The following is a 72,089-nucleotide window of genomic DNA, read 5'->3' on the forward strand; positions in this document are numbered from 1 at the left end:
CCAGACTGCTATCCTAGCCATCTGCTCCCGCCACCATCAGCGTCATGTCTGTTAAAGGGGAAGATCAGCCCAACGCACCCAACAGCAGCCAGGGAAGGCCTAGAGATATCAAGGCCACGATCTCCACCCAGACCAACACATCAGACAGCCAACCTCGACAGCCACCAGCAAGCATGGGCCTCCAGTAGCAAATCCATTAGAGCTGCATGAAGGATGCATCCACGCCCCCGCAGGCCAGCCCCTGTAAAAGTTATGACTGGAATACGAATAGCCTAGGTAACAAGGTGGGAGAGGACAACTTCCTATCCTTCGTATGTAAATTCGACCTCCTGTTGCTGCAAGAAACCTGGCAACCCCCCAACACCAATTGTGGGCTTCAAAGAGTACCACAACGTTGAAAGAAAAGAAGCAAAGGTGGGCAGGGCAACAGGGGGGCTGTCACTTTACATTTCGACCAACATCATGTGGACCCACCTGGGCTTATCATGGATTCAATGCGTCAAGCTCTCAGTGGCATCACATTTAGAACCGCACCCCACACTAATAAATCTGAACCTTTATATCCACCCAGCCCAGAAGAACACACCTACCAAGATCAAGACCATGACAGGTCTACTTAAATCTCTTCAATCCAGTATCCACAAGCTCTCATAAGGTTGCAAGGTTCAGAGGTCAAACCCCCCACCCAAATCCCGAAAATAATCAGAAACCAGGACAGATGTGACCACCCTGGCAGGCCTTGCATAACTGCTCTCAAAGCCCTAGGCTACTACATAGTTAATTGGCTGAGCGCATTGGACCAACCAGCAGCCTTTACCAGCCTTGACTCATTCAAAGGAATCACTCATTTTCCATAAAAGTGAGGCCTGACAGCGATCATCTCGTCCAAATATATACACTGGAGCTTACTCCAACCAGGACCCCAGAAGCAAAAGGCCTGTCCACACCCCCCCTGCCCCCCCACCTGATCAACATGAGGCGCCTCATATGCAGGGACACTATGACAGGGAGAATTATGGACTTTATCATTTCATGTTTTTTGGGATATAAGGTAACACTGTTTGAATAGCATGTGAGTTTGGCATGTATGGTCCTTTCCATTGTTGTCTCAAAATAGGCTGTACAAATTATATTGTGTCGGGCATTGAGTAAAAACTTCTTCTTTGCACTTATATTTCTTTCAGACAATATCTCCAGGTTGCGAGACACTCTGTTACAATTGCCCCTGGCTGGCCCTGATGAAGGTGGTTTCTATTGCAGTTCTTCCACCGAAACGCGTTGGCCCTCTCTTCTAATTATATCCAACCTTTGGTTGTACAGTGAACAAACTGGTGTAAAACAACGGAGTGTTTTTTCGCGTGTAGTTGAGTGATGTATGACTAGGATGTGTGATAGAGTGGATGTGTTGTGTTTGTGTTTCTCGACCTGGGTCATAATAACTCTCTCGTTATTTTTAAAAAAAAGATATGTTTATCTACTCTGACTTTGTAAATATACATTTTTGTATATTTATTTAAAGAAAATTACAAGAAATACAGTGAATCACTACCTGTTTTCAAATAACCTAATAAGTTGAAGATGTGGTTTATGTATGCCCGTGTTATTGGAGGCTTTCCCCAATTAAAAAGTATATATAGGTCAAGAGGGAGTTCCTTTCTTGCTTCTGGTTATTTCACCCCTCAACTCTCTGACCTCAAAGTACATTTGGGAGGGGGTCCCTACCCTTATTCATGTGGACTTTATCATCACCCTCCTCAAATCGAACCTGCTAAGCGCCAATGCCAGTATCTTGCCCGCCCAGACCTGGGAGGGCTTTTTGGAAGGCCTCATCTACCAAACCCCCGCAAATACGGCTTTGGCTCAATCGGGGTAGAATGGTTCACCCCACAACTGCAGTTCATGAAAAAGCAACTCAACAGGAAGCTCAGACTCCCCCTTTCTTGAGGCAGGCAACACAGTCAGGGCTCAATCGTTAAGATCACAAAAGGAAACAAACTTACAAAAAAAGCCATTTGGCCATCCAAACACAACTTCATGATGGGTCTCTGGACTAAAATGCTCCATGCAAGCAAGCAAAAAAATCAAACACAATTAGCCCTGCTATTTAATTACGCCATGTCAACAAACACCATCCCGGATTCCTGGCTAGGCAGCATCCTACAGCCAATATATAAATCATCTGGTGAGGATGCAAATTCCACTAACTAAAGACTAATCACCTTAATTGACGTAGAAGCCAAGTTCTACACTTCCAACTTGCGCATCGATCTAGATGAAATCCCAGACAGGCTTCAGAGCAGTAATGAGCAGACTAACTCACCTGCTGGCGAGTTTGTCAAGTTCACTAACAAATGCTTCTTTTTGTAAAAGTTCCCCGTACCGCACTTTCACTTTATTGGCAGCCGCGCTTCTTGTCTTTAGACACAGGGGGGCATATTATCAAGAACGGCGTTAAAAGTTATCGCCGGTTTAGCGGCAGAAAAACTCTGCTAAAGTGGCGATAATGGGCTTGATAATATGCCCTGGAGAATTCCAGTATAAGTCCGTGTTCTGGTGTGAACATGGGCTTCTATTGGAATTCTCCAGGGCATATTATCAAGCCCATTATCGACGCTTTAGCAACAATTTTCTGCCGCTAAACCAGCAATAATTTTAAAGCCGGCCTTGATAATATGCCCCAGCGCGTCTGAGAAAAAGGGCGTGGATTACATTAAAGTGAAAGCACTGCATGGGCGCTTTTACAAACAAGCATTTGCAATGCAATAGGTGTCGCATTTAGGAGAGTTTTGTAAATGAGAGGCCTATTGCATTGCAAATTCTTGTTTAGCATGCAATCCATCCTCCCGTCAAATAGGTCGCCAGGCGCCAGAACGTTTTTATTGTGTACTATCACGTGCTTTCGCTTAATGTTTTGCCATTTAGCATCATTTCTGCAAAGAAAATTGCAGATGTTTTGCCCATTCTTAATACAAGCCTGTATTGGCAATTCGCCTATGATAAATGTCAACTTTCCATCAAAACCTTTAAACTAACTACACGGGAGGAATGCAGTGATGGGTCTTTGCCACTGAATGCCAATGCCATTTTGAAAATGTGAAACATTTATAATTTATTCTCTTTTATCTGAATGTGTTCGTTTCAAGTGTTGTCACGAAAAGACCGCGTTTGCAGCAGAGATATTACAAAGGACTCGGAAATCACATGCGAGTCGCACAATAAGAGGTGCACAGACAGTATTTTGTAGACCGGCTTAGATACGTAAAGAGATGTGCAAAAACTAATTTGATATTTTCCATTAGAAGCTGCTCTATTTATTCATTAAAGAAAGAAATGCTGTGGCATAGTAGGAAAAAAAACAATTTGGACGTCGCCTGCAAATCATATTATATAGGTCCAGCAACACATTAAATGCCCTAAGGAGTTAGGCACGAAAAAAGACAACGATAAAAAAATACAACAATTACTTTAGCTGCGCCCAGGGTACCATCTACCAGTAAAATGAGTTTCATTTAATAGGCAGACAATTTCATCATCACATTGCTGTCCTTCTTCAGCTAATTTAACTATTCCATTAAAAAAAGAAAACATATTCAAATTAAAACACCCATAAGAAATGAAAGAAGCCAAAAAATACACCGACTACGTGAAATGAATGAGTAATTTTGCTTCTGAGATGAAATAGCAAAATCTCCATCAAGCAGGAACACAGAGAAGAGATGAACTTTGATCAGGTGCTTTGCTTGCTCCTTTGACAAGGATATTTGCATATAAAGAATCTACGTTGGCCCCTCATTGGAAGTTAAGCGTCAGTATAATAGAACCAAGAGTTCAAACATTTGAAAGAATCTCTCAGATAAAAAGATTTGTTAGTCTAGTTGGGCTTGTCGCCAGTTCTAAAGCAGTAAACCTCTTTTCATGAAATGAGCAATACCAACCATTTTTTAACGTAGGCGAGTGAGTTAGCTTTATAAATGGGGCACCAGCCAATCATGGATTAAATGTAGCAAAATATCCCTTAGACTTAGATTATAAACCTCTGTGAGGTTTATAATTTCACATGAGTAGTACTCACTCATTTAAATAAACATTGGCTCTAATTTTGCAAACTCTGCTATCCTCAGCACCAGAAATTGAAAGCATCACTAAAATATCACAAGTATTAAAAACAAGATGGCATATTATCAAGAACGGCGTTAAAATTTATCACCGATTTAACGGCAGAAACCGGCCGCTAAAGTACGATAATGGGCTTGATAATATGCGCTTGTGAATTCCAATAGAAGCCCATGTTCTGGTGTGCTTTATTCCTTCTGGACGAGATTCTAGAGTGAGGGGAATATTATAGTATTAGCTTTCAGCTGAGCCAGGATTGTCTGCCCCTTGAGGAATGGTTTGGTATTGGTTTTATAATATTCACTGCACTCTAGAATCTCGTCCCATAATGCTTTGCAGGGCTTTTGGTTGGGATTGTATTTTTGTACATAACTGGGCTTGGGGTGGTCCTAGGAGGATGGGGCCACCACCGAATCATTCAGCATGATGTGCTCTTTGTGTTCAAGGCATCTGCTTGGTTCTCTCCCTAGGTAACTCTCTCACTGCTTGCTGTATTTTCAACTTTGTGAGATGACTATATGCATTTTTTGCATATAAAGATAGAGGGGTATATTTTCAAGGACTTATCGCACAGTTAGCTGCACTTTATCGCAGCCAAAGTCACAATATATTTATCGCCCCATACACAAACTGGTGCTAACATCCAATACCACCAGTTTCCCTGTGATAGGAGCCGCAAAAAACATCGCCACAGATGACACCGGCTGCTATCGCTAATGAGAATCCAGAGTAGGCGTTCTCGTGCAAAAAGCCATGACAACACCACTTCCCAACATTCTCAATGACCAGCCAGATCGATGATAAGATCCCCAAACATGTGATGAGGTGCGTTAGCAGCAGGGGTTTAACATCTGCTCTTACCTGTTGTAACGTTGGACGACAACCTGCACCAGAAAAGGGAGCCCAGCACAGAGCCACACCTGAACAACAACAGATGCCATGGAGCTACTGATCATGCAGCCCAGAGCCCCAAGACGGCAACAACACCCATCGCCGCCACCCCGCCGGAGTCCCACAGCCCCCCCCCCTCCATGACTACCACAGAGGAAGTGCAGACCAAGTTTATGGACCTCAGTAAACGCACTAGCCTCACAGACTAAGGATGTCATTGCCCACTACAGGCTCAAAAGGACAACAATCCTCTGCATCCTGAACATCATTGCCCAGAGGCTGACTGTACCCACACATCGGACAACCAACATCCCTCCGCAGACAAAGCTGCTGGCTGTGCTGCACCTGTTGGCCTCTGGTACCTTCCAACCAATAACCGCCAGAGTCGGAGGAGTCTCACAGCCAGCCCTATCGCAGTTCATCACAACTCTCTTGGATGCCATCATCAGCCTGGTACCCCAGCACCTTCACTTCCCCCACACTGCGCAGGAACAGCTGGAGACCAAGCAAGGCTTCTACGCCATAGCTGGCTTCCCGCATGTGTTGGGGGAAATTGACTGCACACATGTTCTTCTTGTGCCTCCTGCCGACACTGCACACAATTACTGCAACAGAAAGCACACGCATTCCATCAATGTGCAGGCAATGGTGGACCACCAGGGACTGTTCACCAACGTTGTCGCCAACAACCCAGGCAGTGTACATGATTCCTACATCTTCCAACAGTCCATCATCAACCAGCGCTTCCAAGATGGCACCTATGGAAATGCACTGCTCATTGGTAAGTACCAAATGAAACACACCACACACCTCAAATCCGCCATCATGCAACTCACAACTGTGGGAATGCACATGTTACAAAATCACATACAACATGCCAAATAACATTCCCACCTACCCGACACGACAACACAAGTAACTGTGGTAACAGTGGCCGGCCATGTAGACAAACCATCCATGTCATGGCACCTCTGCCACACAATTGCTGAATGTGTGGAGAGGTGGGAACCAGGCATGTGCGAAGGAGGCAAGTGACCCATGAATGAGAAGGTACACAATGACAAGTGTGACCGTGATGTGCTGGACAGACTGTAATATGCAGACATGTCCATGTCAACATATACTGCTGGTGTTTTGGAGTGCAGTGGACAGTGGACGCAACCATGTTACCTCAGCCAGTGGGGAAGCCTTGGATATGAAGCTTTGTCGCCCCCCACTCAATATGTAAGAGGAGTGGACTGGGCCGGAATACGCAAGTCCAGCGTGGGGATGGGAATGATTATCCTGGGGCTCTGGGCGTGGTTCAGTACTGGAAATGTGCAAATGCATGTGTCTCTGTCGCAGTGTGGGTCTCCGTTGGGGAGTGTAAGTGGTCCCTAATAGGACTTAGACACCCACGTATGTGATCTAGTTCGGCTTCCATGAGGTCGAGCCCCACCCGCCCCTATTTGGCCACCTCTTTCTGGCAGTCTAACACCTGGCCTTGGAATGCGATGTGTATTTTGGTGAGGTGCTGTGAGCAATCCATGGTGGTGGGTGCTTCCTGCTGTGTGGTCTGTGCAAGGGGTGGGGTCTGCCCTGCTCCTGGAGGTGGAATGCCTAAGATTAGCCAAACAGAAATGCTCAAAATTTTTAAAGCATTTATAATCAAAAACTGTTATTTTTACCTGTGATTCCACATTGCCCTGAGCACTCCCCCCTCATCTAGAATCGCCGATCTTACACCGCGCAGCCGATGTTAACGCTGCCGCGGGTCTGACCAATTCTTTTTGCCGCCATTAGCAAGGGAAGTGAGGCCACGCCCGCCTTCCTGAGGCCACGCCCCCCCTGGCTGCTACCTAAGTCACGCTGTTCCTCAAACCCGCATTAGCCAAACAGACAGCTCCTGAGGCGGAAGCCGGGAGAAACGCTCACAATTTTTAAAGCATTTATAATCAAAAACTGTTATTTTTACCTGTGATTCCACATTGCCCTGAGCACTCCCCCCTCCTCTAGAATCGCCGATCTTACACCGCGCAGCCGTTGTTAACGCTGCCGCGGGTCTGACCAATTCTTTTTGCCGACATTAGCGAGGAAAGTGAGGCCACGCCCTCCGTCCTGAGGCCACGCCCCCATCTGCTACTTAAGTCGCGCTGTTCCTCAAGCCCACATTAGCCGAACAGACAGCTCCTGAGGCGGAAGCCGGGAGAAACGCTCGAAATTTTTAAAGCATTTATAATCAAAACTGTTATTTTTACCTGTGATTCCACATTGCCCTGAGCACTCCCCCCTCCTCTAGAATCGCTGATCTTACACCGCGCAGCCGATGTTAACGCTGCCGCGGGTCTGACCAATCTTTTTGCCGCCATGAGCGAGGGAAGTGAGGCCACGTCCACCGTCCTGAGGCCACGCCCCCCCTTCCCCAATAAGAATGTGCCTGGGCTGGGCTGGACGCGCAGCGGACGCCCGCTGCGGGCGCGCCGCCAGCACGCCGAAGGCGCGCCAAAGGTAAGCCCGTCTGTGCCCGTCCGGGCCCAGCCGGGCCTAGGGCCAGAACCTATGCCCGATTCGATAGGGGGACGCTTTAGCTATACACGAGGAGACCTCCTGCTACTCAGATCCTCTAAAAATACGAATGGCCATTATATACATAAAGGAGAAAAGGTATTCCTCAACTGCGACTTATGCAACTCACCCCCCCTATTAATGAACAGTACTCCCTCCAAATGGCCCTCCTGAACTGTAGATCCCTCCCTAAACACTCCCTAGAGATTACCTTCCTACTTCAGGACCACAAGTTAGATATACTGTTTCTCACAGAGACGTGGCTGACACTCAATTCTGAGGCCGATATTGTACGTGCTCTCCCCCAAGGATTCCTAATCCACTTTCAGAATAGGCCCGTTGGTAAAGGGAGGCCATCTGGCCATATTATATAGGGATACATTTGTATGTAGGGCAAAAGATAGCGGCATCGCTGACTGTGAGAGCTGTTATTTCTCTTTACAAACATCACCTACAGTCTCCCTCTCTGGCCTACTTGTATACCGTCCACCGGGTTGCCCTAACCATTTTGCGAGTGCCCTGATGGAAACTGTCACTGTACTGGCATCCTCTACCCTAAATTCGTGATTTTGGGAGATCTCAATCTCCATTTTAATGACCCTCTGGACTTGGTGGCGACTGACCTCCACCTCGACCTTACATCCTATGAGTTGGGACTGGTCAATACAGGGGCGACACATAACAAAGGACAATTGCTCAACCCGATTTTCACCAATGCTCATGCATTGAAAGCTAGACCACCCTATCCTCTCCCGTGGACAGACCACTTCCTGATCCCTTTTTTCTGGCAAGTCGTGGCCGTGCCACCACAACCCCCCAATACGCGTGTCATGGATAGGGTCTGGTCAAAACTCTCTGTTGAGAATTGGATCTCCAATCTAGAACATTCCCACCCCCCTCCAGTTCTTGACCCTGTGGTTGCAGATACGAACTTTGAAAACTGGCTTATCAACTCACTTGACTCTATTCTCCCCAAGAAAATTATTCAGAAAAAGGAGAAGAGAGCTGACTCTGCCCCCTGGTACACGCCCGAGCTGAAACTCCTACGAAAAGGATGTAAGAAGCTGGAGCGCTCCTGGAGGAAAGACTGGGCGGGATCCAGCTAAGATGAGTATCGCACCGCCATGAGAGCATATAAGGCTGCCCTGCGCAGCACCAAGAGACAATTCTTCGACTGAAGAATTACAAATTCTTCTAATTCCTCTAGAGAAACTTTCCTAATCATCAAGGAACTGCTCAAGGTGCCTGAACCCCCTCTGGCTCAAGACATCTCAGGGGCCAAATGCAACAAATTGGCGAACTACTTTGATGCCAAAATTCGTAACATCTTAGCCACCCTGCCCCAAGTCAATCATGGAATAGATATAAGCAGTCGGCTAGCAACACCCGACATTCAGCTCGATGCCTTTGGTCCAGTGTCAGTGGATGAGGTACTCAAAACTCTGTCCGTCATCAAAAGCGGTTCTCCTAGCAATCCGGTACCCATGCGGATCCTGAAACAGATTGCAACCACCATTTCTATACCAGTTACTGACCTTATTAATGCCTCGCATTCGCAGGGAGTGGTTCCACCTGGCTGGAAGAGAGCTATTGTGAAAGCTCTTCTTAAAAATCCTCTCCTAGACCCGGCAAAATTGCCAATTATAAGCCAATTTCACTACTCCCTGGACTTAGCAAGGTCACGGAAAGACTAGTTTGTCAAAACCTCTCCCATTTCCTAGAGTCCAATGGCCTTCTTCGGAACTCACAAACTGGCTTTCGCCCTGGACAGGGTACGGACACCGCCCTTCTGGCAGTCGTTGAGGAGGCCAGATGCATTTTGGACTCAGGAGGATCAGTGGCAGTGATCCTCCTGGACCTAAGTGCGGCTTTCGATACTGTTAATCATCAGGTCCTAATTCAGCGACTGACAGACATAGGTGTGGTAGGGACAGCCTTGTCCTGGCTTACTTCATTCCTTAGCAACCTCACCTTCCAGGTCTGGGAGAGTAACTCACGATCGGCGGCAATTCCCCTCCAGTGTGGGGTACCACAAGGCTCATCCTTAAACCCCACATTATTTAATGTGTACATGGCCCCACTGGAGGAGGTGGTTGCCCCGTTTGGAATCAAAATCGTGAGCTACGCTGATGACACCCAACTGGTTGTCTCCTTATCCCAACTTGCCCAGTGCCCAGACACCCTCCACTCCTGCCTATCAAAAATGTATACCTGGATGTGTGAATCCTCTCTAAAACTGAATGGGTCTAAGACCGAAATTATGCTACTAGGGCATAAAGGGTCCACACTGCCTCCGAACATCTGACCACCTGCCTGGGGGAGCCCCCCTCCCCAAAAAATGAGATCAAAATCCTGGGGGTCTGGATGGAACAGGATCTTTCATTCAAGACCCAAGCTTAAAAAAATGGCAGGAGCCTGTTTTGGCCTCCTCCGATTGGCTCGGAAAGTTCTGCCACTTCTTCCGCAGCCCTCTAGGAAGCTGCTGATCCAAGGACTGATCCTGTCCAGATTGGACTAAAGTAACGCTATCTTCCTTGGTGCACCGGAAACCACATTTAACAAACTCCAACAGATCCAGAATGCTGCAGCACGGCTTCTCATGGGCACCTCAGTCAGAATGTCAGCTAAACCAGCACTGAAACTGCTGCACTGGCTTCCGATACGCGAAAGGGTAAAATTAAAATCCTTATGTATTGCACACAAACTGTTGCAGGGTAAGGGGCCCCCCATTCTGAAGAACTTAATCGTACCCTACAAAGCCAACAGACCACTCCGTTCAGATCATGAACGTCTGGTCAATGTGCCCAGAGTAAAAAAGGCACGCACAGGAGGCAGCGATTCTCGGTAAATACAGCTACAGGAATTCCCTCCCCTTGAAACTACAGGCTGAATCCTGCCATCTGCGGTTTCGGAAACTCTTGAAAACCCACCTCTTTCCTTAATCATTTCTAACTATTTCTCTGGTACTCGCACTGGTCTCTCTGTTCTGGTTTAGCGCTGGGATGCTAATGGGTAACTACGCGCTCTATAAATCCCCATTCATTCATTCATTCATTCATGTCCATGAGCTATTGTAGGGTGTCGGTGTTGAAGGTGTGGAGGTCCTCTTCAGCATCACTGATGAGTTGTCTGGTCTGCTCTGCTGGAGGTGTTGTTTGTCCCTCTGCAATGTGAAGGAGATGCATTTTGACATTATGTTGACATGTATGTTGACGCATTGTTCAAGTTTACATACAGACTGCATGACAATGTACATTGTGACTGTTTGGGAGGAGTGAACTATTTGATGTGGGACAGTGGACATTTGGACTACATCACGGTTATGAGGTTGTACACGTACATTTTCATCTCACAGTTTCCTGCTATGTCAGATGTGATTAACCAGTTTCTATGCACAAGCGGACCCAGTTGTGTCCTCTGGTCTGCAGTGTAAGTGTTGCACTTTTTAAAAGACACACAATTTATGGATGGAAGCAGAACAAATCAAAACATTCACCCCCAGTCAAGAGATTTGAGTTAAATCCATAATTCTTTTGCTCACGCCAAAACCGGTCCTAGGATGCTTGTTTCCAGTCCAGGGAGGACCTGGCTTGGCAGTTCGGACTGGACTGTTCCCATGACGCACAGGGTCAAGACTGATTTGCATATGGCTGGGTTCAAACTGGAATGGCATGGTGAGCAAAAAAACAATGGATTTAGGCCCAGATCTCTGTACTGGGGTGAATGTATGACATTGTTCTGCATTCTGTACCTCAACTGTTGTTTTGCAAGTGTTTGTACCACATTGTTGTCAATGTGGATGTGCTGTTATTGCTATGTGTGTGTGCTACTTTGTGGGAGAGTTGCCCCTGCAGCTGTGATTTTGGTGCCCCCTTATCCCTTTGAGGTGGTGTGCCTTTGACTTTTGTGCTTTTATGGCCCTGAGATGTTGGCGACTTGGGTCATTTGTGCTCTTGGATGGTTTTTGTACTCTTGTGCACACGTCAGGGGTTGTTTGTGCACGTGGATGTGTCAGAGTGTGACCTGCTCCTTTCCGGATGTGGTCCAAACTCAGCCACCTCAGTGTTGTGGCGTGCACAATGTCATGATGATTGTACTGCAGCCATACTGATTGTCATGTAGTGTCACTTGCATTGTCAGTGTGGCTCACAAATACGCATCTTTGCTGGGTTTCGCACATGTGCATGTGTTGGTTGTGAGATTGGTGATGAGTGGGGTGGGACCCCTTTGGGCACATGGTGGACGTGGGCCTACTTGGTGTTTGTATGTGTGCTACAGTGTGCCGCAGGGATCAGGGACATGATCCAGGGTCATTGTGGCTATGCAGTGTGCTAAACATCATTGTGCATGTGTGCCATTGTGCCCATCTCCCCTGTTCCCCAGTCCCTGGTCGTTACTCACCCTGTTGATGTTGTGACAGGTCATATAGAGCTGTGTCCGGACTCCCAACTCCTTGCACTGTCTCCACACTGATGACTGTGGCCACCATTACCTCCAGCTCCTCCTGTGGTGCAGGACTCCCACCTCCAGTCGCAGTTGCTGCCTTCCTGTTGGCAGCGGGTTTCTGCTTGGTTTGGCTTTTCACATCATGCCAGTGTCTCTTGACCTCCTCTATTGACCTCCATGACACTCCGACTGCATTTGCTTTGTTCACGATGGACTGCCATGTTTCCGTTTGTGTTGCCAATGACAAAATGGAGATGACAAACAGTTGTTGGTAGGGTTCTATCACCTCTGTGACGATGATACTGTTTTCTTACGGCCTGAACCCCGTCTTCCTCTTCCTCCATACCTTGGCCTTCCCCGTCCCCGAGATTCCTTGCTGGTGGTCTATGGGGCTTGTGGGGTTCACGTTGACCTCTGCACACTGGGTGTATCCATGGTGCTACGCAGTTTATTTTTTTCCCCTTTTTTTGTTCTGCTTTTATGGTGCATTTTTCCACATGACGCGTGGGAATTGCAGGCCTGTCGCTAGTTAATGGTTAATTTTGTTTCGCGATTGGCCTTATCGCTACTATTTTTGTGTTCGTGCATCGCGTATTTTTGGTGTTAATTTTAACGCGGTCTTTTGATGCGTTATTGTGAGACTATCGCATCGTACCCCATTGTTGAGAATACAATGTTAACGCAACGTTATTTTCCTGCGATAAACTGTGATGTGAAGAGTTGCGTTAAGCTAATTTTGCGATGATTATCACACGTTCTTGAGAATATCCCCTAGAGTTACTTGTTGTTTTATTAAAGGTATGTGATGTTTCTGTTTTCTTAATTGGGATGAGATGGAATGGAGTTGTGGAGTTCACAGTTATTGTTCAACTCTGCAAAATTCCATGTAGTGGCACACTGTCAACTACGCCCTCCCTTAGAAAGAATTCAAGTTGGGTAGACAATTTCGGCAACATTGTGGACTCTTCTTGGAAATATAAACATAGCAGGTGCCCTAGTTGAAGCTCTGCTTCTGTAAAGCACAAATGATCTTAACTAGGCATGGGCGGAAAATCCGTTCCGCTCGCGGATTTTGCGGATTTTCGGGAAATCCGCAATCCGCGAGATTTGCGAATCTCCCGCAAAATCCGCAAATCCGCGAGCAGCGGATTTTGCTCGCACTGCTCGCACTGTTCGCGTGAGTTCGCGTGAGTTCGCGCCCCGCGAATAAGTGCAAAATTGCAGAAATACGATCTTAGCAAAACTGAAAGTAACTACTTACCAGGTTCAAAAGTTCAGGCTCATCATTAGTAGCCATTTCCTGTAGTGCTTCCTGAGGGGCCCCTCCAGAGTTCAGTTGCCAGTTGAAACTATTATGTGACCCTGCTCTGAACCTCAGAATAGTTACACATATGCCACAAAGGTCCTGAATTACAGCTAAGGGAGACAAGCAGGAGCCAGGCTGGAAGTTAAAATCCATTAATCAGCCCCTAATTCATTATTGTCAGTTGGGGCAGGGCAGGTGTTGTAACTAATTTTGCAACAATGAAAGCACTTAGCAAGTGCAAAAGATCACTAATCAGGGCGCACTAAGGAAGCAGGTGCCAGCTAAAAAAATATTCTGTGACACATTAATCAGCCCCAAATTAATTCAGGTCACTTGAGGCAGGGAAGGTGTGCTTTGCTTTGCCGAAAATAATGTACACTGGACAACCAGAGGGTGTGGTGATGAAACAGAGGGTGGCATGGGTGGGTCAGAGGGTGGCATGAGTAGTCAGAGAGTGGCAGTGGTGACAGAGAGTGGCAGTGATGAAGAAGAGTGTCCCAAACAGGCTGGACACGTAGAAACAACAAGTTCGCGAAACTTGCGACCCGACAGGTAAGTTCGCAATTTGCGAAAGTGTACAAAACCCTTGCGAACTGGCAGAAACACGGGCGAACACAAAAAAAAAAAATCCGCAAATTCGTGGGAATTCGCGGATTTTGCGGATTGCGAATCCGCAAATCCGCAAAATTCGCGAACGCGAGATCCGCAAAATTCGCCCATGCTTAATCTTAACTTCTAAGCTTCACGAAGGCAAAGCAAGTGTGTTTACTCTTGTATTCCACATTGAAAAACAATATGAAATCCTTAATGGAGGTTTATTCATCAATGATCTATTGAAGTACAATTTGATCTGTAGTGATTGTGATGAGTGTTTCTTTTCTTGTTATCTCCTGGTGAAAATAGAGTCCCCGGTTCTCCCTTTTATATACCCTAAGGGTGCAAATGCCCACATTCCATAGCACCACTCACACACCTACTCACATACACACACAGGCACTTACACACCCATTCACAGACCCATATAGGCTTTTACAGACGCACACAGCCACTCACTGACCCACACAGGTCCACACTCACCCACTCATACGCCCACATAGGCACTCACAGACACACTCACAGACCCATGAAGGAAATCATACACCCACTCACATAGGTACTCACAGACCTACTCACAGATCCAAACGGACAATCACAGAGTCACACAGGCACTCACACACCCACTCACAGACCCACACAGACACTCAAACACTCACTCACAGACACACTCACACACCCTTTAAGACACTTGCATACCCACTCACAGATCCATACAGCCGCTCACAAACCTACTCACAGACCCATACAGACACTCACACACCCACTCACCAACCCATATAGCCATATCACACGCCCACTCAAACACTCACCAAAACACTCACAAACACACTCACAGACCTATGCAGCAACTCACACATCTACTCCTTGACATATACAGCCACTCACACACCCACTCTCAAAGGTGACAGGCTACTGTTATGAAATACAATTAATAAAAACATAGACATTCACTGAAAAAAATCAGAGGTGATCTTATAGTTTGGTACTAGAATTTAAAAAAGCCTTAAAAATTCACTACAAAATCTAAAGGATACTGGGACATTATAGCTTGGCTCAGATTTCACTCATACAAAACCATAGAAATTCAGCAGTTATAAATTGAGCCCCCAATGCACTGCTTATGACCTTGCATATTACACTACTCATGACATGATCAGTGACATCACTGACAACATCATGCTGACATCACAAATGACATCACTGATGATATCATCCATAGAACTACTCATATACCCACTCACACCCCCATACCGTCTCTCATAGACCCACTCACATACCCACACAACCATGCACACACTGATCCACTCATCCATAGAGCTACTCACACAACCACTCACTCACCCACACAACTATTCACACACCAACACAAACACTTATATATCCATTCACACATCCATACAACCTCTCACACAACACTCTATTACGCACATAGACACTCACTCTCCAATAAAGACACTCACACACCGACTCACATAACCAAATAGCCAATCGCTCACTCAAACATCCACTAACAGCCACTCAGTAATCCATATAGCCACTCACACACCCACACACACAGCCACTCGCACTGCCATTCAGTAACCAATACAACCACTTACACACCCAGTTACAGACCCATAGAACCACACACACCCCACTCAACACCCATGCAATCACTCATACACCCATCACACATCCATACAACTATTCACACACCTGTACAGCCACTCTCACATGGGTACACACATTCACACAGCCACTCACATAATTTATGTTAGAAGAATTATTACTCATTTGTAGTACACAAAGTGTAGTAATTTAATTTGTAGTAGCTTAGTATGTATCTTTAAATCTCAGAAACGCTCGCTGGATGATGTCATCATTGATGGTATCAATGATATCATTTGAGATGTCATCATTGATTTTATCAGTGATGTCACAGACCATGTCATGCGTGATGTAATATGTGAGGTCATAAGCAGTGTATTGCCAGAGCGTACATTATAATTAGCTCAGGTAACCATAGCTGCTGAATTTCTTTGGTTTTGTATAAATGAAGTCTGAGCCAAACTATAAAGTCCCTGTAATGGTTGGTTTTTGTAGTGAATAGCTAAGTTTTTTAAATATTCCATTCCCTAGCTATGATGTTCCAGTACCACACTGTTACCTTCATCTGTAAAGTGCACTCCGTCATTTCTATAAATTCCATGCATGTCAAAACGCAGATTCTTGTTATAGATACATCCCATGCAATGGTCTCTGAGGAATGCAGAAACAGTTTTATTACATCTTTCCTGGCTTTGTCAATCTGTGGACAGAATTGATTTGGCCACTTCCATATTTGTCTTTGGCATATACACCAATACAGTGTGGAGAAAAAGTGACATCAGTTCTGCAAAGGTTTCTTTTATTAGTATTTGCAGCCCTACCCCAGTCATTGTGCCTAGGTCATTGCCACCACAGGGCACAATCATGAGGTGAGGAGCTCAGTAATCCATAATGGTTTTAACCAAAGCCAACAACTGATGAAACATCTTGCAAACCCAAGTCCCTATCAAAACCTCTAATTTTTGCAGCCTCTTTAGCCCAATAGATAAATTTGTGGCCCACAATCCAAACCCCAAACATTTTGAAAAAGGAGCAATAGTAGTCAGGAGGAGGCCGGAACTGATTGAGGTAGTTTTCCAAAGGAAAAGCAGTTAAAATGGAGGTGTTTAAAAAAATATATATTTTCATTGGATGCTGTCAGCATGAAAGTGAATAAAATTAGGTAATATGTTGGATGCCTTAGCAAGAAGTCTTATTATTGGCTGTTGTTTTAAAAAATAAATGTAATACAGACATGGATATGCTTTTGAATCTGTGATGTAAAGCACACCTGCTGTATCATATTTGGAAGTAGCATGCTCCTTCTAGAATGTACTATGAACTTGTGACCTACTGATTCCACTGGGTTGCTAGGTACACTGAGGTAAGAGTGTATAGGGGGAAAGATGTTAAAGAGACAGAATATTTTTTAAAAAGTTGAGGAGTGATGACACAATATATGTAATGGCAAGCTTTAATTGCCAACTCAGGACTGTGTAAAGATTAAAAAAATGAAGCTAGCTATAAGTTTGAACTCCCATTTTATTTTTTAGATTACTCCACGATAATTGTGAAAACCTTGCTAAAATGCGCCAACAGGCACCTCATTTTGAAAGAGAGGGAAAGGGTTAACAGATGCTAACCATTTACAAGTGGAGATGCAGTACTCTAAAATGAAAGACATGAGTACATTTGCTGCCTTTCTCATGATGATAAAGTGGAAAGTTGAAGAGGTTGCCATTTTAGAGTGGCTTTGTATGAGAGGGGTGTACCATTCTTGTGCTTAGCTTTTATAAATCTTAACAGTCTCAAAACTATCAAGAAAGCTAAAACAACAATTAATCTATGCACTCAATTTACTGGTATATCTATATATATAACTTTTTAATTATATAAAAATTGTACATAAAAATGAAGATGTATAAGGGAGTTTGATTAAAAGGAGTGTGAGAAGTTGGCCTGGTATATGATGTCCACTATTTTAGTGGGCACCTTGCATCAGTCCAAATGACCCTTATTGATTGTTGGTTTAAGACAACCTTTAGAGAACGCTATCCTAGTGGTAGCTGTGGAGAGCAGCCTTCAAGCTAAGTCTTGAAGGAATGTAAAGCAGCTTGTTCTACCAGTCTATAATCTCTTGAATGATCAAATGAAAGAGCACCACACCAGGTATATATATACAAAATATATGTATTTATTCTAAAACACAGCCCTCTAGTCTCTTAATGAGGCTAGAGGCAAAAGTACAATACAAGAACTTAAATAGCACACAGTAAATTAGCACAGTATATGTTTTGCCCTAGGGGCCTCACAAACCATATACCAAGTAAGTTGTATAAGAACCACATGAGGGATAGAAGTTATGCCTAGGGCCTGTAGAACTGCTGGGGCAACCTGGAACCACCCAAGGTAGGAACGCAGGAGACCCACGGGGGACGTGTGCAATGTCTAAACACAGCTGCAAATCACCATTGACTTCCATGGCGAAAGTTAAAGTTACAAAGTTAAAGATTAGGGACACTTAGGAGTGGACTACGGTGGAACGCCTTCAGTACCGGACACTTCGAAAGTCAAGACCCACTGGAGCACTGAAGCACTCGTGTTACCTCACCTAGGGAAGCCGGGTGCATAGGTGTCTTTTCGTGCCGAACTTCGTCGCCGTTTTCAATGGTGAGCTGCGAAGAATAGCTGCAGGCGACCAGAGGGGAAGTGTCCAGATATATCCAAGGGTGGATCAGAGAGCTGAAGAACCTGAAAGCAGAGGGGACAGAGTCTGGATCACTAGCCAGTGACCAGGATGGCGACAAGAAGATGCCAGCCGATGTTGGGTGCTTTAAGGTGATGTAGGTGAAGCTTGACTCTTCAGCCACGAGGACCAGGAGGTGTTGACGACAACCAGGAGCTGGATTCGAGCTGTCCCACATTGGATGTTGAGTGCTGCAGCATCGGTATCCAGATTGGACCCAACAAGCCTTGGTAACAGCAACCCACGCAGAATTCAAAGATTGGCTTTGGTGCAGATCATCAAGATCTTAGGGACTCACCCTCTAGAGGGGAGTCAGGGCACATCTGGAGCAACCAGGAAAGCCCAAAAAATAAAGGATTGTCCTTCGTGGGGACCCACCAGTTGATGGTCTATGGATCGTGAGGGAGCCTCGAGCTGCGGTGAGGAAAGCGGGCCCACGGAACACTCGTAGAGTGTAGGCCTCTCAGCTTAGGTGCAAAAGTTGCTCAGGCCAAGGGCAACAAATAGCCCAATGCACAACTTTGGGAAACTTTGGGAAAAAGGTGCACTTGCAAACTTGCAGGATTTTCAGGAGTTCCGGTCCCACGTCTCTTGTAATAGCTACAGGTCTCAGCTTTGCTGGGGACTCATGTCAGCCTCGGAGATGTCTGGAAGTCTGTGTCCTGTGTCGCAGATTCTTTGGGATCCGGCGGGAGCCTCGAAAATGCAGACCACCAAGATGCTTCTTTGGTGCCTGTTTGAATAGGGGAGTCACTCCTTGACCCCAAGGGAGATTTCTTCCGTCTTCCAGTTGATATGGAATGTCTAAGGTTCAAGATTTCTCCTTAAGAGTTTCTTACAGGGTAATCTAAAGTTCTAGGGACTGGGGTCCTATACTTATACTAAGTTTAGTGGTTGTACTAACTCTAGGGTCCCACCTATGGGGGGACCTTGGGAGGGGTGGTTTCACCCCTTCCCCTTTGTCCAGTTTCACGCCAGAGCTGGGGCTTAGTGCCCCAGCCACCGATTTGAACTGGGAAATGCATGTAGCACCTTGTGTGCCCCAGGCCGTGTCTGAAAAGCATTCACTGAGTGCAACCCACCCTGCCCCAATACACTAAAATCTGTCTGGGGAGGTGCTGGCACCTCCGTGGACAGAAAACCTATTTTCTAGGCCTCCCCAGCAGGAGTTTCATCCAGCAGCAGGAGGTCAGACTCGTGTCTGTGGCAGCAGCATCCATTTTGTGATGCTGAAGCTCTTTTAAACTAGTACAGGTAAAGTAAGTGTGTACATGTCTTCTCCCTCTAGAAAGGTGGAATGCTACCCCCACCGCCAGAACTGGCTGGGGGGGCTAGTATTCCAAAGTGTTTGACAGCAAACACAACATGTTTTGATAAAGCCAAACCAAAGTTAGCATTAACTGTGAGGATTATAATGCACATAAGAGTAATTGGTATGGCCATATCACAGAACAGCTGTAAGGAAGGGTTTCTGAAAGCTGGAGAGGTGGCTCAGCTCATGCTAGGGCACCCTCTCACACAAAACCAAGCACTCTGCCTTCAGGATTGTCAAGGCCTGCCATAGGAGTGACTTATAGATTAATATGTGTCTGTTTTAAAGGGTGGATGTAGGTATACTATATCCCAGTAAGGGGTGCTTACACCACCTTACCCAGGCTGCAAGGGCAGACCTGTGGTGCCATTTTGGAAGGCTTCCCAGGGGTGGCATAATACATGCTTCAGCCCCTGGTAGGCCTCTGGGGTACCTATGCCCTTGGTACCTATGGTACCATGTACTACGGACAGACAAGGGTAACCCAGTAACCAATCTGGTGTCTACCTAATGTATATTCAATCAATTTAGAGAGAGAACAGCTAGGCTGGGGTCCTCATTAGCAGGGCCACAGCCAGACTCAAGTCGATAAACCAGTGAAACACAGCAAAAAGTGGGGGTAACCATAGGAAGCAGATCTTACTCTCCTACAAGAGTATCACAGAGATGTGAAAAAAAATCAGATCAACTGTATCTGGCAGAGGCTATGTGTTTATGGTGTTAGTAATGTTGAAAATTACCTTGAGCAATGCCATTAACAATGACAATGTTTTAAATGCCTAAGCACTATGTGTAGAATAGACGCTTCTATATTATTTGCATTCTAGGAGTTCTGGTAGTTGTAGTCACATTTCTAAACAGGAGTACTGTAGTCATGAATAAAACATAATAACATGTGCTGTGCCTGTATATACATTTTAAAGTAGTAATGCTTATTAGGTATGTATTAGGAATTGTTTGTCAATGTGGTTTTTAAATTATATTATCTGTTTGCATATCTTTAGATGTGATATATGCTCATTCTGCATGCAGATAGTTCTATTTACAATGAGAGTGCTGAGTTTATTCAAAGATGCAGAGAACTATATATTTTTGGAAAGATGGCCTGAAGGTGTATATCTTTTATGAACTCCCATATATGTTTACACGGTGATCTATGTTCTTCAGGGCTGATGACAATTTCATGTATATAGTGAGGGTGGTTCATTTCTTTCAACATGCCCTGTTTAAAATTGGGTGTGGTAATAGTGAAGAATGTCTTTTGAGAGTTTGCATGCTAGCTTCACGTGGCGTGTAACTTTTGTTTGAGAAATTTTGAATATATATAAAGACCCAAGAAATATTTGCGAAATGATGTAGGTATGCCATTAGGAAAAAGGTTTTGTGCTTTCAAACGGTGAAAATTGTTGTTTTCAGTTTTGGAAATGTACTGATGTCAGTGGACGCGGAGTAACAGAGCAATGTATACTCTTACAGAGCCATGTATGCAATTACATATCAATTGTGATATCTAGACTTATTCAATCTCCAAGGCAGTACACATGTACTCTTCCAATCACACAGGCACTAATTATGTACTCATTGAACTAAACAGACAACACCCATGCGTTCATCCAATCACCCAGATAGTAGAACTATAGTTATGTGAATACACAGGCACTAACTATGCAGAAATTGGACCACCGATGTTGTTCGTACATACTCAGGGAATTATGCAGGCACTACTTATATTCTGATGGAATTACATATACACTATCTATGCACTCATCGAATCATCCAAGGCGTATTGTTGTAGCCAACCACAAACACATGTATTTGCAAGTTTTAGTGAGGAATATGTACTCTTTTCGAACCATCTGGTGAATTATATATGTAACCTGTCACACATTGTTTGCATGTACTCAGAGGAATTAGAGAGCTATATGCTCCAATACAGATTAATGTGCCGATTTTCATATGCAGTGTTTCTCAAAATATAAATCTGATACATGTCAGTAGAAAAGTACTGAAACACTAAATCTCCCAGTGACACAGTGATAGAGAGGCACAGAAATAGCTCTTATGTTGTATTTTCAGATTTGGCCTGCATGTTTTTCACAGTTTGGTTGATGTTTATTTTAAAACCTACTGCAAAAGGCAAAACGTGGTCTTTTACCATGCATAAGTGAGAAATGAGATATGGTGCAGCTGTGTTGTAGGAGGGGGAGCTATAATATTAAATGGTAAGTAATAAATTATGTTTTGTGTTTTTGTTTGGGATTGGTACATTGAAGTAAGTGCTTGTAGTTATGTTGGTAGGTTGATTTGTAGATTTAAAACTGCAACATAACATAACAACTATTTTTGTATTATGTGTGAGCCAGTAATAAAGTAGCTGGTGTATTGGCTTGAAAAAAATTCAAATATCATATTTTTTTACAGAACAATATCTGCATAATTACAGACAGATTACCTATAAAAGTTCGGAGGGGAAAGGAAAAGATGCAAGTACAGTATCTATGCAGAACTGAGCCTCATAAGGGGCATAATGAAGAAGTGGTGACCGAAAAAAAGCTATTGGTAAATAGACTAACTAATTTTTTCAAATCTATGTGGACATTTCCAAAGATTCTGAAATAATGAAAATAAAATCCAAATAATGGGAAAGAGCAGGAAAGAATGTAACGAAGATGTATACACCTTAACCAAGAGACAGAAGCAGTTTAAGTAAATCAGAGCTAGAATGTTTCAAATTAGAGTAGTTATAAATCTACTGAGAAATATTATGAAGTATAAAAGAAGGAGACATGCAGTGAAACAGAAAGAACGAATTGAGAGAGCAGTTGATCCCTTTGGTTTGAAGTTGAAGGTTTTCATTTTGATTATAAATAGAATGAAGACTCTTGCTAAAATGGTTTTGTACTTGAGGAGACAAAACAAGAAAAAAGATTAGTGAATATATATGAACATATGTTGTTGATGCCCTTACTAGAAGATTTTAACACAGACTGTTGACTTGTAATTAAAAAGTGAAAAAGTAAATAATAATAACTGGCAAAAGTTGGAAGTATATTTATTTGTAGAAAAACACTTTGACTTGACTATACGGCAAGATATATGTAAGTAGTGTTACAATAAATTAGAAGATAATAAAATGTGCAACACATAGATATTAGATATCCATTTTGTAAGATAATAATATGCCTGCTAATGTAGAAAAAAAGTGACGGTCCAAAAATAAATAAAACAGACCATTTATGATTCTATGCAGCATTGCAAAGGCCCTTATGGACTGCAATCCAGCACTCACTACAACTCCATAATCCATGCAGTATGATGCAATCCGGGAAAACTGTGGAGACAAATCTTGAAGTTGAGATTAGACCTCTGAATGGACCCTCTGCTCCAGTGCTGATGTGCCTGCTATTGATATTAAGGGTCCTTCAGCCTCGTGTTGCTTTCTTCCTGCTTTTAAGCTATTGCTTTGGTATGTTTTTAGATGGTAGAGCACAGACATAGTCCTGCAAGAATATTTTTTATTTGTACCCCTTGACCATGTCTTATGACATATTCTGCATTGCCCAAATCTGCTCACTATGAACTCGTCTTAAAGAAGGTTCAAGATAGATAAAAGGGCATGTTCTTCTTATTGTTTTAGTTGAAAAGTGTACTATCCAAGGAGATTCCTTTATTTCTTGGTGACATATGTTTTTAAATCTTTTTTTATGGTTTTGTAAAGTAGTAAAAATGTTTTGTTCCTATTTTTTATGGTAACAAAAATGGCAACTGGGACACGAAGAATTCAAAAAATTTGCATCGAGAAATGTGCAAAAAATATAAAAGGGGAAAAAATTAGCATGTATGATTTTTTTGCAGCATTGTGAATGGCTGTAGCACACTGCTCACCAGTAGTTATAATATCTCTACAGTCCATGTAATAAGTGACCATTCTTGAAAACTCTTGAGCCATATCTGTTGCAGTAGTCTGCACCTCTGAAGGGACCTTCTGGCCGGGAATTGTTGTTGTTGGTGCCACTGATGCAGATGGTCCTCCATCTTCCTTTTACTTGATTGCAAGTTAGAGATGTTTTCTATGTTAGCTTTTAAGATGATAGACCATGGACGTTATCCCACATGAATATTTTGTATTCATCTCTCTAGAGTGGATCTTTTCACAGAGTGCGCATTGTACGAGCTTTGAAGCAGTTTTTTATTTCTTTTGAGTCTGGGTAAGAATGGGTATTTTGTTGAGTGTTTTATAGTTATGTTCTATTCCTGAGTTCAGAGGTTGAACATTATGTTTTGAAATTGTTGATTTTGTTAAATGTGTTGCTAAAATAAAGTTAAACAATTGTGTTACTAAACAGCTAGACACAAACTGTGTGTAATACTTGTTTACATTTCTGTTTTATAGTTTGCCATTTGTATTTGTGACTAATGATGTCATTGCAAACTTCAGCGTTTCTGTGAAGAAGAAAAATGCATTTTGTATGTAGGTATTTCAACAAATGTATACAAAGGGGACATTTAAATTAGAATCTTACTATATAGCTACACTGAAACTTTCTGTAAAATATGTGTATATATCTGTTTTACACTTTGTTAAAAACACCCGGTATTCACAGTATGTCCTTGGCAATGGCACTAATGAAATGATACAGGCACTACCTGCGCAATCATCAAGGATGTCCTTTCTCCACCACTCTGCAAACGCGCCTTCCTCGCAAAGTACTAGTTGGGGGGTGAAGTCTCCTTGGCTACTGAGGGTATTTGGAGGCCAACTACCCCTCCTGTTACCTCCAGCAATCCCACACAATCAGTTTGATTAGAGGTGTTCGGAGTCCATGCCCCCTTTCTGCACCACTCTGCAAACTTATCTTCTGGCACACTACTGGTTGGGGAATAACATTCTCATGGATGCTGATGAACCCTGGGGATAAAGAAGCCCTCCTGGCACTTTCTGTAAGTCCTACACAGCAGGATTTCTGAGAGCTGGTCAGAGACCCGCCCCCTTTCCACACCATTCTGCAAACACCATTGCTACTTAAAAGAACATAAAAATTCACTCAAAACCCAAAGGATACAGGTAAGTTATAGTTAGGAATTAGCATTTAAAAACCAGTTTGAAATTCACTGAAAAACAAAGTTTACAGGACTGTTATAGTTAGGAAATAGATTTTTTTTTAAAACTTAGATATTCACTGAAAAAAACAAAGGTTACAGAGACGTTGTAGCAAGGCTCAGGAGTTATAGTTAGCTGAGCCTTTGTAGCTGACTCCCTTTCCAGGGACTGCCAATATCTCAATTTTTAGGCAGGTGCCCCAGTGCCCATATGGATCACCCAAAATTCTGGGGACACTGCTGGCTGTGAGGGGAGTCTGAAGGCCCGCAACCCCAGCCAGCATCATATGCTCATAGTCTACCGGGCACAGAACCACAGTGTCCTAAGGGTGGGCTCCCTGGTACACTGTACAATATTGGGCCCCAAGGACATGATCACCGGGCCAATACTGGCAGGGTGAGGTGGGTGCTCAGCCCTCCTCTCATTATAAAAAAATGAGGCCCTAGGTATTGGGATCCAGGGGCCTGAGTAGGCTCATGGGGGTTTGCATGCCTCCCTCCCCTTTAATTATATCTGGGTCCCAGGGGATGGGATTCTCATGGCCAGTAGGGGTTCAGGGAGGATGGCTACATGTCCCTCCCCTTCATGTGTATATCAGCTTTAGGAATGGGGTACCCAGGACCTCAACACAGCATAGGGAGGGACGCTGCACACCCCCTTCCCAAATTTACTGATTTGACCCCTGGATGTGGTCTATGGTGCCTGCAGAAGGCTCCTGGGGGGAGAACAACTGTGCCCCCTCCCAAAATGCATATAATATTTCCCCCCTGGCCCACCCTGGAGGTCTTATTTTAAAGAAGGGGGCCACCATTTTGTTTTGGTTTTTTGACACGATCCTGCAGGAGTAAACCAGGATTGAGGCAAAAATCCCATTCTGTAATGGTTGCCTCAACATTTTTATTCATGTTGCGGCCGACCAATCAGAGCGCTTTCTCCCAAAGAACCTTCACTCTTGTGGGAGCAAGATAGCACAACTGAAGAAAGCACCAAAAGCCCATCATGATGCTCTATTCTTTTAATTTGAGCTCACAATACTCCTACAAGAATCCCCTGAGCCCAGCCATCCATATATACAAATATTTGTGTACCTTAATTTCTCAAAAGCTACTGAATGACAAATCACAAACAAGCACACTTTCTGGAACATGATCTAGCTTCCCACCGAAATTTGGTGTCATTTCATTCAGCAGTTTGTGCTGTAGCCCTTTTCAAAAAAGTCTATGGAAAATGCATGGGGAAATTTGGGTCCACTCTTTTTTCTCAGCCCTGCTTCATGGATCACCCCAAACCTTTCCAGGAAGGAGCATAGGTGGATGAATATTTCTTTTTTGAAGGTTTTAGAAATCCAGACCTAACTATAACTACCCACTGGCGACCGTCAAATTTTACTATTTTAAAATTAGGGAGCTGTTAAACAGATAGGGAAAGGAGAAACTGTACTTATGTAATGTCTATCTCTTTAAAAATGTAAGTCCTTCTAAAAATTAATTTTGCCTAAAATGTAAAAAAACATGTCCCTTCCTCACATTTTAACCCACTGGTTTCATGCCCACATTGGCATCTCAGTGCTCATTAACTTTCGCCGGTTCTCAGGAAAAACTTTAAATACAACAGCTCTAATGTCAAAATAACTGTGTTCAGGAGTTCCTCACTTTTGTCTTGAATACAACATGTAATTGCTCAGGAGAGAGCTCTGGACTTCATTTTTGATATGTTTTGGGTGAGGGGGAAGGATGTTGTTTGACTTTCTGCTAAAATGATGAATCCCATGATTAAGCCTTCTCTCATCTCGGTCGGTTGTAAGTCTTCCCTGGTCAGGTGAAGACCTGAGGATAGGGTGGTCACGTTTTGGAGGAAGACCCTCTGTCCTACCTACTTAAGGGGCTATGCCCGGAGGAGGGTTCTGACTTTAAGAAGTGCTGCATAAGCTCAGCCCTCCTCTCATTATAAAAAAAAATGAGGCCCTAGGTATTGGGATCCAGGGGCCTGAGTAGGCTCATGGGGGTTTGCATGCCTCCCTCCCCCTTAATTATATCGGGGTCCCAGGGGATGGGATTCTCATGGCCAGTAGGGGTTCAGGGAGGGGGGCTACATGTCCCTCCCCTTCATGTGTATATCAGCTTTAGGAATGGGGTACCCAGGACCTCAACACAGCATAGGGAGAGACGCTGCACACCCCCTTCCCAAATTTACTGATTTGACCCCTGGATGTGGTCTATGGTGCCTGCAGAAGGCTCCTGGGGGAGAGCAACTGTGCCCCCTCCCAAAATGCATATAATATTCCCCCCCTGGCCCACCCTGGAGGTCTTATTTTAAAGAAGGGGGCCACCATTTTGTTTTGGTTTTTTGACACGATCCTGCAGGAGTAACACAAAAGTGAAAAAGTAAATAATAATAACTGGCAAAAGTTGGAAGTATATTTATTTGTAGAAAAACACTTTGACTTGACTATACGGCAAGATATATGTAAGTAGTGTTACAATAAATTAGAAGATAATAAAATGTGCAACACATAGATATTAGATATCCATTTTGTAAGATAATAATATGCCTGCTAATGTAGAAAAAAAGTGACGGTCCAAAAATAAATAAAACAGACCATTTATGATTCTATGCAGCATTGCAAAGGCCCTTATGGACTGCAATCCAGCACTCACTACAACTCCATAATCCATGCAGTATGATGCAATCCGGGAAAACTGTGGAGACAAATCTTGAAGTTGAGATTAGACCTCTGAATGGACCCTCTGCTCCAGTGCTGATGTGCCTGCTATTGATATTAAGGGTCCTTCAGCCTCGTGTTGCTTTCTTCCTGCTTTTAAGCTATTGCTTTGGTATGTTTTTAGATGGTAGAGCACAGACATAGTCCTGCAAGAATATTTTTTATTTGTACCCCTTGACCATGTCTTATGACATATTCTGCATTGCCCAAATCTGCTCACTATGAACTCGTCTTAAAGAAGGTTCAAGATAGATAAATGGGCATGTTCTTCTTATTGTTTTACTTGAAAAGTGTACTATCCAAGGAGATTCCTTTATTTCTTGGTGACATATGTTTTTAAATCTTTTTTGATGGTTTTGTAAAGTAGTAAAAATGTTTTGTTCCTATTTTTTATGGTAACAAAAATGGCAACTGGGACACGAAGAATTCAAAAAATTTGCATCGAGAAATGTGCAAAAAATATAAAAGGGGAAAAAATTAGCATGTATGATTTTTTTGCAGCATTGTGAGTGGCTGTAGCACACTGCTCACCAGTAGTTATAATATCTCTACAGTCCATGTAATAAGTGACCATTCTTGAAAACTCTTGAGCCATATCTGTTGCAGTAGCCTGCACCTCTGAAGGGACCTTCTGGCCGGGAATTGTTGTTGTTGGTGCCACTGATGCAGATGGTCCTCCATCTTCCTTTTACTTGATTGCAAGTTAGAGATGTTTTCTATGTTAGCTTTTAAGATGATAGACCATGGACGTTATCCCACATGAATATTTTGTATTCATCTCTCTAGAGTGGATCTTTTCACAGAGTGCGCATTGTACGAGCTTTGAAGCAGTTTTTTATTTCTTTTGAGTCTGGGTAAGAATGGATATTTTGTTGAGTGTTTTATAGTTATGTTCTATTCCTGAGTTCAGAGGTTGAAAATTATGTTTTGAAATTGTTGATTTTGTTAAATGTGTTGCTAAAATAAAGTTAAACAATTGTGTTACTAAACAGCTAGACACAAACTGTGTGTAATACTTGTTTACATTTCTGTTTTATAGTTTGCCATTTGTATTTGTGACTAATGATGTCATTGCAAACTTCAGCGTTTCTGTGAAGAAGAAAAATGCATTTTGTATGTAGGTATTTCAACAAATGTATACAAAGGGGACATTTAAATTAGAATATTACTATATAGCTACACTGAAACTTTCTGTAAAATATGTGTATATATCTGTTTTACACTTTGTTAAAAACACCCGGTATTCACAGTATGTCCTTGGCAATGGCACTAATGAAATGATACAGGCACTACCTGCGCAATCATCAAGGATGTCCTTTCTCCACCACTCTGCAAACGCGCCTTCCTCGCAAAGTACTAGTTGGGGGGTGAAGTCTCCTTGGCTACTGAGGGTATTTGGAGGCCAACTACCCCTCCTGTTACCTCCAGCAATCCCACACAATCAGTTTGATTAGAGGTGTTCGGAGTCCATGCCCCCTTTCTGCACCACTCTGCAAACTTATCTTCTGGCACACTACTGGTTGGGGAATAACATTCTCATGGATGCTGATGAACCCTGGGGATAAAGAAGCCCTCCTGGCACTTTCTGTAAGTCCTACACAGCAGGATTTCTGAGAGCTGGTCAGAGACCCGCCCCCTTTCCACACCATTCTGCAAACACCATTGCTACTTAAAAGAACATAAAAATTCACTCAAAACCCAAAGGATACAGGTAAGTTATAGTTAGGAATTAGCATTTAAAAACCAGTTTGAAATTCACTGAAAAACAAAGTTTACAGGACTGTTATAGTTAGGAAATAGATTTTTTTTTAAACTTAGATATTCACTGAAAAAAACAAAGGTTACAGAGACGTTGTAGCAAGGCTCAGGAGTTATAGTTAGCTGAGCCTTTGTAGCTGACTCCCTTTCCAGGGACTGCCAATATCTCAATTTTTAGGCAGGTGCCCCAGTGCCCATATGGATCACCCACAATTCTGGGGACACTGCTGGCTGTGAGGGGAGTCTGAAGGCCCGCAACCCCAGCCAGCATCATATGCTCATAGTCTACCGGGCACAGAACCACAGTGTCCTAAGGGTGGGCTCCCTGGTACACTGTACAATATTGGGCCCCAAGGACATGATCACCGGGCCAATACTGGCAGGGTGAGGTGGGTGCTCAGCCCTCCTCTCATTATAAAAAAATGAGGCCCTAGGTATTGGGATCCAGGGGCCTGAGTAGGCTCATGGGGGTTTGCATGCCTCCCTCCCCTTTAATTATATCTGGGTCCCAGGGGATGGGATTCTCATGGCCAGTAGGGGTTCAGGGAGGATGGCTACATGTCCCTCCCCTTCATGTGTATATCAGCTTTAGGAATGGGGTACCCAGGACCTCAACACAGCATAGGGAGGGACGCTGCACACCCCCTTCCCAAATTTACTGATTTGACCCCTGGATGTGGTCTATGGTGCCTGCAGAAGGCTCCTGGGGGGAGAACAACTGTGCCCCCTCCCAAAATGCATATAATATTTCCCCCCTGGCCCACCCTGGAGGTCTTATTTTAAAGAAGGGGGCCACCATTTTGTTTTGGTTTTTTGACACGATCCTGCAGGAGTAAACCAGGATTGAGGCAAAAATCCCATTCTGTAATGGTTGCCTCAACATTTTTATTCATGTTGCGGCCGACCAATCAGAGCGCTTTCTCCCAAAGAACCTTCACTCTTGTGGGAGCAAGATAGCACAACTGAAGAAAGCACCAAAAGCCCATCATGATGCTCTATTCTTTTAATTTGAGCTCACAATACTCCTACAAGAATCCCTTGAGCCCAGCCATCCATATATACAAATATTTGTGTACCTTAATTTCTCAAAAGCTACTGAATGACAAATCACAAACAAGCACACTTTCTGGAACATGATCTAGCTTCCCACCGAAATTTGGTGTCATTTCATTCAGCAGTTTGTGCTGTAGCCCTTTTCAAAAAAGTCTATGGAAAATGCATGGGGAAATTTGGGTCCACTCTTTTTTCTCAGCCCTGCTTCATGGATCACCCCAAACCTTTCCAGGAAGGAGCATAGGTGGATGAATATTTCTTTTTTGAAGGTTTTAGAAATCCAGACCTAACTATAACTACCCACTGGCGACCGTCAAATTTTACTATTTTAAAATTAGGGAGCTGTTAAACAGATAGGGAAAGGAGAAACTGTACTTATGTAATGTCTATCTCTTTAAAAATGTAAGTCCTTCTAAAAATTAATTTTGCCTAAAATGTAAAAAAACATGTCCCTTCCTCACATTTTAACCCACTGGTTTCATGCCCACATTGGCATCTCAGTGCTCATTAACTTTCGCCGGTCCTCAGGAAAAACTTTAAATACAACAGCTCTAATGTCAAAATAACTGTGTTCAGGAGTTCCTCACTTTTGTCTTGAATACAACATGTAATTGCTCAGGAGAGAGCTCTGGACTTCATTTTTGATATGTTTTGGGTGAGGGGGAAGGATGTTGTTTGACTTTCTGCTAAAATGATGAATCCCATGATTAAGCCTTCTCTCATCTCGGTCGGTTGTAAGTCTTCCCTGGTCAGGTGAAGACCTGAGGATAGGGTGGTCACGTTTTGGAGGAAGACCCTCTGTCCTACCTACTTAAGGGGCTATGCCCGGAGGAGGGTTCTGACTTTAAGAAGTGCTGCATAAGCTCAGCCCTCCTCTCATTATAACAAAAAAATGAGGCCCTAGGTATTGGGATCCAGGGGCCTGAGTAGGCTCATGGGGGTTTGCATGCCTCCCTCCCCCTTAATTATATCGGGGTCCCAGGGGATGGGATTCTCATGGCCAGTAGGGGTTCAGGGAGGGGGGCTACATGTCCCTCCCCTTCATGTGTATATCAGCTTTAGGAATGGGGTACCCAGGACCTCAACACAGCATAGGGAGAGACGCTGCACACCCCCTTCCCAAATTTACTGATTTGACCCCTGGATGTGGTCTATGGTGCCTGCAGAAGGCTCCTGGGGGAGAGCAACTGTGCCCCCTCCCAAAATGCATATAATATTCCCCCCCTGGCCCACCCTGGAGGTCTTATTTTAAAGAAGGGGGCCACCATTTTGTTTTGGTTTTTTGACACGATCCTGCAGGAGTAACACATAAGTATGGGCGTAAAATCCGCTCCGCTCCCGGATTTTGCGGATTTTCGGGAAATTCGCAATCCGCGAGATCCGCGGATTTCCTGCAAAATCCGCTAAATTCGCACGCAGCGGATTTTTTTTCTGGGTGATACAATTTTTGCGGCGCGCGGCGTTCACTTACCGTCATTCAGCGTTTGCCGAGTTGTTTTTCTCGATATTTTGCGAGTGCTGCGCCATTTTGGATCTTGCTGCGGGATCCCGCGAGAATTTGGCGAGCGCGATTACGTAATCGCGGCTTGCCAACTTGCACAGCGAGAGTTTGTCAACGCGAGTACGGCGTGATCACGTATCGCGGGATTTCGCAATTGCGAGCTTGGAGATGCGGCGAGCAGCAACAATCTCGCACTCGCGAAAATATAAAATTTGCAATTCTGCACAAGAAATCCACCAGCAAGCAGCATAAACCTTCTGGAAATGATGATTTTTATCTGAATAACTCCTCAGGTTGACATTTTCCTCCTGGTCACTTTTCATTTGGATCTGGAGCTGGAAGGATTACTTTTGTGGATGCTGCTGGGTATTTGGATTCGAGGCCTTTTTGACTTTCTTTGGATCACTTTTGGATTAGAAATTTCACAAGTAAGTTTGTTTGGGGCATTACAGTTGCTGCAACTACAATTTTGGAATTTTCGATTTTTGGGCTGTTTTGGGGCCTTTTGCCCAGGGGTACTCAGTGGTGGGTGGACTGAGTCTTTCTGTGGGGTGTCTTGAATTTAAAGATCATGGAGGGCATGGATGGAATGGGATTGTGCTGATTTTTCAGTGATTTTCGTTTTTTGGGGCTGTACTTGTGGCCTTTTCACCGGAGGTATTGAGTCTTGCATGGGCCTAGTCTTTCTGTGGGGTGTCTTGAACTTAAACATCATGGAGGGTATGGATGGAATGGGATTGTGCTGATTTTTCTGTGTTTTTCGATTTTTGGGGGTGTTCATGGGGACAGGCCATGTGGGTGGGGGCCATTTTGAGTGCTGCTACAGGCCCTGGCCATGTGCTGGGAGGCAAGTGGCCATTTTGAATGCAGGCAGTGTTGTTAGGCCTGCAACCATTTGCCTACTTTTCAACCTTTATGTCCAGGGGTAGTGAGTCTTGCATGGGCCTAGTCTTTCTGTGGGGTGTCTTGAATTTAAACATCATGGAGGGCATGGATGGAATGGGATTGTGCTGATTTTTCAGTGATTTTCGTTTTTTGGGGCTGTACTTGTGGCCTTTTCACCAGGGGTATTGAGTCTTGCATGGGCCTAGTCTTTCTGTGGGGTGTCTTGAACTTAAACATCATGGAGGGCATGGATGGAATGGGATTGTGCTGATTTTTCAGTGATTTTCGTTTTTTGGGGGTGTTCATGGGGAGGGACAGGCCATGTGGCTGGGGGCCATTTTGAGTGCTGCTACAGGCCCTGGCCATGTGCTGGGAGGCAAGTGGCCATTTTGAATGCAGGCATTGTTGTTAGGCCTGCAACCATTTTGCCTACTTTTCAACATTTATGCCCAGGGGTAGTGAGTCTTGCATGGGCCTAGTCTTTCTGTGGGGTGTCTTGAATTTAAACATCATGGAGGGCATGGATGGAATGGGATTGTGCTGATTTTTCAGTGATTTTCTTTTTTTGGGGCTGTACTTGTGGCCTTTTCACCAGGGGTATTGAGTCTTGCATGGGCCTAGTCTTTCTGTGGGGTGTGTTGAACTTAAACATCATGGAGGGCATGGATGGAATGGGATTGTGCTGATTTTCCGGTGTTTTTCGATTTTTGGGGGTGTTCATGGGGAGGGACAGGCCATGTGGCTGGGGGCCATTTTGAGTGCTGCTACAGGCCCTGGCCATGTGCTGGGAGGCAAGTGGCCATTTTGAATGCAGGCATTGTTGTTAGGCCTGCAACCATTTTGCCTACTTTTCAACCTTTATGCCCAGGGGTAGTGAGTCTTGCATGGGCCTAGTCTTTCTGTGGGGTGTCTTGAATTTAAACATCATGGAGGGCATGGATGGAATGGGATTGTGCTGATTTTTCAGTGATTTTCGTTTTTTGGGGCTGTACTTGTGGCCTTTTCACCAGGGGTATTGAGTCTTGCATGGGCCTAGTCTTTCTGTGGGGTGTCTTGAACTTAAACATCATGGAGGGCATGGATGGAATGGGATTGTGCTGATTTTTCGGCGTTTTTCGATTTTTGGGGGTGTTCATTGGGAGGGACAGGCCATGTGGCTGGGGGCCATTTTGAGTGCAGCTACAGGCCCTGGCCTCATTTTGGGAGGCAAGTGGCCATTTTGAATGCAGGCATTGTTGTTAGGCCTGCAACCATTTTGCCTACTTTTCAACCTTTATGCCCAGGGGTAGTGAGTCTTGCATGGGCCTAGTCTTTCTGTGGGGTGTCTTGAATTTAAACATCATGGAGGGCATGGATGGAATGGGATTGTGCTGATTTTTCAGTGATTTTCGTTTTTTGGGGCTGTACTTGTGGCCTTTTCACCAGGGGTATTGAGTCTTGCATGGGCCTAGTCTTTCTGTGGGGCGTCTTGAACTTAAACATCATGGAGGGCATGGATGGAATGGGATTGTGCTGATTTTTCGGTGTTTTTCGATTTTTGGGGGTGTTCATGGGGAGGGACAGGCCATGTGGCTGGGGGCCATTTTGAGTGCTGCTACAGGCCCTGGCCATGTGCTGGGAGGCAAGTGGCCATTTTGAATGCAGGCATTGTTGTTAGGCCTGCAACCATGTTGCCTACTTTTCAACCTTTATGCCCAGGGGTAGTGAGTCTTGCATGGGCCTAGTCTTTCTGTGGGGTGTCTTGAATTTAAACATCATGGAGGGCATGGATGGAATGGGATTGTGCTGATTTTTCAGTGATTTTCGTTTTTGGGGGCTGTACTTGTGGCCTTTTCACCAGGGGTATTGAGTCTTGCATGGGCCTAGTCTTTCTGTGGGGTGTCTTGAACTTAAACATCATGGAGGGCATGGATGGAATGGGATTGTGCTGTTTTTTCTGTTTTTTCCCCGATTTTTTGGGGGTGTATAACTGAACTGATGTTCCTCTGTCTTCCATTGCTTTTAGGTGCACAAGACTCAAGAGAACCACCAGTGCCAGGAAGAAGTCCTGCAGCGGTGTGTGTGTGCAGCATAACGTCACGCGACGTCACGTCTGGTCTCAGACAACTCTACAATTCGTGCAACTGCGGCCTGCTGTCTGACCTGCTCTGAAGAAGATGGCCCCAAAAAAAGGTCTCCGTAGCTCCTCTAGCAAGAAAGTTGCTAGTAAGGAGCAGAAGAAGCAAGTTACCAAGGAGGCTGGTGTGCCGGGCGCGTTTTTTTTGGGAGCAAAAAAAAAAGTACGCCTGCAGCAGCAGCAGGATCTGCTGGGGACCAAGCTGGGAGCAGCACCCCCGCTCCATTGGGTTCAGTGCCTCCACCACCACGCCAACTTAAGTCAAAGCCCTTGAGTGCTTCGGAGGCAGTCAGTGTACTTCTCCAATCACCATCGACCAGTGATGTTGGCTCATCGCAAGAAAGTAGCAGCAATGTCCCTGAATAAACACAGGTTGTTGTAACTCATCTGACAAGTGTTGAACAACCACAGCCGCAACAACAACACCATGTGCAAGTACAAGCCCAAGTACATGTGGAAGGAGAGGCAGCGCAAGGAGATGCGCAAGCAGAGGTGTATGGAGGGTCACAAGTGCCCACAATAGTTGTTCCTCCCGAAGTAGGGGCACATCAGGAAATCGACAATCAAGCCGAGGTATCATTAGAAGCCACTCCTCCTGATGATCATTCATTGTCTTCCACATCCCTAGCAAGGAAAAGATCAAGGTTGGTGTCTACATCTTCTTCAAGCCCACCTCCTTCTGATGAAACGGATCCCAATTGGGAACCAGCACCACTGCCGTCTGAGAGTGAGGCACACCATGATCTGACAAAGGTACCTAAGCGTAAAAAGAAGGTCATCGAAAAACTCATAGCTATGGAGTGTGATGAGGCTCAACAAGAAGTGAGGGATACTGCTGCTGATGAAGCCTCTCACGATGACGACGAGCCAGTCATCATAAAGGTCACTGCAGCCCCAGCAGGTATGCAGCAAAGAGACATTTTGACCCTATCCCGAGAAGCTGCTGAGCGTGATGATGATGTCGACGAGGAGGCAATGGAAATGGAAACACAACAATCATTAGATTTGGAGTTAACTAGTACACCAACACCTACCGCTTCCATATTTCTTTCTCGCAAGAAGGGACCTCCATCCACCTCGACCTCAATTAGTGGTGGTGAAAGTGCAAAACGTACTGAAGTTCGGCAATCCACATCCTCCACTTCATCTGGCATTAGCAGCAGGACCACCACCACCAGTATCGCCGCCTCCTCCGGCCCCCAAAGACATTTCAAGTCTGCCGTTTGGGACTTCTTTAGTGTTTGCCCAAAAAAGGAAAACGTAGCCATTTGTAGCATTTGTAAGCTTCGAGTTAGTCGTGGTAAGTTTGGTACCAACTATGGTACCGGAGGCCAGAGAGGTCATCTTGAGAGACAGCACGCTGTCCAATGGTTTGCGCACCTACAGGCGATCAAGGAAGCCCGAATTGCACGAAATGAAAACGTTGATGTTTCATCTGATGATGACAAGGAGGAAGAAGACGTGTCAAACACTTCACTTACACCCAGTACCCCTGTCAGCAGCACACCACATGTGAGCCACACTAAGAGTGTGGGAGAGAGTGAGACACCAATGTGAAAGAGTTCATCAGCGAGCGTAATTGGGTCGAAGATATCATCATCATCATCCCGTAAATCCTTGGTCCAGGGCAACATTAAAAAGATGTTGTTTACAGAAGCGCAATATGAACGCAACCACCCACTGACGCGTCTGTATAACACTAAGCTGGCTAAAATGCTAGCTCTGGACCTTCTCCCTTTTTCTTTTGTAGAAGGGGTTGGTTTTCTAGAATTAGTGGCAGTGCTCTGCCCTAAATGGAAGGTTCTTAGCCGGTTCTATTTTGCCCGAGTTGCGGTTCCAGCACTACATGAAGATGTTCTGAAGGTGATTGGGGCAGCTTTGCAGAAGAGTGCTGTTCACACTATACATCTGACAACAGAGATGTGGACCAGTGGCGCAGGCGCTGATTACATGTGCATCAGTGCACACTGGGTCTCTTTTTCAGGGGCTAAAGCAAAGCTAAACGCAGGTGTTGACGCGGACATTGTTTTTAAAGCTGCTCGGAAACATGCAACACTAGCCATGTTTGGTTTGGAGAAACGTCACACAGCAGAAAACATTTTGGATGTCTTCAACACAAAGGTCCTTGACTGGCTGTCCCCAAAAAAACGCCAGGTTGGTTATGTTTCCACGGACAATGGCTCCAATATAGTTAAGGCCATGCAGCTGGGTGACTATTTCAGAGTGCCGTGTTTGGCGCACTGTATAAACCTGGTTGTCAAAAAATTCTTGGGTGATAAAGACAGTGCAGCGTACAGAGTAGTGGAGACCTGTCGAAAAATGTGCAACCATTTCAGCCATTCTTTTAAGGCCCGGAAGCATCTGAGGAGCCTGCTATATGAACGTCAAATGCCAGTGAAAGCACTCATCCAGGAGGTGGTAACACGTTGGAACTCAACCTTCTACATGCTTGAGCGTCTGTATGAGCAGTATACGGTACTCGATCACTATTTCTTAACACAGGGTACAGCTCAGAAGGAGGACCTGAGGATGGGTGCGGCGCAATGGAACATAGTTAAAAGCCTGACACGCATGCTTCGTCCTTTTGAGTTCTTCACGCGTGCAGTCAGCAAGGAGGACTGTAATTTGGGAAAAGCTATCCCATTGTTGTACATGCTGGAGCACCAACTGAAGGAGGTGTGTTCTGTGTTTGAAAAAGATGAAAAAAGCCAAGACCCTTTTGTTCTGGCTGAGAAATTATTAGAGCACCTACAAGGTGATGAACGTCTTAAAATAATCCACTCAAACCAGTATTACATTTGTGCTACTATTCTGGATCCACGCTACAAAAAGGCGCTGGCAGGCCAAGCATTCTTTCCTTTTGCTGATGAAGATGTTACAAAGTACAAACAGTGGATAGCCTCCTCAGCCAAGAGGTTTGAAAGAGAACGGCAGCAAATTGAAGGAAAAGGCAGTACATCAGCATCAGCAGGCCATCCCCAGTCACAACAATCCTGTTCTGCACCTGTGGCTGCGGCACAAGTGACCTCTCAGCCGTTAAAGAGACCGGCAACCGGATCATCTGCACCACCAGAAACAACAGTAACATTGGAGGCTGAAGAGGATTGGCTAGCTCGGCTTGGGTTTGGTTCTCAAAAGGTCACAGCAACAGCTAAGCAAAGTGGAGGAACCTTGGAGGAGAACCTTGATTCGATGGTGAAGGACTATCTGAATGACTCAACAGAGGTCTATGTTAATGCTGACCCATTGGCGTATTGGCATGGGAAAAAAGAATTGTGGCCACAGCTCACCAACCTGGCTTTAAACTACTTGTCTTGTCCACTCGCAAGCGTGTCTTCTGAACGTGTTTTCAGTGCTGCTGGTGGCATTGTAACTTCCAAACGGAGCCGCCTCTCGCCCAAAAATGTGGAGAGGTTAACAATGATCAAGATGTATCAGCACCTCATACCACCAGATTTCAGAGTACGAGAAAGCGCGCCGGATGAAGACGAGGTGGACAGCAACATAGATGAGGGAATTTCTACTCTGTCAGGTGACACTGACCTCACCCTGCCTGAATTCGCAGAGTATGATGACGAAGCCTTATTCTTATTCACGGACCGTGATACCGAGCCCTGAAAATGAGACAACGAATCAATAACTTTCTTTTTCGTCCTTATTCACTTTTATTCCTGTGTGTCTGTCTTTCTTTGTTGTGCACAGTTAATATAATTCAAACTTTAATCAGATAATCACAAAAACAAGCCCATCAGCAGAACTGTCTTCACTTGTTTGCTAATTGATTTGAAGGTGCCGCAGTCTGCATTCCTCAGGTTCACAAGTTCAGAAGAACATGCTCCTCTATCCTCCTCCTCCAGACTCCTATTTCCATCAAAGCAGAGGGCTGGTTTACGCCCAATGAAGAAAGACTCAGCACTTGTGGGGGTGTTGTTCTACCTCTTTGCAGGTGAGTTGACGGCTCTGGGGCCATTGCTGGGAAGCTCTAATACCGGATAAAAGTGGTTTGGACCAAATCCCAGGCGGAATTTTTTTTGTGTTTTTGATGACTTGCTTGCCTTTGAGGTGCTCTTAGGGGGAGTTCCGTCTGTTTGTGGGTGAGTTTCGGGGTCTGTGAGCACTGCTGGGACACTCTAATCTTGATTGCATTTGCTTTTCAGGAAATCTGTGGTGGCAAACCGGACTTATGGCCTAGCTACGCAGCGCGTTTGGACCGAAGGCCGAGAAATATTGTAAGTAGGAGATGTTGCTTTTGGCCTGTTTGGGGGTGTTATGCTTTTTGGCGGGTGGGTTGGCGGGTCTTGGGCCATTCCTGGGAAGGTTTAATACCGGGTAGAAGTGGTTGGGACAAAATCCACGCCGATTTTTTGTTGTTGCTATTTCTGACATTTTGCTCAATGTAGCATTTTCGGGGGCCTGTTTGGGGGGCTTCCTGGTGTTTGTGGGTGGGTTTCGGGGCCTGGGAGCACTGCTGGCTATGGATACTTTACTTTGCAAGAGGTTTGAAGCAAATCCATGGTGGCAGAGGGGAGTTAGGGCCTAGCTGCAGAGCGCGCACGGAGTGATTTGGGAAATTTGGAAAAAAATGACTAAGTCCCCATTTTTGTACTTTTGCTCTTTGGCTGTTTGGGGGTCTTCTACTCATTTTCTCCTGGGTTGACGGCTCTGGGGCCATTGCTGGGAAGCTCTAATACCGGATAAAAGTGGTTTGGACCAAATCCCAGGCGGAAATTTTTTTGTGTTTTTGATGACTTGCTTGCCTTTGAGGTGCTCTTAGGGGGGGTTCCGTCTGTTTGTGGGTGAGTTTCGGGGTCTGTGAGCACTGCTGGGACACTCTAATCTTGATTGCATTCGCTTTTCAGGAAATCAGTGGTGGCAAACCGGACTTATGGCCTAGCTACGCAGCGCGTTTGGACCGAAGGCCGAGAAATATTGTAAGTAGGAGATGTTGCTTTTGGCCTGTTTGGGGGTGTTATGCTTTTTGGCGGGTGGGTTGGCGGGTCTTGGGCCATTCCTGGGAAGGTTTAATACCGGGTAGAAGTGGTTGGGACAAAATCCACGCCGAAAAGCCTTTTGGCACTTTTTGTAACTTAGGGTTCGTTAGGGTTAGCCCTAGCAGCAGGATTGCATGTGTTTCGGGGTGTTCTAGATTTTTGCAACTGAGTTCGGGGGTCTTAGAGCACTCGTGAGAATGTGTAATTTTGGTTGCAAGTCATTTGAAGAAAATCCATGGTGGGAAAGGGGGGATTTGGCATAGTTAAAGAAAGCCTTTGCCACTATTCTTAACTTAGGGTTCGTTAGGGTTAGCAGTATTTCTATTGCATGTGTTTGGGTGGGGGGGTTTTCGAGTCTTCGAGCGATGCTGGCTATGGATACTTTTGCTTGGTTGCTTGCAAGTGGTTTGAATGCAATCCACGGTGGGTAAGGGGGTATTTGGGCCTACTTTTACTTTCAAAGTACGTTTTGTCACCAGTTTTCTGCTAGGCCTCATTTTTTGCGATTTGATTGGGGGTCTTCTACAATTTTGCGACTGGCTTTAGTAAGGGTCTGTGTTGTGTTGCTTATTTATTATTACTGTTCCTTTAATCCTTCACATTCTACTCATGTCACTACTGAATGTGGAATGTTACATATGTCATGTACTTCCTTTGCTGTGTATGTGTCAGTTATTCTTGGATACTGAACTTGCTGGATTACTTCTTGTATGCTCTTCGTTTGATTAAAGCATCTATTATAATTTACTTGGATTTCCTCTTCATTTCACTGGCGACGGGATTCAAAGAGCAGAACCTACGTGGAATACCTCATTTAAATCAATTTTTATTGATTTACTTCATCTTTGTTGGAAGGACTTTAAGAAGGACTTAAAGGAACTCTTTGGAACTTCTATCTACATTGGAGATCATTCCTGATAAGTATTATATTTTTTTGGATTATCTTTGCGTGTTGAGCATAATTATTTCTTATTAATTTGAGGCGAAAAGGGAAAGGTGCTTTAAACAACTAATTGGCATTAACTTCATCGTTCCCTCCACAATTTGACAATATACTATTGAATTGGGAATTGAAGAAAGAAGCGATTTACCGTTTATTTTGCCAAATAACGTTGTTTGAAAGAACTGTTGTCTTTCAAGAAGCGTTGCCGTTACTTCAGCGCGTATGACAACTCGCACCACAGCTCGCTCGAAAGCTCGCACCATTTCCAAAAGTAAACAACTCCTCTTCGTTCCATTCCTTCTTCTTCAGTGACGTTTACCCTATGTTGCGTGGACAACTACGTCGTTCCGCCTTGGATTCTGGGTAATCACGTCTGACGTCACACGTTGCAGCGGCCATTTTGGTGAAACTTGAAGTCAGATCGCGGACTTCTCCGTTTCATGTTGCAGACTTCTCACGAAGGGAACAAGTGTCTTTTGTTTTCACGGCGGATTTCTTTAACGGTGATTCGCACACCTTCCTTGATACATCGTAAAGAAGATTACTTTCACGGCGGATTACCATTAACGGTGATTCGCACACCTTCTTTGAAACATCGTTAAGAAGATTGCAACGGCGAGTTACCATTAACGGTGATTCGCACACCTTCTAATGACCTTATCAGAAATCAATCAACAACGGTGACTCGCACACCTTTATTATTCCTGACATAATTATTACGTTATAGGTGTATGATTTTTAGCGATTTTAATTAACAAGTTTGATAACAATATTGTGATATTAATTGTGATTTTTGTGATATTAATAGAAGTATTAGTCCAGCATTTTCTTACTTAATTTTTTTAAATTATTGTAGCTTTAGGTTTTAATCCAGAATGACTCAACCCAACTACAATATTAGTCCTCCTCAAGCATTTTGGGTTTCTGGTAATGAACCACCACTTAAGTGGTTGGAATGGAAACCCTATTTTTGTAATTACATTGATGCATTAGATGAGGATGGAAAAATGTCTCATGCTCAGAAAAAGAGACTTCTTCTTCATTCTTTAGGTCCTGTTGGACTAAAGGTTTATGAAACTATGACTAAACCATCCTTTCCTGGTGATTTAAATGTTTATATGTTAGCACTTTTACATTTAGACACTTATTTTGCTCCTAAGGTGTGTCTTGGCGTAACGAGGTATACATTTTTCTCTAGGAAACAGACTAAAGAAGAAAATATTGATCATTTTTTAGCTGATCTGAAGAAACTGTCTTTGGATTGTAAATTTGGTGTCCTACAAGAAGAGTTAATTAGAGACCAAATCATTATGCATTCATACAATACCTCCATACAGGATAGGTTATGGATAAATGGGGATTCTCCTCTTGATGATATTCTTGCCATTGCACGCAAGGCAGAAATGTCTGGCAGATGCGCTAATGTGATAAAAAATGATAATAGTGCAATGACTAACGAGGTAGTTTGCAAAGTTAATGCTACTGATAAAGAAAGGTTTAACTACAGTTCTAGGCAGTCTTTTAGTTCTAACAACAAGACTTCTTCAACTAAGCATCCTCAGTCCTCCTCAAATTTTAAGCTTAAATGTTACAGATGCAACAGTTTAGACCATTTGGCTGACTTCAAAGGATGTCCTGGTTTGAAAGCCAAGTGTTCTAGTTGTGGTTTGAAAGGTCATTTAACGAAAGCATGCAATAGGAAAAAGAGAAGTAAAGTAAATTTCGTGAATGACATTGATGAGGAAGAGAATTTTGAAAATGATGTTGAGGATAATCTAGTGATGAATGTTCATGATAAGTTAGTTTTAAGAATAAGAGACGAAGATATGGTTAACAAACCTATTTGCACAATGAGTATTGGTGGTGTAGTTGTAAAAATTTATGCCGATTCGGGCTCACCTTACACCATTGTTAATGAAGAAATGTGGAAATCTTCATTTATCCAACATGTTGGAGAGAGACTATTACCATCAGATATCCACCCTGAAGGTTATTTGGGAGACCCTATCTCCATCTTGGGTTTTCGTTGGTTTGTTTTCAGGTTCAAGGACAGGGAGTGTAGAGGGAAACTATACATCTCGAAGAAAGGACCACCTGTTTTAGGGTGGTTCGACCAAAAACAACTCCACATTATCTTGGATCCTAATAGTAAAGAACAAGTCCTAGTAGTTGATGATTGTTCTATTGTTACGGATAGCATTTTGAAGAAATTTCCAAAAGTTTTTAGTAAAACTTTGGGGAATTTAATTGGTTTTGAACATAAAATCATATTAAAGGATGATGCTTGTCCTAAGGTGCACAGGTGTAGAAATGTACCTATTTTAGTGAGAGATGAGGTCAGCAAAGAATTGGACAAACTTGTGTCTACTGACATCATAGAACCTATTGAAGCGAGTGAATGGGTTTCGCCAATTGTCGTCGCAAGACGTAGCAATGGCAAAATCAGGTTGTGTGTAGACCTAAGATATTTAAACAACAACATTGTGGTTGACAAATTCCCACTTCCCAAGATCAATGAGATGGTCTCTAGTATTGGAAATGCTCAATGGTTCTCTACCATAGACCTGTCATCTGCATACCACCAGATTTCCCTTTGCCCTGATTCAATGAAGTTCACGTCTTTTGTGACACCTTTTGGTTGCTTCCGTTATAAACGCATGCTGTTTGGCTTAGCCTCAGCGGCTGCTGTTTTTCAACGACTTATGTACCAATTATTCAAGGGAGAAAAGGGTGTCAAATTTTTTCAGGACGATATTCTAGTCTTCGGAGATGATGAAAATGAGCATTTATCAAGGTTACATAAAGTTTTGAGTATCCTTGAAAGTAAAGGCCTCACTTATGAACATTCAAAATGTAAATTTGCTCAGAAAAGTGTAACTTATCTAGGCCATATCATTGACACTGAGGGAGTTAAACCCAAACCCTTTTGGTTTCAGCAATCTCCGAGGCTCCTGTTCCTACAAGTAAAGATGACATCAAGTCATTCTTAGGAATGGCTGAGTTTTGCTCTAAATATGTTCCTAATTTTGCGAGTGTTTCTTACAATATTAGGCAACTTTTAAAAAAGGGTGTGAAGTTTGAATGGTCAAAGTCTTGTGATGAAGATTTCATGAATATTAAGAACGCTATTGCCCAGACCACTGCCTTGCACAGTTTTGATCCTTCTTTGGAAAATGTAATTACTACAGATGCAAGTAACAAGGGTTTGGGAGCTGTTTTGGTGCAGATTGACGAGAAGGGGAAGGAAAATGTTATAGCCTATGCATCTAGATCTCTTTCTCCTTGTGAAGAAAAGTACCCTATTATAGAAAGGGAGGCTTTGGCTTGTGCCTGGGCCCTTGATCATTTTAAATCTTTTGTGTGGGGTAAAATGTGTTTGTTACGCAGTGACCATAAACCATTAGTAAAGATTTTGACTACTGAAGGGGTTATTAATGCTTCTGCTCGTTTAGCTAGGATTTCCATGAGATTACAGAATTTCATTTACAAGATTGTTTATGTTCCTGGCAAAAGCAATGTTCTTGCGGATTTTCTGTCAAAGATGCCCGTGATGTTGGAAGAGGTAGACAATAATGATTGGAATGAATTACAAATAGCATATGTTCATGATGAAGGTCTTTCAGCTTTCAGCAAAGAAGAGTGGAATAATGAGTATTTATCTGATGAATGTTTACAAAGGGTGATTTCCTACACAATTGAGGGTTGGCCAGATAAGAAAGATATTTTGGATGATATTTTTAGACCTTTTTGGGAAGTCAGGTCTGAACTTTCTGTTTCCCAGGAGACTTTATTGAGGGGTGGAAAAATCGTTCCCCCTAGTGGTTTACGTGAGGGAATTATTGAACTTTGCCATGAAGGTCATCCTGGTATTGTGAGATCCAAATCTTTAGTAAAAAATTTATTCTGGTGGCCTGGTTGTGATTCTCAGATAGAAAAGATTGTTAGGGATTGCGTCATTTGTGCCTCTGCAGATAAAACCTTACGTACTTTTCGTCCTCCTATGTTGGAGTGTTCCCCCCCTGATTCATCTTGGGAATCTGTTGCTGTGGATATTATGGGTCCCATTCAAGATCAAGATGGTTCTCATCGTTACCTAATAGTCATCATTGACCTGTTTTCAAAATGGCCGGTTGTTAAGATAGTAGAGAGAGCAGATACTGATTCCGTTTTGAGTTTCTTGGATGAAACTTTTGTTACTGAAGGCATTCCCTCTTGCATTCTCACTGATAATGGTGTTCAGTTCTTGTCTGTTAAAGCGAAAAGATATTTTAGTAAACTTGGCATTAGACATAGAACAACGTCTCTCTATAATCCAGGTGGAAATGGAGTTGTAGAACGCTTTAACAGGGTTTTGAAAAATACTATTCAACTTGCTAGCAGCAATAATTTGGATTGGCCAACTCAGGTTGGGAAAGTTGTTTGGAATTATCGTATTACTGTAAATGATTCTACTGGTATTTCTCCATTTGTCTTAATGAAAGGTAGGAACCCACGTTCTAAAAGTATTCCTACTTGGCTATTCTCTGGAGAAATTGAACCTTACTCTAAGGATCTTGTTAAGGCACGGTTGGTACAGGTACACGACAAAAGTAAAAAATATCATGATTGGAAGCATGGATCTAAAGAAGTTAGGATAAATGTTGGTGATTGGGTTAGAATAAAAAAACCTTATAAGGTACAGAAAGGTGAATCTACCTTTTCTGAACCTTTTCAAGTAATGGAAATTTTAAAGAATTCTGTTAAACTTAGCAATGGAAAGGTTTGGAATTTAGGTAGAGTTGCCAGATGTAATCTTTGTAGTTCTTCTAGTCCTAACACTGCTTGGAAACCAGAAGATTTAGATGTTGAAAATTCTGATGTCAATGATAATTTATTTGACAATTCTAGTGCGAATCCTGGTACGAGTTGTATGCCTGATTCAAATGTAAATTCAAATGTAAATATTTCTGAAAATAGTGATCTAGGGTCTTCTAATAACATCTCTGAAGATTCTGTTTTCTCTCCTGAGGACAAGGTTCCACCTACTAGTGGAGATTCTTCTCTTCGCCATTCCTCAAGGAAGAAGGTGGTGCCTTTGTGGCTTAAAGATTATATCACTAATAATAGTTAACAATAGTTAGTACTTCACGACCATTAGTAGTAGTTCCTCCTAATCCCTTCTTTTGTTTTTTTCTTTCCTCCTTTTTTTTATTATAAGATAGGGGGATGTGTTGTGTTGCTTATTTATTATTACTGTTCCTTTAATCCTTCACATTCTACTCATGTCACTACTGAATGTGGAATGTTACATATGTCATGTACTTGCTTTGCTGTGTATGTGTCAGTTATTCTTGGATACTGAACTTGCTGGATTACTTCTTGTATGCTCTTCGTTTGATTAAAGCATCTATTATAATTTACTTGGATTTCCTCTTCATTTCAGTCTGGGTGGGAGCACTGCTGGGAAGATCTAATTTTGTTCTAAAACACAGTTTACAGTACACCTAACTTGAGGGGAAAGATCCGCTACATTAATTTGCCCATACTTTATTATCCTTCAAAAGGTGACTCAGACAGAGTACGCACTGTCAAAAATATTGTACTGTCTACTAGGAAAATCAAAGTGTGACTACACTCCACAGCCTACATACCTTATATTTATTTATCAGTGGTGTTGTTATATTATATCACTTCCTGTTTTTCGTTGAATAATTACAGGCCGGGTTTCAGTCTGTGCAATGGGGAAAAAAGGATGGAGTCAGGCTTCACATTAGCGAACCGCAATTCAGCATCCGCCAGGCAGGCAGTGGACAGGGTGTCTTCTGGTCACCAACATTGATGGACGAAGCGTCAGATGGAATGGAGGAGTGCCGCTAATAAGAGGAATTTTTTTCAGCATGCAACTTACTTACCAAATTCAACAGGACAACTACAACAACATACAGGTACAGTATCCATTGTGTTTTTCTATGACTGTGACTGCATTTCTTGGATCTCTCTCTGCTTCTAAATTGATCCCTTAACACATCACTTAGTCCACTCCACTATCACATCTGCACCACACATAGTCATTTGTAAGTGCTCCTACGTAATTCGCAAGTCGCAGCACGCCCCAGCCCGTAGAGGACTGGGATGGCCCCAATGATGAAGCATGTCACCAAGGGGCAACCCTGGTGAGTGAGGGGACACCTAGAAAAAGAGCAATTTCTCCTTTTCTATCTACTACACCTTCCAGACCAACCCCATTGAGTGTTGTGAATGGATTTATAGTGACCAGCAAGGCTCTCAGGTATCTGGCAACAGAGACCTTATCTTGAATATAGTTATCAATAATTCCACACACGCCCTGTACTGTCGCATTCTTTCTTCCACAGTTGTCAAAAGTACTACTTACTTTTCACTGACATGCATGCAGTAGTGCATGCACTTTCAAAGATTGATGGATAGGTTTGTACCCAAAGACTTGTTTATGTTCAATTGTTTGTCCATTCTGTGCTTTTTTTACAGGGTGTCTTCTGGTGGTGACCAACATCGATGGACGAAGCGTCAGCTGCAATGGAGGAGTGCCGCTAATAAGAGGAATTTTTTTCTGCATGCAACTTACTTACCAAATTCAAAAGGACAACTACAACAGCATACAGATACAGTATCCATTGTGTTTTTCTATGACTGTGACTGCATTTCTTGGATCTCTCTCTGCTTCTAAATTGATCCCTTAACACATCACTTAGTCCACTCCACTATCACATCTGCACCACACATAGTCATTTGTAAGTGCTCCTACGTAATTCGCAAGTCGCAGCACGCCCCAGCCCGTAGAGGACTGGGATGGCCCCAATGATGAAGCATGTCACCAAGGGGCAACCCTGGTGAGTGAGGGGACACCTAGAAAAAGAGCAATTTCTCCTTTTCTATCTACTATACCTTCCAGACCAACCCCATTGAGTGTTGTGAATGGATTTATAGTGACCAGCAAGGCTCTCAGGTATCTGGCAACAGAGACCTTATCTTGAATATAGTTATCAATATTTCCACACACGCCCTGTACTGTCGCATTCTTTCTTCCACAGTTGTCGAAAGTACTACTTACTTTTCACTGACATGCATGCAGTAGTGGATGCACTTTCAAAGATTGATGGATAGGTTTGTACCCAAAGATTTGTTTATGTTCACAATTGTTTGTATATGCTGTGCCATTTTTTCTTGTCTCACAAAACCTTTCCCAAAAACCCCCGTACCCATCCATTTTTCAAACCCTAACCCTCTTCCCCCGGGCTGTGTGGTTTTGATTGATGTGTGACAAAATTACAGCAATAAATCCACACACTTGCTGGGGAGGATAAGGTGATACCAACAGGCTGGTGAAGAAATCCGAGGATATATTCTTACTCTGCTTGACAAAGACCCATGGCTAATGTCAAAGAACTTCAACCGAATTAGTAGTTATACTTTACCATTTGTTAGGCTACAATGTGGCACTGTTCTAGTGTACTGTCACCTGCTATATTCTCTATTGTACCGTTGTATTGCTCAGGAGGACAAACCAGATTTCATTTTCTTTTTTTTCATAGGCATGCAACTGCCACTGTGTCACACCACTAGTACCACCTCTATGAGGAAATTTTATCCGCCCAGGATTGCCAACCTTATTCGCTGTTTCCCGTGGAGCCAGCCCTGGGCCTAGCCCTACTTGCAAACAGAAATTACAGGTAAGATAGGCTTTTGGTTGGAGGTAGTATAATGGAGTATTAGGAGAGACGAGAGATTGACGGTAGTACTACTAAAGTCCTAGGACTATTCAGGAAAACAAACTTACTGTTAAACCCCCACCCACCAGACTCAAAAGCAGTAAAAAACAGGTATGGTCAGATAAAGTTTCAAAAAGTATATTTTTATAGCCCTAACAAAATAATCTCCCGCAAGACCCTCCCTAACCCCAACGATTGTCCTTCAAAAGTACCCAAAAAACCCAACTCTCAATTCCCACCCCCCAAAAGTCTCTAAAAAAGGGGCAAGGGACACTATGGCAGGGTGATGTTGGCTTTAACAGCCAGGGCATCATGCTCCTTGCGGAGGGTGGCAAGTTCGAAAGCGGAGGCCCTCCACCAAGTTCTTATAGTTCAGGACCTCCTGCGCCAGGTAGGACAGTCTGAGGGATAAGCGGCGCCGGTGTGCCTTGCAAATCCTGTGGGGGGCAGCTGCTGTCTTTGCTGCTTGGCGTTGGCGTTTGGCTTTGGTAGCCCGGTTCCGTACCACTGGAGCACTGCGCTGGCTGGCAGCCCGCACGGAGGAGGATGCAGCTGTCCCCGTGGACGTTGTTGTTGTACCAGACTGCGTCTCCTCCTCCTCCAGGGCCACCAGCCGCCGATATTCAGCGACAGTGGCATCCAGCCTCCGTTGCCGGGCTATTCGAGCCAGCTCCTTCCTCCTTGATGGTGTCTTGGATTTGGAAGGAGCAACTACATGAAGAAAGAAAGACATAGTCTGTAACCAATGCTCCTTAAGATTAACACAAAATGATTGCGCAGAAAGTTGTCACAGTACAAGTAGCAAATTGAAAGCACAGTACATAACTATTGAGGACAGTATCTATATAACCTCCGACTTCTTCATCCTTGCTCTAACATTAGTGGGAGTTTAAGGAACAAATTCTACAAGCACTATGGACTTCCATTGCAGTCGACTATGACAGTACACCAGTCTTATTCTTCTTCTTCTCTCTTGTTTAGGAAAATTGGTACGTTATCTTATGCAAGCCGGCATAATGCCAGCGCAGTGAACTTGCACCCGAGAAAAACAGACGCACACCATGGTGAGTGAGACAGACTTGCGTTACTGTACCGGTCCAGTACATGCAGGTGGTGAAGCTCTTACTTTTCTATTAAGGGTGGCACTGAGAATACTCTGTTAAAAGGGCTACTGCTTAATTAATTTAGCTTTCACCCTACAGTGCAAATGAGTATTAGAAAAGGAAAATAAAGAAGCTAAATAATCTGATTATCTATCACTTCACATGGGATGTATTTGATGACATATGGGATGACTTTAGGTGCTTTGCTTATTATTGAGTGAACAGTGATACCCCCACACATGAATGACGTACTACTACTAAACTAAAGTTATTAAGAGAGGTAGGGAGTGTCCACCGTAATAACCGGATATATGCTGTGCTTGCAGTTGCAATACAAACTACTGCTACTATTCATGGTAGTATTTGGACAAAATTACAACTTCTTTTCCTTGCCTTTCCTACACTGGAACGGACGTGCGGGTGCGGTGTTACATGCTCTTCAAAGTAACACTTAGTTCATCCAGTGACCGTCTACTCTCTCTAGATACACATATGCTATCTAAGAGTCAGATAGTACCATGAATGATCCAGGCATCCATCCATTCAAAGTATATGCACACATACAGTTTCTGTTTCACCCACCTAGGCTGTTCTCCTTACACCCATCCTTGCTTCATCATTCACCCAGCCATGCACCATACCATATTCTTTCCTTCCCAGCCACCTCGGGGACCAAGCAAACACATATAATTCTTCTTTGCCAGTCATCATTACATTTCTCGTCCTTCCACACTTACTTACACCCTTCTTTCGCTTTTCGTTCATCCCTTCCATCAAGTTCACCTCAGATCTGATTGGGATTCTTCTCGCCAAAAACTTCACAGCTAAGTCGAAGTACATTTAGAGGAGGCTACTACCTGGTTTATTTATAATACACCCGTGCAGAAAGCACACTCTGCAGTCTTCAATCTCAAATGAGTAAGGAATGTATAGCTTACCTCTGCCCGCCACCACCGTGTCATCCCCCACAGATTTGTCCGGCACTTCCACCGCCTCCTCCCCAGAGTTGTCCTTGTCCAATGCCACCACCACCTCAACGCTGGCCCCGCCTCCAGATGTTCCACCTACAAAGTACATTTAATAATGTTAGAATACACCACTCACTACTATATAATATTTGGTCTAGGAGGAAGAAAGAAATGTGAAAAAAACTGTATACAATTTAATAATTTGTGACTGTCTACTGTAAAGTAAAAATGTCCCTTTTTCCAGGGAAGGCTGTTGTCTTGCTGCACTTTTTGGCACAACTGATGAATGCTTGCTTTTTATTTTTAACACGCAACACTTTTTCTCCTAACAGACAGAAGCTTGACTTCTAAGAACACGAGCAGGATCAAGTTCAAACCAGGTTAGAGCTCGGCTCGACCACAAGAAATGTGTCCAATTAATCGTCAGCACTAAGCACTTTTCCATTTCCAGTTAAACGTTTACTTTTATGACAAACTTGATTTCAATAAATGTGTTTACTTTTAATAAAGCTTTTAAACTCAAATAGACTCTGTGGTTTTTGGTCCTCCAGACTAGAGTGGATGAGTTAAAGGTTTTGGAATTTTTGCAAGCATAAGTCCGTGCCTCTGCCATCGGTGACTTTGGGAGCTAAATGACTCTGCCACACTATCTAGTCAGTAAGGAGATTGGGGGTTCAACTACAAAGTCTGTTATCACTGAGGTATGTGGAAAGTCTAACAGCACCGATTATAATTGATAAGCTAAGCAATGCATTATTTAGTGTCCATAGTTCTGTTTGTGCAGATTTGTCCCTGCAACAGTAGTAGAATGGATTGTCCTCCTATCCAAACCAAAAGTAAAGTAGTATCTTATTCTTTCTTGGTAGTCATTCACCTTTTTATTGTTGGCAATTGTCAAAGCATAAACATTTAGAATACTTGAAAAGACATTATGGACAATCCCAGAGGACTGCACTCAGTGCATAGAGCTATTGCTGACTAGAATGGGAGTCCAATGGAAATGCCAAATGTGCAATCTTAGTTAGCTACACAGACAGACTAATAAGAATAATCTAGTAATACTACACGGAGTCATAGTCGAGGCAGGATAAGAATTTAGATCCTGTCTACAAGAAGATCAAAGACGATTTAGAAAAAATCGAATGAGGAACGCTAGGAAAAAATAAGTACTCTATATTAAAATTAAAACTTACTGGGGCCAGCAAAGGAGCCCTCGCCTGCCCGGTCCTGGCCTGCATCGTCAACAGCACCCTCCTCCTCCTCCTGTGTCCTCCTCTTGCCCCTGGGGGAAGCTGATGTACAACATGAAAGAAAGAAAAACAGAAAACATGGATGATATTTGTCAACCAAATCAAACATTTCAAAAGAAGTAACAAAATATTTTTGCGAAATAGCAAATAGACAACTACTCCACGGGATATATTATTGACCAATCCGATGTGGTCGACTACGTTATTACTTTAGTATTGCTTGATTTGCGGTCCGTCGAATTGGAAATTACCTTATGTAACTCACTAAACAAAGTACTAAAAAGGTTTGCCTAGGATTGGCAGGCAGCAGTCCGCAGCACGCGAAGTGACAGCCAAAGTCCATCGTGATTGAAGATCAGCGACAACACTAAAGTTTCCTACTACATTAACCAGTCATTAAAATACTCAAACTATCAATCCACCACCACTATTTCTTCTTATCGCCATGTGTACAAAGGAAGGACTGGACTTGAGTCTGTAGGGGCTGATTTAGAAGCCCCTTGCGGCTCTTTTGCTCCATTGTTGCGTGACTTTTGTGAAGCAGCGGCAGCACAAAAGAGGCGCAATGGTGCGGTGTATATTAACAACGTGACGCATATGGGAGATGCATCACGTTGTAAAGCCCTGCGCCAATAGGGGGCGTTCCGGCGCAAGGGAGGGCGTTCCTGCGCAGGAACGCATCCTAAAAGTGGCTGAGGGAAATCTACAAGATTTCAATCAGTCACTTTGAGGACAATGATGCGTGACTCAAACCCTGCGCCTGCTTGAAGCAGACGTACGGCTTGACGCAGCATTGGGGAGATAGGGCACCCCAGAGCATTGATTGAGCTGCACCATCGTTGCGACGCAACTCCAGCAATGCGCCGCCTTTACGGCACAGATGCGTAACGCTTTGGTGACGTTTTGGGCCCATGGTGCGCCGCATTGTAAATACGGCGCACCATGGGTGATGGTGGCGTGACGCACAATTACTGGCGCATCCCTGCTACTTTGCAGGGATGCGCCGGTAATTAAAAATCTGAACCTTAGTGTGTAGCATTAGCAGTTCTTTAAACTACACTCATACATAATTTCACAGGCCAATGAAATGAACACAAAATCTAAAACAAATAAGCATAGTAGCAACACTACTGAGAAGAAGGAGAGCAGTGTACCTGAAATGCACAGAAGATTTTGAAATATAATTTACCTACAATGTAATGAGCAGCATTATTGCTCTTGGTAAAAAACAAAAATTTGCAATATAATAACACAGCAGGAGAAAACATAGTAGTAAAGAAATAGCTACTACTACTCACCAAGCCCGGGGATCTCAAGGCCAAGGAGGTCGAGCAGATCTCGCTCACGGGTCAGGACATCCGTCCAGCGGTGGGTGGCCTGGTTGTAGGTGCGCCAGACCCGAGAGTGGTGGTAAATGGCCTGGCACACCTTCTCCCACCGCTTCCGACGCTCCCGGACCCCGTACCCGGCACTGATCTTGCCGCCTCCCATGATGGTCCTGGGGAGGCGGCGCTGAACATAAAAAATGAGTTGGCCCACCTCCTCCGGGGTAAAGATCTCCCTGGGTACGACCTCCTCCCCCCTCAAACGCCCGCACGGGAGCCGGACACGGGGTGCGGGACCCTTCCCCTTCTTGGGATGCTTCCCGGCTCCCTTCACCATGGTCTGGGCGGAAAGGAATAAAGAAAATAGAATAGGGAAGAGAAGAAAAGAAAAGAGTTTAAAAAAGTAGTTTAAAATTAACCAAAAGTAGCAGTAAACACAAAAATATAGGGCTAGAAAAATAGAGGGATAGATAATAAGTAAAATAGATCAAAAAAAACTTCAAACAAGCAAAGGATGGCAGAGATTTAGAGAGGATACAAAGACCATGACCAGAACCATAGCAATGAATGAGAAACAAGATGGCCGCGCCCGTTCACGACCGCGCGGGTAAGTTCGCGCGAGATTTTCCTTGCGAACACTCGCGAAACTGTACTGGCGAGCCGCACCGGAAACGGAAATACGTCAGGCAAACAAGATGGCCGCGCCCTTGAACGACCGCGAGGGTAACTTCGCGCCTTGCGCTACGAGCGGCTCGCAAAAACGCACAAAACCTTGCAAACTAACACGCCGCAAAAAACCAAATTGCGTATTCGCACGAATTCGCGGCTTCCGAATCCGATCTCGCGAGTGTTTGCGCCCCGCAAATCCCGCGAAATTGCAGTAAAACGAGTTTTGCAAAACTGAAAGCACTCGGCAGGTGCAAGAGTTCAAACTCATCATTAGTAACAATTCCCTGTAGTGCTTCCTGACTGGGGCCCCTCCAGAATTCAGTTGCTAGTTGCAACATTTGTATGACCCTGCTCTGACCCTCACAGCAGGCTCATAGAATAGCTACAAGTAGGCCACAAAGGTCCTGGAAAAAAAAATGCACTGCAACAGAAAGCAAATTACAGATAAGGAAGCAGGTGCCAGACTGGAATTTTAAAACAGTGACACATTAATAAACTAACCCCAAATTAATTCATGTCAGTTGAAGCAGGGCTGGTGTGCTTGCTTTTCCCCCCCATAATCTACAGTGATGATGAACCAGAGGGTGGCATTGATGTAACAGAGGGTGGCAGTGGTGAAACAGAGGGTGCTGGGAACCTGTGATAATGAACCAGACGTAGAAACAACATAATCGCGACCGTTGCGAGCCGAAATGTAAGTTCGCAATTGCGAACTGGCAGAAATCCTTGCGAACACAAAAAAAATAAAAATCTGCAAATTCACGAAAATTCGCGGATTTTGCGGATTGCGAGTTCGCAAATCCGCAAAATTCGCAAACTCAAGATTCGCAAAATTTGCCCATACTTAGTAACACAGGATTGAGGCAAAAATCCCATTCTGTAATGGTTGCCTCAACATTTTTATTCATGTTGCGGCCGACCAATCAGAGCGCTTTCTCCCAAAGAACCTTCACTCTTGTGGGAGCAAGATAGCACAACTGAAGAAAGCACCAAAAGCCCATCATGATGCTCTATTCTTTTAATTTGAGCTCACAATACTCTTACAAGAATCCCTTGAGCCCAGCCATCCATATATACAAATATTTGTGTACCTTAATTTCTCAAAAGCTACTGAATGACAAATCACAAACAAGCACACTTTCTGGAACACGATCTAGCTTCCCGCCGAAATTTGGTGTCATTTCATTCAGCAGTTTGTGCTGTAGCCCTTTTCAAAAAAGTCTATGGAAAATGCATGGGGAAATTTGGGTCCACTCTTTTTTCTCAGCCCTGCTTCATGGATCACCCCAAACCTTTCCAGGAAGGAGTATAGGTGGATGAATATTTCTTTTTTGAAAGTTTTAGAAATCCAGACCTAACTATAACTACCCACTGGCGACCGTCAAATTTTACTATTTTAAAATTAGGGAGCTGTTAAACAGATAGGGAAAGGAGAAACTGTACTTATGTAATGTCTATCTCTTTAAAAATGTAAGTCCTTCTAAAAATTAATTTTGCCTAAAATGTAAAAAAACATGTCCCTTCCTCACATTTTAACCCACTGGTTTCATGCCCACATTGGCTTCTCAGTGCTTATTAACTTTCGCCGGTCCTCAGGAAAAACTTTAAATTCAACAGCTCTAATGTCAAAATAACTGTGTTCAGGAGTTCCTCACTTTTGTCTTGAATACAACATGTAATTGCTCAGGAGAGAGCTCTGGACTTCATTTTTGATATGTTTTGGGTGAGGGGGAAGGATGTTGTTTGGCTTTCTGCTAAAATGATAAATCCCATGATTAAGCCTTCTCTCATCTCGGTCGGTTTTAAGTCTTCCCTGGTCAGGTGAAGACCTGAGGATAGGGTGGTCACGTTTTGGAGGAAGACCCTCTGTCCTACCTACTTAAGGGGCTATGCCCGGAGGAGGGTTCTGACTTTAAGAAGCGCTGCAGAAGCCCTTTCCCTGTATAGCCGGCATATGAGATAAAACAGCCCAAGTGTGGTTTCGTCGAGTAAAGGGAGGTGAGAAGGCCAATGAGGATAAAAAAACAAACAAACATGCAATTGCTCTAGTTGTTCATTAAACCTCTATGGTGACGCCGCAATTGTTTATTAGGGAACTTATGTACTGACTGCTGCTGCTGATGGTAGTACATGTTTCACTTCGTATGTCAACATTTTTTATCAATAAGGTTGAAGGAGATTTTTGAGAGCTCATAGAAAATGTGTTCTCATTTTAGCTTTCTTGATCAATAATTTCTATGGAAAAAATAAACCCCTGATTTCTTAATTTACCACAGTGTCCTCTGTATGAAATAATTTCAGTTTTAACAGCTATGATTCCATCAAGATGGTGCTCATGTGCATGCTTTCCGAATAAAGTTTTGAATATTTTGCTAAATTTGGTGTACTTCAGTTCTGACAAAAAACACTACTGTGAGGTAGGACCCAGGGGAATATTTAGAGACCTGGCTCTGGACACAACCCCCACGAATATGGAACAACAAAGAAGTGCCAGAGGGTCTAAAAGAGAGGTAAGGATTTATAGTGTATAAAGTACAGACAGAAAACAAGGGACCTCTAGAACTAACCTGTAAAACGTGGTATACAATGACAACCTGAATAGATGGTCAGAGACACCCATCAGTCACCACTCGGAACCGCCCTTCATCATTTGGGAGTTTTTTTCAAACCATCCATGCAGGTATGTATTACTCAGTCAGAAAGAGACCAGGATGTAAAAAGGTCTCATTCACTGAGCAAACAGTGGTATGGTAGACCACTCCTCCGGGCTGGTGAATGGTCAAAATGTGGTGTGACTGGGGAAGTGCAGTGCTAAAAGGTGTGGAAAAAAATGAAAATATGAGTATTAAATTGGATGAGGGAGCACAGAACAAACTTTATTCAGATGGTGCTCACTCCGCCAATATTAAAAAATTGTTAAAGACAGTTTGAAAAATATACTGTCTAGAGGTGGAACTGCATCGACATGTTTCAGCAACCAGGGGACACAATTGTCCTTGCTTTCATCAGGACCTTAACAACAATTACATGCTACTGCATACATAAAATAAATGATAAGTGACAACTAAAAGAAAGACAAGTACAGAGATCACCTGCTGTATCCAAGTGAAGCGTCTTGTCTTTAACTCACAGCTTATGTCATTCACTAAAAGGTCAGAACACAAGAGGGTTACATGTCAAACAGACTGGCCTCATACAACCAACCTTACATTTAAGCCAAGTCTAATGAGTATAGACCTTAGACTAAGTCTAGCTAAGGATGCTGACTCTAAACACTCATAAAAGTAGTGTAATGAGTATACCATCTTTGGATATATAATTTATATGCCAAAACGAACAGAAGCACATCTTACCATAGCTTGTAAGTAGTGAAGGCCTCACCCCACCTGGCAGTGGCTCAGGGAATAGAGTGAAGCACCGCTCTATAAAACATGAAAGAAAGGAAAGTTTTTCTAAAGTGTGCAGAAACTGCCATATCCAAGAAAGCTTCAACAAGTTTAAAAACAAAATGTGCAAAGTTGTACTAATTCGCATCAAATTACACGAGTCTCTCAAGAATTGGGAATAATCTCAGCATATTATAGGATATCCCCGAAAAAGAGACTCATATCAGAGCTTACGCTGGATGTCATATGCGTAAATGCAGAGACCTATATCTCAGAGAAACCTTCAGTGGACTGCGCGTAAACAAACAGTATGCGCAGGATCGTACAACAATAATTCATATCAGTTTCACGAGTCTCTCAAGGGTAGTTAGCAGTCTAACCATAGAACAGAGACTAGCGTATCGAGAAACGTGATGGTAGTTAGACTGAAGGCTTGTGCAAAAATAACTTAATCTTGAACGCAAAGAAGAGGTAGCAGCCCTACCTATCCGTCGGTACTTCCTCGCTGGCGTCAGAACCAACTGGGGAGGCATCGAGCCGTCGATGAAGGTCTCAATAAGAGCTCGTTCCTGATTGGCCGTCGTAACCACGTGACTCACTCATCGCGCCATATGATTGGCTGTACGGCGCGAAAGGTGTAGGTGCAATCGGCATTGGATGTTGGCCGTAACCATGGGTACCCTGTGTATATATAACATTAGATAGCCGATTATTCAGAACGGCAATTAGTTTATAAAGCACCCACATTAATGCCCATAGGGAATGCGGCAGAAGGTCGCAAGACTCCTACCCCTCAGGATCGAAGTCGGAAGAAATTCTTGGCCACAACCCAATTGCGGGATGAAAGCCAAACTCGATGGAACTACATATTCGCCATAACAACTGTGACAGAAAGTGGTCAAGCTCGACTATCTCAAAAGTCAAATGTACGTATTTGATCATAGCGATTATAAGGATATGTTGAGACCTATTGGCAAAACCCTGTGAGTAGAATGACAGGTCACACATTAGAAAGAGGGCTCTATGATTGTATCTAGAAGAAGGACTCAGCCATGACTTGTATTAGGAATGCAGCTATAGATGTTGATGAGTTCACAAGGTGGACCAGGGAATTTCATCATTTAGCCCATTACGGTGGGTGTCCAGCTTGAGGACCCATCTCTGTTCCTTCAAAAGAAGGAATTTTGCTACATCTGCAATATGAGAAGGAATAAAGGGCTGCTCTAGCACAGTCCATTGGAATGAGGTAGAAGGATGATTGGCTTCTAAAAAGTGTATAGTGAGCTTGGTGGCCTGCCTTTTGCACCGGATAGTGCTCTTGTGTTCTGATATCCTGATGCGTATTTTTCGTGTGGTCATGCCCACGTATCTGTATCCACAAGGACATGTGATAAGATAGATTAGTCGTTCACTATTACAGTTGGTGAATCTATTTAGTTTCCAAGGTCTCGAAGTTCCTATATCGATCTCCGTCGTTTTTTTAGTTTGTGGGCAAGCTTGACATGCACCACACGGGTGATGCCCTGTAACTGGCGGAAGGTCCCATAGTGACCCCAGAGCCCTGGGTTGTTCTTCAAGGGGTCTTGTGTGCACCAACCTATCTTTCAAGTTTGGGCCTCTCTTGAAAGAAAACAGAGGGTGTGGGAGAGTCAGACGCCCGGAATTCAGGATTGGCCAATGTTTCTTAACTGATTTCTGTATATTGTTGGAAAGAGTCCCAAAAGTGTGAACAAACGTGAGTCTTTCCAAAGGGGCTTTGGGTAGCGATGGTTCCAATAGAGCTGAACGATTATTGTTCTTAGCTCGTTTCATAGATTGACGTACCAGCTTGAGTGGGTACTTGCGTGAAATGAGCTGATTACACAGAGTGCTCGAGTGTTCTTTGAAAGCTGCAGAAGTAGAACAGTTTCTTTGGACCCGCAGAAATTGCCTGAAGGGGAGGTTTTCCCTTAAAGATCTGAGGTGATGGCTGTCAAACAACAGGAGGTGAGGGAACATCACCTGATTTCTTTAAGTGCTGGAAGAAGCTGTTCATCTAACCTCAGGTGCCTAGAAGCCAACCTGCCTGCTGAGAGAGGGAGGAAGCCTGTCAGGTGGGACTTTCCAGAAATAGTCACAAGCAGTGAGACCCACGAGGGCTTTTGGGCTCTGCAAGAGGAAGGAGGACACAATATAGCAAATTGCATGCCCCAGGTGTCGGCGGACATCAGGTTCTCCTGGTGGAACCACAGAATCATGTCTGCTTGGTGTTGTGATGTCAAGAATTGTGACACCAGTGAGATCTGTGCCTCTGTGACCCAATGAAGAGTGACAGCAGCTCATTCCATGCCATTGTGATCCAAAGAAATCCAAATGCTACCCATCCCATGAAGCTGTACCCAATAGAACTGTGAGCACAGCTCATCCCATGCTGTTGTAACTTAAATACTGGCAGAGCTACCTTGCAATGCTACACATGCATTATCTCCCTGAAACGGGGTCTGAGGAAAAGCCTAGCACCAACAAGTGGGTAGCAATATAGATATCCACCCTGTGAGGCCAATGTGACTCCAGGTAACCAGAATTATTGACCTGGAGGGCCTCTGGTAATGGCTTCCACCACGGCAATGGACCGTGACCTTGCTGCAACAGGAGGAGAGCCCATCTGAATCGAAGCATGCAGCCAGTTGCCTGCTGGCCTAAGCAATACAAATGTTTGGCACACACAGTGATAAGCTGAGCACATTAAGCCTACCAGAGGATGTTAATCTTTGCCTTTATTCATGCTACCCTAGCAATTGCTAGATTAGCGGAGAACAACTAAAGCTAGAGAAGGAGGGGCCAAGGGGAGAGGACAGTGCTTAATCTGTAATAAAATATGTGCAGAATCCTCGCCAGTAGGACACTGAACCTTTAACCACCCATTACCCTGCCAGCACTGCCAACGACAATACCTATCAATTTCTAACCATAAAACTGCTACAAATGTGATTATTCAGACTATTCAAGGCACCCAGCTAATTGAATGGCTTGGGTATCAGGAATTAGTCATTTTTAATGTATATTGAATTAATAAACAGCTGTTGTTCTGCTCATCTCTAAATTACACAGACATCGCCATCATGTGGCAGACTGTCATAGTGCCAGTATTCACAATTAAGTGCTGGTGCCGAGTACTGTAAACCACTGGCTCAAATTAAGCACTCGGAGAGGAATAGGCTAGTCAAGTCAAGTCAAGTCATAAAATTTGTATAGCGCACTACATACCCAGAGGGTTTCAAGGCGCTTAGGAAGGGGAGGGGGATTATTTGTCAAATATCCACGTTTTAAGCTGCTTTCTGAACGCTAGGTGATTCTGGGTGAGGCGAAGGTAGGCGGGGAGTGAGTTCCATGTTTTGGCCGCCAGGTATGAAAAGGATCTGCCTCCCATGGTGGTCTTGTTGATGCGAGGTACAGTGGCAAAGGCTTGGCTGGAAGAGCGAAGTTGGCGGGAGGGGGTGTAGAAGGACAGTCGAGAGTTGAGGCAATCTGGTCCGATGTCGTAGAGTGATTTGTGTGCGTGGGTAAGCAGTCGGAAAGTGATCCTCTTATTGACGGGTAGCCAGTGGAGGTCTTTAAGGTGACCAGAGATGTGTTCGTTGCGTGGGATGTCTAATATGAGTCTGGCTGAGGCGTTTTGGATTCGTTGTAGTTTCTTCTGGAGTTTAGCGGTGGTGCCTGCGTAGAGGGTGTTTCCGTAGTCCAGTCGGCTCGTGACTAGAGCGTGGGTGACTGTTTTCCTTGTTTCGGAGGGGATCCAGCGAAATGTTTTTCTGAGCATGCGAAGAATGTTAAAGCAGGAAGAGGATACGGCGCTGACTTGTCTGTTCATTGAGAGTGAAGAGTCCAGGATGACGCCAAGGTTCCGTGCGTGGTTTGTCGGGATGGGTGCTTTTCCAAGGGCTTCCGGCCACCAGGAGTCGTCCCATGCAGAGGGGGATGTGCCTAAGATGAGGACTTCTGTTTTGTCTGAGTTCAGTTTCAGACGGCTTTGTTTCATCCATTCGGCGACTTCTTTCATTCCTTCGTGTAGGTTAGTTTTGGCGGTGCTGGGGTCCTTGGTGAGAGAGAGGATCAGTTGAGTGTCGTCCGCGTAAGAGATGATGTTGAGGTTGTGTTGGCGGGCGATGGCCGCAAGGGGGCTCATATATACGTTGAAGAGGGTGGGACTAAGAGAGGATCCTTGTGGTACGCCGCAGATGATTTCAGAGGCCTCGGACTTGTATGGTGGGAGGCGGACTCTCTGGGTTCTTCCGGTGAGGAACAAGGTGATCCATTCCAGTGCTTTTCCTTGGATTCCGATGTCTCTGAGGCGTTGTAAAAGGGTGCTGTGGCAGACTGTATCGAAGGCTGCGGAGAGGTCGAGGAGGATGAGGGCGACTGTGTCTCCATTGTCCAGTAGAGTTCGAATGTCGTCTGTTGCTGCAATGAGGGCGGTCTCAGTGCTGTGTTTAGCTCGGAAGCCAGATTGTGAGGGGTCCAGTGATTTGTTGGCTTCGAGGAAGGCGGCGAGTTGGTTGTTGACGGCTTTCTCAATGACTTTGGCCGGGAATGGAAGAAGTGAGATGGGGCGGTAGTTTTTGAGTTCGGTGGGGTCCGCTGTTGGTTTTTTCAGAAGGGCGGTGAGTTCAGCGTGTTTCCAGTCTTCTGGGAAGGTAGCGGAGTTGAAGGAGCAGTTGATGACGTCTCGGAGGTGCGGAGCTATGACGGAGTCTGCTTTGTTGAAGATGTGGTGAGGGCATGGGTCTGTGGGGGATCCGGAGTGGATGGAATTCATCAGGCGGATGGTGTCCTCAGTGGAGATTGGTTTCCAGTCGTTAAGGGTGTTAACGGGGGGAAGATGGTCAGCAGATGGTAGGGTGGGTTGGCTTCCGGGTTGGTTGTCAAAGCTGTTGTGGATGTCAGCAATCTTGTTGTGGAAGAATGAGGCTAGGGAGTCGCAGAGGGATTGAGAGGGGGTGATGTCGTTGGAGTTGGCCGAGGGGTTGGAAAATTCCTTGACGATGTTGAAAAGTTCCTTGCTGTTGTGGGCGTTGTTGTCAAGTCGATCCTTGAATGCTGTTTTCTTGGCCTTTCGGATTAGTTGGTGGTGGGTGCGGGTGGCGCTTTTGAAGGCGTCCTTGTTGCTGGTGGATGGGTCTTTTTTCCAGGCCTTTTCAAGGGAGCGGCACAGTTTCTTGGACTTCTTGAGGTCATCGTTGAACCATGAGGCCTTCTTGTTGCCAAGTTTGTGTTGACGTTTTTTCAGTGGTGCTAGGGTGTCGGCGGTGTTGGATAACCAAATGGTGAGGTTGGAGGCGGCTTCGTTGGCGTTAGAGGAGAGGGCCGGGGAGGTTCGAAGGAGCGATGTGGAGATCTGATCCGAGGTGATTTTGTTCCAGTTTCTTTGTAGAGTTGGTTGGAGGTGGATGATGGGTTTCGGCTTGTTGTAGGTGAAGTGAACGCAGCTGTGGTCAGTCCAGAGGAGATCCGTAGTGTGGCTGAAGGAGACATGGTTGCTGGAGGTGAAGATGGGGTCGAGTGTGTGACCTGCGATGTGGGTGGGGGAAGTGACCAGTTGGTTAAGTCCGAGGTTGGCGAGGTTGTCTAAGAGGGTGGCGGTGTTGTGGTCGTTGATCTTTTCAAGGTGGAAGTTGAGGTCTCCTAGAAGGATGTAGTCTTTGGAGGGGAGCGCGTGTGGGGTGATGAAGTCCGTGATGTCTTCACTGAATTTAGCGCGGGGTCCTGGTGGTCTGTAAAGGAGGGTGCCTCTGAGTGTGGTCTTGGGGTCGATGAGGATCTGGAAGTGAAGGTGTTCGGAGTTGGCGAGGTTGGCGTCAGAGCTAGTTGTGATGCGGATTGATTTCTTATGGACGATAGCGATTCCTCCTCCTGTGTGGTCGGTGCGGTCCTTGCGTGTGATCTTATAGTCATCAGGGATAGCGATGGCGATGTCAGGGGCGGAGGAAGCGTTCATCCAAGTTTCCGTTAGGAAGGCGATGTCTGGAGAGATGGTGTCTAGTAGATTCCATAGGTCGATGGTGTGTCTGTGGATCGAGCGGGTGTTGAGGAGGATGCATTGTAGGTGGTTGGGGTCGGGAGTCTGTGGTGTGGACGTAGCGGAGATGTTGTCGGTGCCGCTAAATTTGCAGGAGTAGCATGAGAAAGGTCCATGGGTGTGTCCAGGAGCGGCTTGGACACAGTTGGGGGCGCGACCGGGGTTAAGGGCTAGGAGGGTGGCGGCATCGTAGGTGAAGCGGGAGGGCTGGGCAGCGCGAGGGGCAGGGGGAATGGCGCTGGGCGCGGTCCAGGCGCGGACGGGCGTAGACGGGCTTACCTTTGGCGCACCTTCGGCGCGGGTTGGGCGCGGTCGCTGCGCGTAAACGCTGCGCGCGGGAACAGCTGTCATATATGGATGGTGGAAGGGGAGGGGCGAGGGCGTCTCAGCTGGGAGGCGGGGCGGGCACACGAGGACAACAACAACAACTCTAAAATGGAGGCGGAGGGGGGAGCAGAGCGGAGCGCTACACTTTAGACGCGCTGAACACAATGAAATCACCAAAACAATTATACAAACAGTAAAAACAGTGATATTATGCAAAGCGGCAGGCAGCAGGCAAATCTAATCGGCAGAGGCACAGGCAGAGCAGCGCTACGATACCACAGCCAGCAGGGGGATGCTGGGAGCGACCACTCGGCTCGAAGAGAGGAGTGAGTCACAGCGCGCTGAGGGGGAGAAGCGCTATTTCAGTGCAGTGGGAGGGCGTCTCAGCTGGGAGGCGGGGCGGGCACACGAGGACAACAACAACAACTCTAAAATGGAGGCGGAGGGGGGAGCAGAGCGGAGCGCTACACTTTAGACGCGCTGAACACAATGAAATCACCAAAACAATTATACAAACAGTAAAAACAGTGATATTATGCAAAGCGGCAGGCAGCAGGCAAATCTAATCGGCAGAGGCACAGGCAGAGCAGCGCTACGATACCACAGCCAGCAGGGGGATGCTGGGAGCGACCACTCGGCTCGAAGAGAGGAGTGAGTCACAGCGCGCTGAGGGGGAGAAGCGCTATTTCAGTGCAGTGGGAGGGCGTCTCAGCTGGGAGGCGGGGCGGGCACACGAGGACAACAACAACAACTCTAAAATGGAGGCGGAGGGGGGAGCAGAGCGGAGCGCTACACTTTAGACGCGCTGAACACAATGAAATCACCAAAACAATTATACAAACAGTAAAAACAGTGATATTATGCAAAGCGGCAGGCAGCAGGCAAATCTAATCGGCAGAGGCACAGGCAGAGCAGCGCTACGATACCACAGCCAGCAGGGGGATGCTGGGAGCGACCACTCGGCTCGAAGAGAGGAGTGAGTCACAGCGCGCTGAGGGGGAGAAGCGCTATTTCAGTGCAGTGGGAGGGCGTCTCAGCTGGGAGGCGGGGCGGGCACACGAGGACAACAACAACAACTCTAAAATGGAGGCGGAGGGGGAGCAGAGCGGAGCGCTACACTTTAGACGCGCTGAACACAATGAAATCACCAAAACAATTATACAAACAGTAAAAACAGTGATATTATGCAAAGCGGCAGGCAGCAGGCAAATCTAATCGGCAGAGGCACAGGCAGAGCAGCGCTACGATACCACAGCCAGCAGGGGGATGCTGGGAGCGACCACTCGGCTCGTTCACTAAAGTGTAACTTCTCATTCTTACTTGTGTAGTATTTAGTTTGGTGTGTGATGAAGTAATTTTGTATTTAAAGTAAAGCACTGATTGGACAATCTTTTATTTTGCTGTTATGTGTTGAATTCTCACCTCTAGCATCACAGTACTACCTTAGTGAGAAAGTCGAACTTGTGACGGCTTTACTTCTACCACTCTGAGTCAAGAGCTGAAGGGGACTATGTGGCCCAGTTTGCACCTTATGTGAGAGCAGCATTTGAAAGTGTTCTTCACAAGCTAATTGGTGGCTTTCGAGTGAAGGTGATGTCTAAAGACCACAAATTGGGGCAGTGGATGTATCATGGGGATCCACAAAACAAGTAAAATTGCACTGAGCATCATGATATAGGGGCGCTAAAAGACTATGTTGATGGTACAATCCTCACTCTTCAAGCAGATCCTCATAAAGGTGATTGTGGCACATAAGAGGCAGGACAAAAGAGCACATAAAAGGCATGCATTGGACTGGTGGCCCAAGGAAATAAAGACAGAGCACTATGGCAATTGAAGTGCAAAAAAAAGAAAAATGAAGTGCACATCACTCTATGTTGTGAGGGCACAGTATCTGCTTAAAAAGCAAGCACCAGGGCTTCTGCTGATGCAATACACAAGGATAGTGTTGTTAGAGAGGAGGGTGCATGGTGACAGAGCGTATTAGAAGCTGAGAACACAGTAAAAGCAGCAGAAGAACTACAGAAATGGACACAGTGCAACAGAGAGCAGCTGAAGGGAGAAGAGTGAAGATTACATGGAGACGGAGAAGCAGTAGAGAAGAGAGGGCTAAGCAGATGGGGAGAGAAAGTAGTTGATAGTCCTCTTCAGCCAGGCCTGTGCGATGCAATTCCGAGAAGGAGTCTTCATCAGCCAAGCCTGCACTCTCACTATCTTGCAGCTTCTGTAGTCTGGCCTCTCTGCTGTCAGCCTCCCTCTAGGTGGTCAGAGATGGGTTTAAAAAGCAAGTTGGAATACAGTAGCTACTGGGGCTCCAGTCTAGATTGCCACATTAAGCCACTACTTGTAATGTCAGCAAGTCAAAGTTCATGTGATATCACTTTCCATGACATACAGGGGCGGCTCCTCTGCAAATGTGGAGGAGTATCGTCAGACAGGAAAAATAAAATGCTAAAAACAAAGTTATTATCATTTTAGTTATTCATTATTGCCTATGTAAAAGTGCTCGTGGGGCAGAGCTGTGCATCCTGCAGAGCAGTAGAGGAGTGGTTGCACTCTCCTAAGTGTGCATGATGGTTTTTGCCAGCTGTCTTGGGCGGTTAAACCATCATGCACACTTGACATGTACTCCACTGGGCTGTGTTGTACAGCCTCGTGGAGAACATACCCAGCCTCCCAGTCCCTATCTGAGTGCCGAACCATGGCGTTCAGACCAATCACAATGCTGCTGTAAGGCAGCGCTGTGATTGGTCAGGGGAGTTGGAGCCTAGGTGCTTCCTGTTTCGTTGACCGAAGAGGACGAGGACGGTGCAAAGGTGGCCACCAGGAGGTAAGTGTTTTTATTTTCTTTTTCTTATTTTCATCCCCCTCCCTCCCCGCCCACCACTACTGCCCGGTAACAGCAGCTAATGGTGACATACCAATTCAAAGGTCACATGATGCAGGGAACAGGAAGACCCATTCAGCCCCCTGGTTTTCTGATGCTTTACGGAAAGAAAAACAAAAATGTTGTTGATTAGCAATGTTTTGGAGTGCAAATTATCACTCACCTGAGAGGAGAATGTACAAAATGGCCCTAACACAGTATAAAAACATACTGATATCAGAAAAGAGGATTCACTTTACAAAACAGATTGAGGAAGCAAAGCATTCCTTTAAAGCACTCTTTACAGTAGTGAACAAGCTCACCACACCCAAGACTACAGATTTCAAGGGCAATCAAAAGTCTTGTGACGACATTGCAGCTGCTTTTAAAACTAAAATCCTGGACATTTTTTAAAATGTTGAGGACACATCAGCTCACTTCCCCAGCATCCCTCTGTTAAGCCCTGACTCAGGCCCTCATTTCTTGCTTAGTTTCTCGCCTGTTTCCTCGGAAACAGTGGCAAAATATATTCACAAAGCAAAGTCAGGATCTCCTACTGATCCCGGCCCGCCAGCTTTTCTGAAAAAAATCGCAGATCTGGTGAGTCCTGGGTTAACAGAGATTTTCAATTCAATGTTTGTTTCTGGTAATTTTCCATCCATGTGGAAGGACACCTCTATCCTTCCGCTGTTAAAAAAACCCACCCAAGACGCAACCGATCCAAATAACTACCGTCCTATAGCCCGACTGTCGCTTCCGGCTAAAATAATTGATAAACGTATGAATATCCAACTTACTCAATTCATTTGTGAAAATAATGTACTGGATCAGTTTGGTTTTCGCCAAGAACATAGGATGGAAACGGCACTCATTAAAGCCACAGAGGAGATCAAAGTGGTGATGGATGGAAGAGGTACGGCTGCTCTAGTACTCCTCGTCCTGTCAGTCGCTTTCGATACCGTTGATCATTATCTCTTGCAACAGCGGCTGGAGAGTCTGGGGGTCAGGGGCACTGCACTGGCCCTACTGTCCTCCTTTCTCAACAATAGGAAGTTAACAGTTTCGGTTGATGGGTACCACCCTGAGCCTTATACCCTCCCTTGCGGAGTGCCACAAGGCTTCTCTCTGAGCCCGTCTCTTTTTAACATATATGTATCCAAACTGGCCCCTTTGATCCTGGACTTTGGGTTCATGGGTTCAATTTTACATCTTACGCTGACGACACCCAGATGGTGGTGGTGGCATACAAAAATTAAGTCCCCCCTACTCAGCAATTTCATAATTGTATGTGTGCCATTAATCGATGGATGAGCACACACTGTCTTAAACTTAACTCTGATAAAACAGAGATTCTGATCTTTGGCAACATACAACCAAACTGGGGTAATCTGTGGTGGCCGTCAGTGATGGGAGATTCACCAAAACCTGTGGTTAAAGCTAAGAAACTGGGTGTGTGGTTTGACAACAAACTTTCTTTCACCCAGCAGACGAATGCAACCGTTTCCTCTGCCCACTTTCTCATTAAGAAAGTCAGGAAGATTCTTCCTTGAATTCTTGTGGACACCAGAAAAACTGTAGTTATATCATTGACTCAGTCTAAGCTGGATTACTATAACGGGCTTTTTTAAACATTCAGAAGCAGTGCCTAAAAAAGCTTCAGAGTGTACAAAACCAGGCTGCGCGGCTACTGTCTAATACCCCCAGGTACAAATCTGTTTCTAAAGAGTTTCGCAGACTGCATTGGCTTCCTGTGGTACAACGGATAAAATTCAAGACGCTGTGCCTGGCATACAAAGCACTGCACCACACAGGTCCGGTCTTTCTGCAGGACCTTTATATCTGGTATGAACCAACCAGACATCTTCACTCTTCAGGAGCTAAACTCCTGACAGTGCCCAGAATCTGAACATCACTTTGGGGGGGGACGCAGCTTTTGCTTCGGCACCTTTAAACTCTGGAACTCTCTTCCAAGTGTGCTCAGAAGTGCGAGATCCCTCTCCTCCTACAGGACGGGACTGAAAACCTGTCTGTTCCAGAACTAGACACCCAAGCAGGTCCACTGTTGTCCTCAGCACCAAGACACCTCCGGGTATAGGTGCGCTTTATAAATCACAGTAACATTAACATTAACATTATGCACTCTATGCTATGCCTCCAGGTCAGAGTTCATCGGATGTCACATCTTGTAATTTCATCTGGAGTTCAAAGGACTTCCATAGAATTTTGGTGAATCGACTCCCATGAAACCTCCGTATTCGTTCACCTATGGCCTCCATGCTGCTGCAACAGCTGGGTCAGTGAATCTGCCATGCCTTCGCATTCCTGCCCACATCCACCCTAGTCTTGGGACATGAACATCTATGCCACGAACAAGCTGAGGGGGTATTTCGGTAATGTCGGTTCACCTTTCTTTTGTATAAAGCTGACAGGAAATTTTAACCAATTATCAGGGATTTGCCCTAGTTTGTGCTAAAAAAAAATAAGGTAGCTTATTGAACTACGACAATAGCTGAACACCACATTAAACCTCTTCTTTAAATCAGCTTATAGCACATGGTCTTTCACAAACACTGTCCCCTTGCTCTCAAGAGCATGTCTATATAATGTTGATGATTTGGGAAAGAGTTAAGTGGTAGCCGCTACTATTTTATAGCAGAGCTTGTCAAAAACCGATTTTAATACCATATTAAAATACTTTGTCGGGCATCATATGGTGTGAATAATGCATTTATAAGCTCTGGGTACCTACCTGGTGCCATAAGGTGGTTGTAAGAAGCAGGGTCGTTTTTTAAATTATTTGATGAATAGAAAGTCCAGAACGGCGTTTTAAAGTTAAGATCATTCCAGATTATATTTAATCATATTTAATAGCAAAGGCGGATTATTACCGCTTTTTAATTTATTCTGGCATACACTTCCATTGCCAGCTTGGGAGGAAAATAAAAGTCTGCTGTAACAGCTGCGGCTCTTGCTACCAGTTTCTAAAATGGAAGCACCTGGCAGATATGAGGAGTGAAATTATATTTACAGGGGATGCATCATAATATCTGCGAGCACAAGAGATATGAACTACAGGTGCTCGAAATTCACGTAATTTTCTTTATTGTGGTTACATGACATTTCTGGAAAATTAGACATAATTTCGCAAAATGGAAATCTGTCATTTAGTGCTGTATTTTGGCGTGAAATGCATCCCATGTCAATTTTAAACATACGTATGTATTTCACTGCAAAACATTGTGCTAAAACACATAAATGCTGCAATGTTCTGGTAGTACGCATTTTTCACGAAAGCATATGGTAAACGTTGACATGAATGGCACCTACATACAACATGGCTAATAACTTATTTTTGAGAATTTTGTATAAGAAGCGTAACACAAAATTTGGAGAATTGTGCTGCCGTCATTTGAGTCTGCCTCATCTCTTACCAAGTCACTTGATGCGAGACGAGGAAGACTCTGATGTCATGAGTGATGTCACTGACCATGTCATGAGTGATGTAATATGTGACGTCATCAGCAGTGGATTGCGGGCGCGCGAGTTATAGTTAGCTGAACTAACTGTAATGGGGGAATTTCAAAGGATTTGTATGAGGTAAATATGTAGCTTACTATAACATGTGTGAAACCTACGGTTTTTCAATTAATTTGCAAGGTTTTTTAAATGCTAATTCCTAACTATAACGTGTGTGAAACCTATGGTTTTTTCAGTGAATATATATATATATATATATATATATATATATATATATATATATATATATATATATATATATATATATATATATAAGGACCATGAATAAGTGGCGGAAAAGCCTGGAAACGCGTCAGACTTGGAGAATACTTAATGAAGGTTTGGAATGCGAGCGGCAGCAAGGCTACGATACCGGATGGTGGGGGAGAGTGCCGTGTGCCTTATCAGAGCTCAGGGGCTCATTGTTTGAACATATATATATATATATATATAAAATTCACTGAAAAAACCATAGGTTATAGACCATATATAGTTAGGAATTCGCATTTACAAAACCTTATTTTACTCACACAAAACCATTGAAATTCCATATATAGTTAGTTGCCCTAACTATATATCGCGCACCCGCAATCCACTGCTGATGATGTCACATATTACATCATTCATGACATGGTCAGTGACATCACTGATGACATCACTGATGACATCTCAAATGACATCACTGATGACATCTCAAATGACATCACTGATGACATCACTGATGACATCTCATTTGACATTACTGATCACATCACTGATGATATCATTCATGTGATAATACGATGAACCTCTTCAGACTCTAATATAACCTTAGATACAATCAGTGTAAACAGACACTCACAGACTGTCACTCATCCATGGAGTTACTCACACACCTAGTCAGTCAAGCAAAGAATCAATCACACCTCCATTTCCTCAACTATACAGTTATACAAACTTTACTTATTCAAACATATACTAACACATATTTACTCTCTTATACAATCCCTGATACAAGTTCACAATGATCCATACAGCCACTCACACATTCACTGGCTCTTATGCACAGTTATTTATATATGTCAACTCTCACATGTACTGTGTTTTACATATGTACTTACTTTGACATGTAGCACTGAGATATCCATTCACTCACCAATACACTCATGCACACAGTCAACCACCCATACAGCTGTTTCCACATGCACTTTTGAAACAATACATCTAGTGAATCAACTGCTCACACATCTATGCACAGAGTCATACACCTCCCAGCCACCCACACACACACTCAGTCTCCCATACAAATACTTGGGCAACCAATCAATAACCCATATAGTTACTCATATAGCTACTTATCAACACATGCAACAGTTTACAGAACAACAGACATAATGATGCACAAATTAAGACAGTTTAGTCACTAACCCATGCACTCAGTGAGACACATTTAATCACTCACTCATACAGTCAGTCATGCACCTACTAAATCCTTCATCCAGACACTTATACATCCACTCATTCTTCAATATGTAAGACATATTTTAACTTTACAGAAACATACAGTCACTGGATGTTGTCATCAGTGATGTCATCGGTGATGTCATTTGAGATGTCATCAGTGATGTCATCAGTGATGTCACTGACCATGTCATGAATGATGTAATATGTGACATCATCAGCAGTGGATTGCGGGTGCGCGATATATAGTTAGTGCAACTAACTATATATGGAATTTCAATGGTTTTGTATGAGTAAAATAAGGTTTTGTAAATGCGATTTCCTAACTATATATGGTCTATAACCTATGGTTTTTTCAGTGAATTTTCAAGGTTTTGTAAATGCTAATTCCTAACTATATATGGTCTATAACCTATGGTTTTTTCAGTGAATTTTCAAGGTTTTGTAAATGCTAATTCCTAACTATATATGGTCTATAGCCTATGGTTTTTTCAGTGAATATATATATATACATACATATATAAACATATATCATCTGCATATCTATATAAATACAAACATAAATGCATGCATACATATACTTATATGCATACAGATGCATGTTATTTACATGAAAGTTGAAAAAACACTAATAAAAGCAAAGCTAAAAAGCCACCTCATTACAAACAGAATGGCTTTAACTTAAACGAGGGCGAGATCTATTGCATTTTCAATGCTTGTTTACTTTGGTTCCATCAAGAAGGCATTCAGATGTGTCACACATTTGCCATAAATTCTGAATGTTAGCACTCTAGTTGCACATTAGATCACTGTAGTAAAGCTACTGCTCACCAGGGACGTCTTCTGCTGGTATTCAAGTGCATGTT

The sequence above is a fragment of the Lissotriton vulgaris genome, chromosome 9 (genome assembly GCF_964263255.1).
Source record: "Lissotriton vulgaris chromosome 9, aLisVul1.2, whole genome shotgun sequence".
In the NCBI taxonomy this organism is placed as follows: Eukaryota; Metazoa; Chordata; class Amphibia; order Caudata; family Salamandridae; genus Lissotriton; species Lissotriton vulgaris.